The sequence below is a fragment of the Hyla sarda genome, chromosome 9 (assembly GCF_029499605.1).
Source record: "Hyla sarda isolate aHylSar1 chromosome 9, aHylSar1.hap1, whole genome shotgun sequence".
In the NCBI taxonomy this organism is placed as follows: Eukaryota; Metazoa; Chordata; class Amphibia; order Anura; family Hylidae; genus Hyla; species Hyla sarda.
In genome coordinates, this window is record NC_079197.1 from 173,884,739 (window position 1) to 173,946,015 (window position 61,277).

General features: G+C 42.2%; 1 protein-coding gene and 1 non-coding gene across 9 annotated transcripts; one reads left to right on the forward strand and one right to left on the reverse strand.

The window, feature by feature from the left end:
• Positions 1 to 12,789: 12,789 nt before the first annotated feature.
• Positions 12,790 to 56,448, reverse strand: FOSB (FosB proto-oncogene, AP-1 transcription factor subunit). 8 transcript variants are annotated; one of them, XR_008847993.1, is made up of 5 exons: positions 16,534 to 18,832; positions 15,621 to 15,902; positions 15,428 to 15,535; positions 14,132 to 14,954; positions 12,790 to 13,597 (listed from the first exon to the last, which is right to left on the reverse strand). XR_008847993.1 is itself a non-coding variant. In XM_056540744.1 (5 exons), the coding sequence occupies exons 1-5, from the start codon at positions 16,687 to 16,689 to the stop codon at positions 13,580 to 13,582; spliced, it is 771 nt and encodes a 256-aa protein (XP_056396719.1). In that variant the 5' UTR covers positions 16,690 to 18,834; the 3' UTR covers positions 12,790 to 13,579. The 8 variants fall into 8 exon arrangements, 7 of the variants coding, with proteins under 7 accessions (XP_056396719.1, XP_056396715.1, XP_056396717.1 ...); XM_056540744.1 differs by having other exon boundaries at positions 14,748 to 14,954; positions 16,534 to 18,834; XM_056540740.1 differs by having other exon boundaries at positions 12,790 to 14,653; positions 14,748 to 14,954; positions 16,534 to 18,834.
• Positions 56,449 to 56,727: 279 nt separating this feature from the next.
• Positions 56,728 to 56,814, forward strand: TRNASTOP-UCA (transfer RNA opal suppressor (anticodon UCA)). Its single transcript has one exon. It is a non-coding gene; the product is annotated as a tRNA-Sec (tRNA).
• The last annotated feature ends 4,463 nt before the right edge of the window (positions 56,815 to 61,277 follow it).

The window sequence follows — 61,277 nt, forward strand, 5'->3', positions numbered from 1 at the left end:
GAGTATGAATACTGAGGTCTGCAGCCTCTAAAGGGAATATTATAACCTGTCTGGGTAGCACATTTATTGACGGTTGTGTTCGTTGGCAGGTAGAAAGCCACCTGTATAGGCAGGAAAAAGATCTGTATAGTGAGCACTGGACAAGCAGGATTTATTTTGTGTTGTGTTAAAGGGGTACTACACCCCTAGACATTTTATCCCCTAGCACTCGACATTTGTTTAGAGCATGGGGTTCAGCGCCGGAGGCTCGTCACACCCCCTCCCATAGAATTTGCATTGAGGGGGCGTGGCCATGACATCACGAGTGGGGCGCGGCCGTAACATCACAGCGACGCCTCATCAATGCAAGTCTATGGGAGGGGGCGTGACAGCCACCATGCCCCCACCCATAGACTTGCATTGAGGGGGCATAGCCGTGACGTCACGAGCAGGGCGTGACCTGATGTCACCAGCTTCCCCCCCCCCCCCCCCGCATCACCAGTCATCCGGCACAGAGTGAAGTTTGCTCCGTGAACTGGATGTCTGGGGTGCCGCAGCCGCGATTGCAGGGGTCCCCAGCAGTGGGACCCCCGTGATCAGACATCTTATCCCCTATCCTTTGGATAGGGGATAAGATGTCTAGGGGAGGACTACCCCTTTAAGGCTGTACTTGTTTTGTTAAATCAACAATAAAGACAGAAGAAGCACTGTTTAAAGGGGTACTCCACTGCCCCAGCGTTCGGAACATTTTGTTCCGAACTCTGGGTGCAGTCAGCGAGGGTTGTGACATCATGCACACATGCCCCCTCAATGCAAGTCTATGAGAGGGGGCGTGGCAGTTGCCACGCCCCCTCCCATGGACTTGCATTGAGGGGGCGTGATGTCACTTGGGAGCGTATGCATGACGTCACGACCCCAGTAGCCCGCACCCAGCGTTCAGAACAAAATGTTTCAGATGCTGGGGCAGTGGAGTACCCCTTTAAACAGTGCTTCTGTGTTCCTATCTCAGACTGCTATTTTTATGCTATTTGACTGGTTCTACGGAGCTAATCTCCCACAGCACATACAAAGAAAGAATGGATCAGAGATTTGATGTCCATATCATTTGTACAGTGCTCCATCAGTTTTATATCGGACACTGACATGTCACTGCGGCTTTTGTACTCAGTAAATTCTATGGGGGAGATTAAAACATCCTGGTATTAGCTTTCTGCCGCTAGATGTCACTGTGGGTATGTATATTCTTCTCTTAAGAAGTGTTCCCCAACCCCTGGTTCTATAGCTGCTGCAAAACATTGGGAACATATTCAAAGCTTAGTGTGATTTTCGCGCCACGTTTTACACCAAATATTTGGTGCAAAACTTGATAAAAAGTGTTACAAACATGTAACTACATTTTCAAAGGCCTTTACATTAAAGGAGAACTCCCCCATCCTAAGGAAGTGTCAGTTCACTGGGGCCCCGACCGCTGGGACCCCCCGCGACTTTCTGAACGGCGCCCATATTCTCAGCATGCCTCAATTTTACAAAACTGCCACTGTGCAAATAAAATACTCAAAAATTGAGAAAAAAAACTTCAAAGGTAATAAACGCTAAGTGGGTTCCCTATTGACTTTCAGCTAACATCTGGTTGCGATGAGTATGGCATTTTTTGGGTGTTTTTGCCAGAAAAAATGCATTTATAAACTTGTATATTGCAAAATACTACTCTTAGAGACTTTTTAAAATTTATTTTTAAATGAGATCTGAACCATCTGGTACGGCTTACTTTGAACCAGAGGCTTATTTGGCTTTGTGTACTGTTGTGGTACCACAAGCGTTTTTGCCATTTTACAAGAAAGAACCAAAATCGCTTCAAAACTGGAGTGTTTTACCTTGATTTACAGCAATTTTACAGCAGTTTCTAAATATTGCAGTAAATACACTGTGGTACCACAACAGTACCACAATTAAAATGCAACATGCGAACACAGCCTAAAAATAGGTTAAATTTACTTACAGAAATTTCTTCTTTCCATGAGTTCATAGGCAGCACAAAAACACATGGGAAAACTAGATATCTCTTCCTACCAGGCAGAAAAAACAAAATATTAATGCAAATTAACTAATTAACAGTAGCTCTAACCAGTGTAACCTTTCAAGGATGCAGGGCGTACATGTACGCCCAGCACCCACTCCTGCTGTATAAAGCGCACCTGAGTGCGCGTCATACTCAGTCAGTTCCTCACAGCTAATGCCAACATTGACGATTAGGCTGATGTCCGCCATATAAACATTAGATGCCGCGATCAAAGATTGCGGCATCTAAATGTGGTAATTTACTTCCCATCCCAGAAGATAGAGGTAGGGCCCTTACCTACCTCCTCGCCATCCAATCGGTGCTCCAGTGCTGCAGGAAGCTTTGGCAGCCTGGAGCAATTAAGCACCTACAACACTGATCAATGCTGTTCTATAGCACAGCATTGATCAGTGCTTGCAATCTAAAGAATCCATGTAACAGTCCCTTTTTGGGACAAAAAACTTTGTATAAAAAAAAAAAGTAATACATTTGAATTTACCTCTTCCCTATTAAAAGTTTGAATCACCCCCTTTTTCAAATAAAATAATGTAAACAAAAATAAACATTAAATATATGTGGTATTTTGACATGCATAAATGTCAGAGCTTTTACAATATAACGTTAATAAAACCGTACAGTCAATGGTGTAAACATAAAAAAAAACAAAGTCCAGAAATGCATATTTTTGGTCATTTCATATACTAAAAAAAAAAAAATAAGATTTAAAAAGTCCAAACAAATATGGTACAGATAAAAACTACAGATCATGGCGCAAAAAACTACCCTTATACATCCCCACATACAGGAAAATAAAAGTGCTATAGGGATATTTGTTAGCATATTAATTTTCGTATAAAAAGTTATAATTTTTTTTAAAGTAGTAGTTTTAAATTAAAAACGAATAAAATAAACCAGTTATATAAATTGGGTATCATTATATTCGTATGGACCTACAGAATAAAGATAATGGCCCTCATTTACTAACAGGATTCCGACTCTTTTTGTCAAGTTTTGCGCCTAAATTCTGTAGAATGCGAACATGCGACAGAAAAAACCCGCCACAATTTGAATCTCTCTGAGTGAAATAAAAACCCTACAAAATGGTTTTCGGGAAAAGGGGCGTGTTCCTTACATTGCATCCAAAATCACTCGTCTTTTCTGAAAACCACTCTAAAAATCATGTGAATTTTCAAACCCGACACTTTAAAGCATGTATAAAGTTTCAGAAAGCAGAGTAAATTCTCTGGCTGTTTGCTCATTTGCCTGCCTCGTCTTTTTCAAGCGATTCTTACTTCTAAATTTTTTTTGCACCATTAAATTTTTAAACAATGTTTTACGGTAGCTTTATTTTCACTTTCACAGTCTTTTCAACATGTTTCTTTCCCCCTATTGTTTCAGTAATAATGGTGAATCAATATATATATATATATTCATTTAAATACATCTATCTATATGTGTGTATCTACATAAATATATATATATATATATATATATATATATATATATAAAAACTATTTTATTAAATGTATTAATATCTAGAGATCTCTCTCTCTCTCTCTCTCTCTCTCTCTCTCTCTCTATATATATATATATATATATATATATATATATAGTTATATAGTTCTGTTAGGGATCGACCGATATTTACCGATACCAATAATCTTTGAACTTTGAGGCCGATAGCCGATAACTTATGCTGATTATTCCGGTATAAGTTATTGGCTATTTCAAACCCTCCTCCTGTCCCTCAGAAGCCGCTGCAGGACGTCACTCGTGGCAGCGCAGTGCACAGCAACAGCGCAGGAAGCCGCAGGAGCCAGAAGTAGCGCGGACCCCGGGAACAGGTAATTATAAAACCGGGGATGGGGGAGGCAATGGGGCAGCGGCAGCAGCAGTCTCTGGCCGGCAGGGGGGAGCGGAGCGGGGCAGGGCATTATTGACAAGGTAATTGCCGATACCGATAATGTCCAAAATCGTGAATATCGGTTGATAATATCGGCCAAACCGATAATCGGTCAATCCCTAATTTCTATACATATATATTTTCACAAATTATAATTTTTTTTACTTTTCACGTTTTTTGTTTTAAAAATCTGTCGCACTGCGACAGACTTTTCATTGTGACAGTATTAACACTTAGACAAATTTTAGCGTGCGACAGATGAACCCTGCGACAGGAATTACCGCGCAACAGATTGTGAAAAGTGCGACAGATTAGTAAATACCAAGAGAAAAAAAGGTCGGAAAAGCAAAAGTCAAACACAAACTGACACTTCACTCTTAGTAAATGAGGCCCTATGTGTCCTTTTTTTTTTTTTTACAAAAAGTGCACTGCGTAGAAACAGAAGCTCCAGAAGTTGCAAAATGGCATTTTGTTTTCTTTTTTACCAATTTTTCACCACAAATAATTTTTCTTTTCTTTAACCTTAGATTTTGTGGTATAATGAGTGTTGTCATTACAATGTACAATTGGTGGCGCAAAATACAAGCCTCATATGGGTCTGTTGGTTGCAAATTGAAAGGGCTATGGCTCATAGAAGGTGAGGAGGAAAAAACTAAAGTTATTTATCCCCTTATTTATCCTCAAGGGGATAAATAACATCAAGACACAGAGAATAACCATGATCCTTTGCAGCAATAAACTTTATAAGAGTGGGATGCTGTGTTGCCTATGGAAATTTCGGAAAGTAAATTTAACCTTTCCATATCGTCCTACGGCAACACAGAAAATATATGGGAGACACAAGCAATTATTAACAGGGTGGGTCACCGGCAGCCGTCACTTCTAGTACTCTCCTGCCAAAGTATGCCTCTCGAATGGTGATCACATAAGGCCTTATAAACGTATTTAGAGTTGACCACATAGCTGCCCAACAAATTTGGTCCCACGAAACCTGGCCTAGATCTGCGGATCTCGTCGAGTAAGCTCTAATCATGAGGGGGAGATGAGCCATGTGCAGAAAAAAAAGCTGTGATGACCTTCTTGAGCCATCTAGCAAGTGAAGATTTAGATGCTACCCTGCCTCTGTTAGGGCCTTGGAATTGCACAAACAATGAGTCCAAGCTTCTACACTCTCGGGACCAGTTTAGATAAGATAGGGCCACTCTTTTAATGTTCAGCAGGTGAAGTTTCTGCTGATCTTCTCCTTGAGGATCCTCACAAAGGCTAAGAAGAAAAATCATCTGATTCAGGTTGTCCTCAGACGGTACCTTGTGATGGATCTGAGCAAAGTAGAAGACAATTTTGTCTTATTCTTGAATATGGTTCCTTTCAGAAAGGGGACTTTGATCTCACCAACTCTTGACTGTGGAAATGGCAACCAAAATGCTGCCTTCCAAGACACTTGCTTCATTAAAGCTTGTTCCACAGGTTCAAATGGACTGAAAACCAATGAGTCTAGAACATGTGATAACAGCCAAGAAGCCACTTGTATCTTGGCTGGAGGGCTAAAAAAGCGTCTAGTGATCCCACTGTTAGACTGGGTTCACACTGCAGAATTTCCGGGCAGAATTTCTACCAGAGATCGAGCCGGCGGCGCTAGGACCGAGCATACTGCATTGCTGCCATCATAGACTGCAATGCATTTCTGGGTGGATGTTTTGGGAGATCTGCTCAGAAATGCATTGCCATCTATGGGGACGGCAATGTAGTCCGCGCGGTCCTAGTACCGCCTGCTCGATCTCCGGCAGAAATTCTGCCCAGAAATTCCACAGTATGAACCTAGCCTTAGAGAAAATTTCTTTGTTTGCTGGCTGAGAAGTGAACTTTTAGAGTGCTCAACTTCCGCTCTTTGTTGAATCCTTCATGGGGGAACTATCATATATCTGGCAAGGATGAGAAGCAATCTCTCAAGGATGAGTTAATTTTTTAGCCACTCTTGTATAAACTTTGATGGTGGAAGGGTCTACTGAATGATACCAGAATATCCACTACTTCATCAGAACACCTTCTGTCCCTCAGGGTTCTCCTGTCAGCCTCCAGGTGGTCAGATGGAAGTTCTGAGGGGACAAGTGCAGTAGTTCTTTCTAAATGAGAAGATCTGGGCACAATGCGATTTTCACATATGAACCCTTGGAAAGTTTCAACACATGCAGAAACCAGGGCCTCCTGGGCCAGAGGTGCAGAATGACTATGGCCGTAGTTTGTTCCAACTGAATTTTCCTCAGGACCTGAGGCACTAATGGAAGTGGAGGGAATGCATAGACAAGCTTGTTTTTCCTGCTGATACACATTCTGTCCAGAAATCCCAGCAATCCCTCTTGTTCAGTGATGTGATATTGACTCTGGATGCCATCACATCCATGTCTGGCTGACCAAAGCTCTTGATGATCCACCAGAAAGACTTTGGGTGGAAGCTCTATTCCGAATGATCCACTTGATGCCTGCTGAGCCAATCAGCGATGACAATCGCTTACCCTTTTATATGCACTGCTCAAATCTCCATGAGGTTCTGTTCCGCCCAGGACTCCATGGCTCGGCATTCTTCAAGAAACAGGACAGGAATAGAAAAAGCAAACAAAAAAAGGTCTTGGAGGCGCTGCTCTGTAGTGAGACAATTCCGACCACAGGTGGAACACAGGACATAGTTCATAAGGTTGAAAAAAAGACCATCAAGTTCAACCTATAACCCTAATGAGTCTTTACTGAGTTGATCAAGAGGAAAGCAAAAAACCCTCATACTAGAGGTAAAAATTCCTTCCCGACACGACACATAGTTTATAAGATTCGATTTGGACAACGCATTTCGGCACTTGCTCCTGCCTTCATTGGGTCCAAACACGGCAAAATTATCTCTCTGCACCAGAATTGTCTGGCCTTGGATCAGGCATGAGAAATGAAGAAGGGTTGGATGGACCGCTAGCATCTCTCTCCGATTGGACGTAGCCCGACTCTCCGAAGGCGACAACTTTCTTTGGAGTAAGCAAAAGTTCTAAAATCCAGCTCACCTCCACCCAATGGACTTGCATGGATCCTGCGCACAGCCAGGTGCAATAGTAATCCAAAGATGAAGCGCTGATCCAGCAATGTGTCAAACAAATCCAGCTTTATTGAAGGTTCATGTAAAAACAGGTACAGCAACCATAGCTAACAACAGACGCGTTTCAGGCGCATGCGCACCCTTCGTCAGTGGTGAAATCACTGTTGAAGGGTGCGCATGCTCCTGAAACGCGTCTGATGTTAGCTTTGGTTGCTGTACCTGTTTTTACGTGAACCTTCAATAAAGCTGGATTTGTTTGACACATTGCTGGATCAATGCTTCTTCTTTGGATAACTTTCTTTAGACCCATAGGTCTCCCGTGAGTCCTCCCCAGCCTGTCTCGGAGGTATCTGTGGTAAGGACTGACTGGGGAACTTTGGACAGACACAGCCTGCAGGTGATTTTTTTCTTTCCGTAACCACCATCTTTCCTGGTTTCTTCCGATAGACACTTGTCTATAGATGATAAATGGCACTCCCACTTCAAGAGCCCTGGACCAAGGGACTGCTTTAAACAACACCTTCATGCCTGTCTGGACCGATATTCTACTGGAATAAAGGAGACTTTGAACCCGATGCTAACTCGGCCACTCAGTCCTCCATTAGGAATATCCTCATCTGAATGGAGTCAAGAATAAAGCCAAGAAACTTGCATCTTCTGGATGGTTTTAGGATGGCCTTTTTAGAAGTTCTTGGTTACCAGTCTAGGTATAAAAAGATCACTAGAAAAATCTCTATACTGTCCATTTATATATTTGTACATTGTGATCAGATCACCACTAAGACGTCTTTTCTCCAAACAAAATAACCCCAAGCTTGATAACATGTCTTGATACTCTAATCCTTCCATACCACCAATTATCTTTGCTGCACCCTCTCCATTTAAAGGGGTACTCCGGTGAAAACCTTTTTTCTTTTAAATCAACTGGTGGCAGAAAGTTAAACATATTTGTAAATTACTTCTATTAAAAAATCTTAATCCTTCCTGTACTTATTAGCTGCTGAATACTACAGAGGAAATTATTTTCTTTTTGGAATGCTCTCTGATGACATCACGAGCACAGTTCTCTCTGCTGACATTATTATAATAATAATAATGCTTTATTTATTGTTGTCCTTAGTGGGATTTGAACCCAAGTCCCCAGCACTGCAAGGCAACAGTGCTAACCATTGAGCCACCGTGCTGCCCTTAGCATACAACTGCTATGCATGGTTGCTAAAATGGACAGAGATGTCAGCAGAGAGCACTGCTCGTGATGTCATCAGTGTTCCAAAAAGAAAGGAATTTCCTCTGTAGCATTCAGCAGCTAATAAGTACTGGAAGGATTAAGATTTTTTAATAGAAGTAATTTACAAATATGTTTAACTTTCTGCCACCAGTTGATTTAAGAAGAAAAAAGGTTTTCACCGGAGTACCCCTTCCCGACCCATGGCATACATGTATGTCATGGGTCGGATCCCATTCTATAACGTGGGGCCATGTTATAGGTCCCTATGGGACCTATAACACTGCAAAAAAAAAAAGTGAAAAAAAAGTGAATGAAGATCATTTAACCCCTTCCCTAATAAAAGTTTGAATCACCCCCCTTTTCCTATTTAAAAAAAAAAAAACTATGTAAATAAAAATGAACATATGTGGTATCTTTGCGTGCGGAAATGTCCGAATTATAAAAATATATCATTAATTAAACCGTACGGTCAATGGCGTACGCGCAAAAAAATTCCAAAGTCCAAAAAAGCGTATTTTTGGTCACTTTTTATATCATGAAAAAAATTTATAAAAAGCGATCAAAAAGTCCAGCAGCATTCAGCAGCTAATAAGTACTGGAAGGATTAAGATTTTTTAATAGAAGTAATTTACAAATATGTTTAACTTTCTGCCACCAGTTGATTTAAGAAGAAAAAAGGTTTTCACCGGAGTACCCCTTCCCGACCCATGGCATACATGTATGTCATGGGTCGGATCCCATTCTATAACGTGGGGCCATGTTATAGGTCCCTATGGGACCTATAACACTGCAAAAAAAAAAAGTGAAAAAAAAGTGAATGAAGATCATTTAACCCCTTCCCTAATAAAAGTTTGAATCACCCCCCTTTTCCTATTTAAAAAAAAAAAAACTATGTAAATAAAAATGAACATATGTGGTATCTTTGCGTGCGGAAATGTCCGAATTATAAAAATATATCATTAATTAAACCGTACGGTCAATGGCGTACGCGCAAAAAAATTCCAAAGTCCAAAAAAGCGTATTTTTGGTCACTTTTTATATCATGAAAAAAATTTATAAAAAGCGATCAAAAAGTCCAATCATTACAAAAATGGTACCGCTAAAAACTTCAGATCACGATGCAAAAAATGAGCCCTCATACCGTCCCATACGCAGAAAAATAAAAAAGTTATAGGAGTCAGAAGATGACAAGTTTAAACATATAAATTTTCCTGCATGTAGTTATGATTTTTACCATAAAAACAAACCTGCATAAGTAGGGTATCATTTTAACCGTATGGACGTACAGAATAAAGAGAAAGTGTCATTTTTACCGAAAAATGTACTGCGTAGAAACGGAAGCCCCCAAAAGTTTCAAAATTGCGTTTTTTCTTCAATTTTGTCGCACAATGAATTTTTTTCCGTTTCTCTGTAGATTTTTGGGTAAAATGACTGATGTCATTACAAAGTAGAATCGGTGGCGCAAAAAATAAGCCATCATATGGATTTTTAGGTGCAAAATTGAAAGAGTTATGATTTTTTAAAGGTAAGGAGGAAAAAACGAAAGTGCAGAAATGGAAAAACCCTGGGTCATGAAGGGGTTAAGCCATGTCCTTCTTATATACAGGGGCCCAGTATTGAACACAATACTCCATATGTGGTCTGATAACTGTACATTTTGTTTTTATGGGCCAAGTGCAAACTTTACATTTATCCAGCTTCCCCAGATCCCTCTGTAATATTATGTTATCCTCCTCTGTGGTGATTACTACTCTGTAATCCCTCTACAAGGTCATTGATAAACATATTGAAAAGAAGTGGACCCAGTATTGACCCCTGTGGTACCCCATTAGTAACAGTCACCCAACCAGAGTAAGTACCATTAATACTCACCCTCTGCCTACTATGACTAAGCCAGTCGCTAACTAATTTACATATACCCTCCACTAGTCCCAGCATCCTCATTTTATGTGCTAACCTTTTGTGCGGCACAGTATCAAACGCCGTAGAAAGCTCCTCGACATAGAAGCTGATCAGATTAGTCTGACAGAACCGATCCTGCATAAAGCTATGTTGGCGCTGTGTTCGAATGTTTTTATCATTAAGATACTTTAGAATAGCATCTCTTTCCCCGGATCCTTTTTTGACCCCTTTTTATGTATTGGTACCACATTTGCCAAGCGCCAGTCCTGTGGAACAATCCCTGTCATTATAGAAACTTTAAATATAAAGATTGTCTCCATTCGAAAATGTTCCTTTTTGATAAATTTGTTGAGGAAGGACATATCAATTACAAGATACCAAAGGCCCCTTTTCTTCGGGATCACAAATATTCTGGAATAAACGCCAGAGTTTCTCTAGTAGTAGGGGACATGTTCCAGAGCTTATTTTTGGAGATGGGGCTTTCCTGGGTTCACAAATCAAAGTTGTTGGGAGGAAAATGAGAAAACTCTATGCAGTATCCTCTGGAGATCACTGATCTGACCCATAAACCAAGAGGTTTCCATCCACGCAGAGGAAAATGGCATATTCTGGTCCCAAATGGAATGCACCTAGTGGAATGCATCAAGTTTTGATCTTTGTTGCTTTGGAATGGGTTTTTCTTGGGGGGCTATGGGTTGCTAGGGAAGCCCGAGGTCTTATCTGCTCCTCGGCGTCTTCCCTGGCTCTGAGATTGCTTAGGGCTCTCTTAGGCAGCCCTTAGCAATCGAGCACAGATTTCATAGATCATTGTAATGCAATAGCATTACATTGATCTATGTAAGCCATCTGATGATCGCTTATGATAGGCCCCTAGGGTGGCCAAAAAATGTGTGTAAAAAAAGTGAATTTTTTTTTCAAAATATAAAAAAAAAATCCCTCCCCTAATGCTAATAAAAAAAATTCAAATCACAATCCTTTTCCCATTTTTTTTAAAATAAAACATTGTACAAACAAACAAAAATACACTTATTTGGTATTGTGTAAATGTCCGCACTATTAAATTATTTTGTTTCTGATCCTGCACAGTGAACGGCGTAAACGCACAAAAATTCCAAAACGCCAAAATTGCTGATTTTTGGTTACATTACATCCCCCAAAAATGTAATAAAAAGTAATCAAAAAGCCAGAACTACGCAAAAGTGGTACAGTTAAAAACTACAGCTCATGGCGCAAACAGCAAACCCTAAAACAGCTCTGTAGATGGAAAAATAAAAAAGTTATAGGGGTTAGAACATGGTAATGAACAAAGTTTTTTTTATATTTCAAGGTAAAAATTTTTTTTTACAATAAAACAACAAAAATTATTCAAGTTTGGTATCATTGGAATTGTACTGACCCATAGAATAAATATAGAATGTCCGATTTACCGTATTTTGAACTCCAAAAAAATAATTGCCCTACAAACTGGTGCATTTCCATATTTTTTTTTCAATTTTGCCATGCATATATTTTTTCTGACTTTGTAATACATTGTATACATTGTATGATAAAAAATAATACAACTTTGTCAAAACAAAAAAGTTATGGATTAGAGTGTAAGGAGGAAAAAGCATAAGTCAGAAAAAAAAAATTGCTGGATCATGAAGGGGTTAAACTCATTCAGGGATTCCAATATTAAAGGGGTACTACACCCCTAGACATCTTATTCCCTAACTAAAGGATAGGGGACAAGATGTCTGATCGCCGGGGTCCCGCCATCTCTCCTGCAGGACCCCCGTTCATGAGCTGCGCAGAGCAAAGATTTCTCCGTGGCTGATGACGGGCGATACAGGAGCTGGGGTATCGTGACATCACGGCTCCGCATGAGGGGGCGTAGCGGCCGATACCCCAACCCTGTATCGCTTATCATCAGCTACGGAGCAATCTTCGCTCTGCGCAGCTCATGACCGGGTGTCCTGCAGGAGAGATCGCGGGGGTCCCCAACAGCGAGACCCCCGTGATCAGACATCTTATCCCCTATCCTTTAGATAGGAGATAAGATGTCTAGTAGGGCCTAAACAGAGGGATTTTTTTGACGGCTCTTCTCCTCCCTATTCCTTCATCCACAAGGCTTCTCCTTCCACCGTTTCTTTACTGCTTTGACCAGCAATTTTATTTTATCTTTATTAAATATATAATTGACCGAAAAAACTATTCAACTTGATTTACTAATTTGAAATCGCCTTAATATATTTGTCTCAAATTTAACATAATAACATATGAGGAGTGGATACACCTTGGTTTGGCCAACAGTTAGCTAAGAGTAGGATTTGCTTTGAATTTAGGAGCCAGTAAAAAATGTTAGGAGCCAGGTTTTCTTTTAAACAACCTGTGTGATTTTTCAGTTTCGGTGCCGTTAGCTGTAGCTTTTATTGGTACCACTTTTGTGCCGTATTGACTTTCTGATCACTTTTTATTAAAGTTTTATTTTAAAAATCAGCATAATTAAGGATCAGGAATGTGAAGCAAAGGTGTTGGTTTGAATTTTAACATTTTTATTTTTTCCTGAGAGCAGATAACCCTGGAGTGTGCCGCCCCAGGGGACTCACGTTTGGTAGTCCAAAAGATGACACAAGAATGAGGCGCAGACTTAAAATGTTTTCTGCAATTTATTGGTCACTGTTCAATAAAGACATAAAACTATAATGAAGTCAAAAAATAGATATAATATATAATAATATAATCCTCTAATTCTTACAGCACTAACACAGGGACTATACACAGCACAGCCCCTCCCCTTGCCCTCCCCTCCCAGAGGGGCAGTGTTTACGGGTGGCTGCAGACAGTAGGGCCCCATCAGTGAACACGACTGCTCCTCAGGGAGGGTCCACAGGCATCCAGCAGCTTCTGTTGGCCCAGTAGCTTGGTCCTCATATGCTGTCCACAGGGACAAAGGCAACACAATGCACAGTGTCTTTGCTTTCGGTGTGGACAGTAAAGTAGGATTAGGGACCCAGGAGAACTGTGACAAGCGCTACCTCATTTCTACCTTCTGATGAGATCTGATCACCTGGAAGTTACAGGACCGAAGATTAAGGCTGCACCACTGAGACAATCACCATCCACATCAATGTTCATGTCTAACGGCTAATACCCAGGCAGGATGAAGCTCTGAATGTGGACTGTGATCTGGATCCCCACAAGGTTTTCTTAAGCAAAAGTGTAGCTGACGGAAATCAGGAGGCCACATGTTGTCATCCGTAGCAGGTGGTGCAGCTTCAGGCCTGTAACATCCAGAATTCGGATCTCAGCAGAGGTGGAGAAGGTTCTAGAGTAGTTTTCACATATTTAAGGGACTTTAGTATTTCTTCTGGTCTGCTGGTCAGTTCTCTCCACACAACGATGGTTGCACCCGCTGCGTGGGCTCTGGGAGGGAGGGGACTCCTCATATTGTCAGGACTGGATCCAGTGCTGGAATATATAGATGTGTGTATATAAATACTTCTATATATAAAAATATATATAGCATCAAAAAAATATATTCTGAAATATCTATATACACAGGCGTGCATGGTGCAGCTCAGCATGTGCCCTACACTATCATGGAGCTGCACTCTGTATACACCTACATATAGTCTCATCACATTTGGGAATGTCAGACTGTGCCGCACAACGCACGGTCTCATGACATTCACTTAGCCGATATACAGTGATACACCCATAAGAGGGGCGAAGACCACAATAGTGTCCAAATGGTAACCACAAAACAAGGAACTTTCAATATGAACATGACCGGATTCTCTTTTCCCAGTGGGGTGGGGGTAGGGATACACATTACTCTTTGTGATGTCTTATAAAGTAGAGGAGGGGGTCAAACACTTTAATAACTTCTGCATGGAAGGGGGAATTAAATACTCAGCAGCAGCATCCCTGGCAGGGAAGAAATTAAATGCTGCCCTAAGTATCAGGCAAATCCTGCACCCACCCCATAACACCCATTCTCACAGAAGTGGTCACAGCCTCTCATCTGGAGATCCTGGTTTTCGGCTCTTGTTGGCAGCAGTAAGTTTTTTTTCGGAATGTAGACGGCGAGATCTTCTTGACAGCACTCAGCCCCCCGCACACTTCCGGGAAAGGAGAAGAAACAAGGAAAATGGGAAAAGAGCAGGAGGTGGCAGCTAGAACCCTCAATAACAGGGTAGCAAGACCTTCCAATGTGGAGAATCTACCCAAAATACTAGAGGGAACATAAGGGTGCAAATGGATTATGGCAATACAAGGTGCAGGACAAGCACAAATACAACAAATGAAGCAAAAGAATAGAAAAAGGAATGATCGAGAAGAAAGATGAGGGGGGTAATGTCTTAGAAGGCCAGGAGCAGATGGGGAGGTAATGTCTCACATAGCCCAGAATAGAGAGGGAAGTTATGTCTCAGAGGGCCAGGAGTGAGGGGGAGCTGAGCGAGTCGGAGGAGGAACGCTCACTTCCGCTGCTGCGCTGGTACCGGCTTCCACAGGCTCCTCCCTCTGGGGAGGTGAACACAAATGAAGATGTGTAAGATCCCGCGCTTGTGGTACAGTCTGAGTCCGGTAGTGGAGGCAAACAGATAGGGAATGATACCTCCGGCTGAGGGGCATATGAAGGCAGTAGTCCACCGTGGGGGAATGATGTGGCTGGCTCAGTGTGGGGCAGGTCAGGGTCCTCATAGGGAAGTTTGCATCCCGATCGGTGGGAGAGAAGAGCAAATTCCAGCTGTTCCTTCTGTCTGCGCAGCTCATCAATCTCTGCCTCAAGGTTGGACTTTTCCTCCTCCAAGAGGTCAGTTTCCTGCAAAATGAAGGAAGATTAGCTATTAACAATTAGCTTCTTTTGGCCGGCAATTATAAAGGTTATGACAACTTTGTTTATGGAATCTATCCAATCACTCGCTCAGACCCCAATCACTAAGAACACTGCCAACTAGAAAGCTTACACACTTAGGACACCCATCACTAGGAACACTGCTCACTAGAAAGGTTCAACACTTAGAACCCCAATCACTAAGGACATTGTTAACTAGAAAGGTTTAACACTCGGGACGCCCATCACTAGGGACACTGCTCACTAGAAAGGTTCCACACTCATGACCGTCATCACTGAAGACACTGCTAACTAGAAAGTTTCAATACTCAGGATGCTTATCACTAGGGACACTGTTCACTAGGGTTTAACACTTAGGACCCTCACCACTAAGGACACTGCTAACTAGAAAGGTTGAACATGCCCCCATGACTAAGGACATAGACATGGCCGCCTCTTACATTCTGCAATCTGTCAGTCAGCTCTCGTCTTCTGTTCCTGCATTTGGCAGCAGCAAGTTTGTTCCTTTCCCGCCGGACTCGCCTTTTCTCCTCTTCCTCTGGGGTGAGCTGCACAGAGATAAAGGAAGTTGTGAGAAGCGTCATATAACTAACGGTGACATCTATCTATCTCTGTTCATACAGTGGTACTTACTGCTTCTTCTCTAGGTCTTTTTCTGGATCTTGCCGGACGTGTTTCCTCTTGTCCAGAAGAAGAAGCAGCAGCCTGAGCTGTACCATAGGATGACCCAGAGGGTGAGGCATAGCTGGGGCCTGGCAGGTCATAAGGGTCAAGCGATGGTCCAGGTGGTGGTTGGGAATGAGCCATGGAAGAGATAAGGGCTGGAGTGACCAGCCACTGGAGGTCTTGACTACTGGTGATGGCCGTAACAGTGGGCACAAAAGAGGTGGAGACATCACATAGTGCCACACACTCCTGGTACAAAACAAGAGAGAGAGAGAGAGAGAAAGAGATAGTTACACACATTAAAGAGACAGCTAAAAAAGAAATGGGAAGAAGAAAACAAAATGCAAGCGAGTAAGAGGAAAAATAAAAGGAATAATGGTAGAAAACAAGATGAATAAACTGGAAGAAAGAAGAATAGATGAGACACTGAAAGAAGAGAGATGAGACTGAAGGAGAGAGGAAGAAGAGATGAGAGACTGAAGAAAAGATGGGAGACTGGAGAAGAGAGGAAGAAGAGATGGGAGATTGGAGGAAAGAGGAATAAGAGATAGGAGACCGTAGGAGAGAGGAAGAAGAGATGAGATACTGAAGGGGAACATTTGTGAGGGAATGAAGACGAAAAAATTGGATGAGAAGACAGGAAGAAAAGAAAATGTGGAATGAAGACGAGAAAATGAGAGTAGAGAAGGAGTGAGAATAGAAGGAAAGAAGAGGGGGAAAAAGGAGAGAGAGAGAGAGAGAGAGAGAGAGAGAGAGAGAGAGAGAGAGAGAAAAGTAGAGAATGGAAAAGAAAGGAAGAAGAGAAGACGGGGAATGAAGAAGACAGAAGGAAGAGAAGAAAAGGGGGGTAAATGTGTTTCTAAAGTTCTGTGGATCTTACACAAGAATGAAGCCAAGTGCCTGAAAACTGGTAAAGCATCTGAAGCTCGGGGTGTGAAGACTTGTGAGCAGATATAGTAGAGCCTCTGCTCACTAATCCAGCTCCTGTACTGGTACTAGCTCCTGTGTAGAGCCTCTTCTCACTGATCCACCCCATGTACTGGTACCAGCTCCTGTGTAGAGCCTCTTCTCATTGATCCACCCCCTGTACTGGTACCAGATCCTGTGTAGAGCCTCTTCTCACTGATTCACCCCCTGTAATGGTAACAGCTCCTATGTAGAGCCTCTGCTCACTAATCCACCCCCTGTACTGGTAACACCTTCTGTGTAAAGCCTCTTCTCACTGATCCAGCCACTGTACTGGTAATAGCTCATGTGTAGAGCCTCTTCTCACTGATCCACCCCCTGTACTGGTAACATCTCCTGCGTAAAGCCTCTTCTCACTGATCCACCAACTGTACTGGTAACAGCTCATGTATAAAGCCTCTTCTCGCTGATCCACCCCCTGTAATGCTAACAGCTCCTGTGTAGAGCCTCTGCTCACTAATCCAGCACCTGTACTGGTAACTGCTCCTGTGAAAAGCCTCTTCTCACTGATCCATCCCTTGTACTGGTAACAGCTCCTATGTAAAGCCTCTTCTCACTGATCCACCAACTGTACTGGTAACTGTTCCTAGGTAAAGCCTCTTCTCACTGATCCACCCATTGTACTGATAACAGCTCCCGTGTAGAGCCTCTGCTCACTAATCTAGCCCCTGTACTGGTACCAGCTCATGTGTAGAGCCTCTTTTTACTGATCCACCCCATGTACTGGTACCAGCTCCTGTGTAGAGCCTCTTCTCACTGATCCACCCCATGTACTGGTACCAGCACCTGTGTAGAGGCTCTTCTCACTGATCCACCCCATGTACTGGTACCAGTTCCTGTGTAGAGCCTCTTCTCACTGATCCAGCCCCTGTACTGGTACCAGATCCTGTGTAGAGCCTCTTCTCACTGAACCACCCCCTGTAATGGTAACAGCTCCTATGTAGAGTCTCTGCTAACTAATCCACCTCCTGTACTGGTAACACCTTCTGTGTAAAGACTCTTCTCACTGATCCAGCCACTGTACTGGTAATAGCTCACGTGTAGAGCCTCTTCTCACTGATCCACCCCCTGTACTGGTAACAGCTCCTGTGTAAAGCCTCTTCTCACTGATCCAATCCGGTACTGGTAACAGCTCATGTATAAAGACTCTTCTCACTGATCCACCCCCTGTACTGGTACCAGATCCTGTGTAAAGCCTCTGCTCACTAATCCAGCCCCTGTACTGGTAACTGCTCCTGTGTAAAGCCTCTTATCACTGATCCACCCACTGTACTGGTAACTGTTCCTGTGTAAAGCCTCTTCTCACTGATCCACCCATTGTACTGGTAACAGCTCCTGTGTAGAGCCTCTTCTCACTGATCCACCCCCTGTACTGGTAACTGCTCTTGAGTAAAGCCTTTTCTCACTAATTCAGCACCTGTACTGGTAATAGCTCCTGTGCAGAGCCTATTCTCACTGATCCACCCCCTGTACTGGTAACACCTTCTGTGTAAAGCCTCTTCTCACTGATCCACCCCCTGTACTGGTAACAGCTCCTGTGTAAAGCCTCTTCTCACTGATCCACCCCCTGTACTGGTAACAGCTCCTGTGTAGAGCCTCTTATCACTGATCCACCCCCTGTACTGGTAACTGCTCCTGTGTAAAACCTCTTCTCACTGATCCACCCCCTGTACTGGTAATAGATTGAGTGTAAAGTCTCTTCTCACTGATCCACCCCCTGTACTGGTAATAGCTCCTGTGCAGAGCCTCTTCTCACTGATCCACCCCCTGTACTGGTGACACCTTCTGTGTAAAGCCTCTTTTCACTGATCCACCCCCTGTACTGGTAACAGCTCAAGTTAGAGCCCCTTCTCACTGATCCAGGCCCTGTACTGGTAATAGCTCCTGTGTAGCGCATCTTCTCACTGATCCATCCCTTGTACTGGTAACTGCTCCTGTGTAAAGCCTCTTCTCACTGATCTACCCCCTGTACTGGTAACAGCTCCTGTGTACAGCCTCTTCGCACTAATCCAGCCCTGTACTGGTAATAGCGCCTGTGTAGAGCCTCTTCTCACTAATCCACCCCCTGTACTGGTAACAGCTCCTGTGTCGAGCCTTTTTGCACTGATCCAACAGCTAACAGCCTTCCTGATTCAACCACCTGTAAAGGTAACATTGTGTCTTTGTGCTCTTTCTCACTTATCCCCCCACCATAGAGCATAGGACAACCCCTCATTTAATTGATCACCAACCTTGTCCAGGGCAGGTAACATCCAAGAATTTTCTCAGCCTCTCTCTGGTGTATCTTCTCACTCATCCACCCCTTGTACAGGTAACAGCCCCTCTCTGGTGCATCCTTTATATGATCCACCCATTGTACAGGTAACAGCCCCTCTCTGGTGCATCCTTTATATGATCCACCCCTGTTCAGGTAACAGACCCTCTCTGGGGCATCTCCCTACTGATCCACCCCCTGTACAGGTAACAGCCCCTCTCTGGTGCATTTTTTTTACTGATCCACCCCTTTACAGTTAACAGTCCATCTCTGGTGCATCTTTGCACTGGTGCACCCCCTGTACAAATAACACCCCTTCTCTAGTGCATCTCATTGATCTACCCACTGCGCAGGTAACATCCCCTATTTGGTGCATCTTCTCACTAATCCACCCCTGTACAATTATATGTACAGGGGGTGCATCAGTGAAAAGATGCACCAGAGACAGGGGGTGGATCAGTGAGAACATAAACCAGAGAGTGGCTGTTACCTGTACAGGGGGTGGATTAGTGAGAACATACACCAGAGAGGGGCTGTTACCTGTCCAAGGGGTGGACTAGTGAGAACATACACCAGAAAGGAGCTGTTACCTGTACAGGGGGTGGATCAGTGAGATCATACACCAGAGAGGGGCTGTTACATGTACAGGGGGTGGTTCAGTAAGCAGATACCACAGGGAGGGACTTTTACCTGTACAGGGTGTGGATAAGTGAGAAGATACACCACAGAGGGTCTGGTACATGTACAGGGGGTGGAATAGTGTGAAGATACCCCAAAAAGGGACTGTTATCTGAACAGGGGGTACATTGGCGACACAATGCACCAGAGATGGAATGCTAGATGTACCCCCTGTTCAAATAACAGTCCTTTTTGGGGTATCTTCACACTATTCCACCCCCTGTACAGGTACCAGACCCTCTGTGGTGTATCTTCTCACTTATCCACACCCTGTACAGGTAAAAGTCCCTCCCTGTGGCATCTGCTTACTGAACCACCCCCTGTATATGTAACAGCCCCTCTCTGGTGTATGATCTCACTGATCCACCCCCTTATACAGGTTACAGCCCCTCCCTGGTATATGTTCTCACTGATCCACCCCTATACAGGTAACAGCCCCTCTCTGGTGTATGATCTCACTGATCCACCCCCTTATACAGGTTACAGCCCCTCCCTGGTATATGTTCTCACTGATCCACCCCCTATACAGGTAACAGCCCCTCCCTGGTATATCTTCTCACTGATCCACCCCTTGAACAGGTCTCCGCTGCTGTTCTGCGTCCCTTTCCCTATGTTCGGCGCATTTCAGTATTATTCTCCAGTCCCCGTAACGAATGAGCTGCTGTGGGCGTGTCTTCTTATGTCCCCGCCTTCTGTGTCCCTGACGCCAGCAGCGCCGGCAGATACGTCCCTGCGTTCTATCGACGCTGCGTTCCAAAATAGCACGCCGGCGTCACTACTGTACAACCCCGCCCATCCAATCTATGATTGACAAGTGGCGGGGGAGGGGCGGAGGTGTTGTATCTGGGGCACTGTCAGGACAAGATTCTGAGTTAGACCAAGTTAAGAACTACAACTCCCAGCATCTACCTCCTGGAGAACTATATCACCAGCTACAGCTACTAAGCGAAACAATGCGACCCGAGAAACGATGTCAAAGTTATTATCAGCCCAGCTGCCGAATAACACGGGGAGCGACTTACTGACTGTCACCAGACCTACCTAAGTGCGGCTCTCCTCCCCTAATCTACCTGACTACGGCTCCATACCAAACCTACCTTACTGTGGACTCCCTAATCATCCTAACCTACCTGACTGTGGGCTTTCTAATGTCTCCTAACCTACCTGACTGCAGGCTCCCTGCCCTCTATTACCTATGTGCTCCCTGCTCTCTCCTTACCTACCTGACTACAGGCTCCCTAAACACTCTCTGCTCTCCTCACCTACCTATGTGCTCCCTGCTCTCTCCTTACCTACCTGACTACAGGCTCCCTAAACACTCTCTGCTCTCCTCACCTACCTATGTGCTCCCTGCTCTCTCCTTACCTACCTGACTACAGGCTCCCTAAACACTCTCTGCTCTCCTCACCTACCTATGTGCTCCATGCTCTCTCCTAACCTACAGTATGTGCTCCCTGCTTTCTCCTAAGCTACCTATATGCTCCCTGCTCTATTCTAACCTACCTATGTGCTCCCTGCTCTCTTCTAACTTACCTACAGTATGTGCTCCCTGCTTTCTCCTAACCTACCTATGTGCTCCATGCTCTCTTCTAACCTATGTGCTTCCTTCTCTCTTCTAACCTACCTATGTGCTCCCTGCTCTCTTCTAACTTACCTATGTGCTCCCTGCTCTCTTGTAACCTACCTATGTGCTCCCTGCTCTCTCCTAACCTACCCATGTGCTCCCTGCTCTCTCCTAACCTACCCATGTGCTCCCTGCTCTCTCCTAACCTACCTATGTGCTCCCTGCTCTCTCCTAACCTACCCATGTGCTCCCTGCTCTCTCCTAACCTACCTATGTGCTCCCTGCTCTCTCCTAACCTACCTATGTGCTCCCTGCTCTCTTCTAACCTACCTATGTGCTCCCTGCTCTCTTGTAACCTACCTATGTGCTCCCTGCTCTTTTCTAAGCTACAATATGTGCTCCCTGCTGTCTCCTAACCTACCTATGTGCTCCCTGCTCTCTTCTAACCTACCTATGTGCACCCTCCTAACCTACCCATGTGCTCCCTGCTCTCTCCTAACCTACCTATGTGCTCCCTGCTCTCTCCTAATCTACCTATGTGCTCCCTGCTCTCTTCAAACCTACCTATGTGCTCCCTGCTTTCTCCTAACCTACCTATGTGCTCCCTGCTCTCTCCTAACCTACCTATGTGCTCCCTGCTCTCTTCTAACCCACCTATGTGCTCCCTGCTCTCTTCTAACCCACCTATGTGCTCCCTGCTCTCTCCTAACCTACCTATGTGCTCCCTGCTCTCTTCTAACCTACCTATGTGCTTCCTGCTTTCTCCTAACTTACCTACAGTATGTGCTCCCTGCTCTCTTCTAACCTACCTATGTGCTTCCTGCTTTCTCCTAGCCTACCTATGTGCTCCCTGCTCTCTTCTAACCTACCCATGTGCTTCCTGCTTTCTCCTAACCTACCCATGTGCTTCCTGCTTTCTCCTAACCTACCTACAGTATGTGCTCCCTTCTCTCTTCTAACCTACCTATGTGCTCCCTGCTATCTCCTAACCTACCCATGTGCTTCCTGCTTTCTCCTAACCTACCTACAGTATGTGCTCCCTGCTCTCTTCTAACCTACCTATGTGCTTCCTGCTTTCTCCTAGCCTACCTATGTGCTCCCTGCTCTCTTCTAACATACCCATGTGCTTCCTGCTTTCTCCTAACCTACCTACAGTATGTGCTCCCTGCTCTCTTCTAACCTACCTATGTGCTCCCTGCTCTCTTCTAACCTACCCATGTGCTTCCTGCTTTCTCCTAACCTACCTACAGTATGTGCTCCCTGCTCTCTTCTAACCTACCTATGTGCTTCCTGCTTTCTCCTAGCCTCCCTGACTGCACCTGTGGTAATCAGGACATAAACTTCCCTTCTTTAGTCTAGATCTACAGGTCTAGGGGGTAAGAGGCCTGTCCCGGCTGCTGCTCGGGGGAAGGCGACTTCCTGTGTTTGTATACTCTAGTCCTCTCCATGATGTCACTTCTGCACAATGATGTCACACTCACCTGCGGAGCAGCGGCTGCGGACGGGCTCCCGAAAGAATCCACAGATGACAGATACTGAGACTCAGCGGACGGGGAGGAACTGGAGGAGTCGTATCCCTGGTACATGTCCCCCAGAATCCTCAGCCTCAATGTCAAGAGTGAATCCCGACTGTCCAGGGATTTCCTCAGCCTTAGAGATGAGTCGTGGGATCTCCACAGCCTTATGTAGGGATGAGTGGAAGGATCTCAATCTTAGGGACCAGTGGTGGGATCTCCACAGCCTTATGTAGGGATGAGTGGAAGGATCTCAATCTTAGGGACCAGTGGTGGGATCTCCTCAGCCTTAGGAACCAGTGGTGGGATCTCCTCAGCCTTAGGGATCAGCGGTAGGATCTTCTCAGCCTTAGGGACCAGTGGTGGGATCTCCTCTGCTTTAGGGATCAGTGGTGGTATCTCCACAGCCTTAGGAATCAGTGGTGTGATCTTCTCAGCATTAGGGATCAGTTGTGGGATCTCCAGTCTTAGGGATCAATTATGGGATCTCCACAGCCTTATGTAGGGATCAGTGGTAGGATCTCAACCTTAAGAATCAGAGGTGGGATCTCCTCAGCATTAGGAATCAGATCTCCACAGCCTTATGTAGGGATCAGTGGTAGGATCTCTGCCTTAGGGACCAGTGGTGGGATCTTCTCAGCCTCATGTAGGAATCCGTGACAAGATCTACTCCTCGTGTGCACAGGCTGTCAGCAGAATTCTGTAAGGAGCAATAGTATAAATTCCTCTTTGCTAAAGATAAATGCGATTCTCCACTGAGCAGGAATCACTGGTGGAATCTTATCCTATAAGAAGATAGGCGGAGGATCTCCTCAAAAGTGTATATGGATCAATGATGGGATCTTATTAAACCAGAAGAGAGAAATGCTGGGATCTCCTCCTGTATAGGTATCAATGCTGGAATTTCCTCAGTTATAGGTATCACTGCTGGGATCTCCTTTTGTACAGGTATAAAAGCTGGGATATCCTCCTGTATAGGTATCAATGTTGGGATCTCCTCCTTTATAAGTATTAATGCTGGGATCTCCTCTTGTATAAGTGTCAATGCTGGGATATCTTCCTGTATATGTATCAATGCTGGGATCTCCTCCTGTATAAGAATCACTGCTGGGATCTCTTCCTGTATAGGTATCAATGCTGGGATCTCCTCCTGTATAGGTATCAATGCTGGGATCTCCTCCTGTATAGGTATCAATGCTGGGATCTCTTCCTGTAAAGGTATCAATGCCGGGATCTTATGCTGTGTGTGTCAATGCTGGGATCTTTTCCTGTATAGGTATCAATGCTGGGATCTCCTCCTGTATAGGTATCAATGCTGGGATCTCCTCCTGTATAGGTATCACTGCTGGGATCTTTTCCTGTGTAGGTATTAATGCTGGGATCTCCTCCTGTATAGGTATCAATGCTGGGATCTCCACCTGTATAGGTATCAATGCTGGGATCTCCTCCTGTATAGGTATCAATGTTGGGATCTCCTCCTTTATAAGTATTAATGCTGGGATCTCCTCTTGTATAAGTGTCAATGCTGGGATCTCCTCCTGTATAGGTATCAATGCTGGGATCTCCACCTGTATAGGTATCAATGCTGGGATCTCCTCCTGTATAGGTATCAATGCTGGGATCTCCTCCTGTATAGGTATCAATGCTGGGATCTCCTCCTGTATAGGTATCAATGCTGGGATCTCCTCCTGTATAGGTATTAGTGCTGGGATCTCCTCCTGTATAGGTATCAATGCTGGGATCTCCTCCTGTATAGGTATCAATGCTGGGATCTCCTCCTGTATAGGTATTAGTGCTGGGATCTCCTCCTGTATAGGTATTAGTGCAGGGATCTCCTCCTGTATAGGTATTAGTGCTGGGAAGCACCTGGTGTTGTGGGCTCCTCAGCTGCAGTAGTCCTCGGGTGTCAGGGCGCCCCCAGCGGTAGGGGTGCCGGTACACAGCGGCGGGGCAGCGGCAGTAGTAGCGTCGGTCCTCGCGCTCAGCTTCTTCTCAGATTTATGAATGAAACTCTCAGCTCACATATATTTATACAGGAGGAAACCCCGCCCCTCCGCATACGTCACAACTACGACGCGGATTTCGGCAGATATCTCCACATCCCCGACACCCAGAGACCCCAAACCAGGAAGACCAGCTCCCAGGAGCCCCCCGCATGATCCCTCCAAATTTCAGCCCCGCAGCTGCCCGGGGAGCTCCGATCCGAGGGTATAGAAGACCCGGCGGGCGGCTCCGCCTACCCGGAGTTCCTGTGACGTACATATCCATATAAGGTGTTGTCTTTACTGTGTTTATCTGGTTACCAAGCAGTGACGTAAGAGGGAATCCCTGTTCTCAGCTCGGCATAGAGGAGTATTAATAGCAATATGCTGCTACTATGCCGGAGACAGCGGCCGACCGAGGGCACTTATATATATATATATATATATATATATATATATATATATATATAGCGAAGATATAAATACATTTATATTATTATGGACAAGATATAATGTCACTGCACTAATATAAAAATAATATACAGTATACATGTTACTGCACTGATTTCATCTATAATATACAGTATACATGTCACTGCACTGATATCACCTATAATATACAGTATACATGTCACTGCACTGATATCATCTATAATATACAGTATACATGTCACTGCACTGATATCACCTATAATATACAGTATACATGTCACTGCACTGATATCATCTATAATATACAGTATACATGTCACTGCACTAATATCACCTATAATATACAGTATACATGTCACTGCACTGATATCACCTATAATATACAGTATACATGTCACTGCACTGATATCATCTATAATATACAGTATACATGTCACTGCACTAATATCACCTATAATATACAGTATACATGTCACTGCACTGATATCACCTATAATATACAGTATACATGTCACTGCACTGATATCATCTATAATATACAGTATACATGTCACTGCACTGATATCACCTATAATATACAGTATACATGTCACTGCACTGATATCACCTATAATATACAGTATACATGTCACTGCACTGATATCATCTATAATATACAGTATACATGTCACTGCACTGATATCATCTATAATATACAGTATACATGTCACTGCACTGATATCACCTATAATATACAGTATACATGTCACTGCACTGATATCATCTATAATATACAGTATACATGTCACTGCACTGATATCATCTATAATATACAGTATACATGTCACTGCACTGATATCACCTATAATATACAGTATACATGTCACTGCACTAATATCACCTATAATATACAGTATACATGTCACTGCACTGATATCACCTATAATATACAGTATACATGTCACTGCACTGATATCATCTATAATATACAGTATACATGTCACTGCACTGATATCACCTATAATATACAGTATACATGTCACTGCACTGATATCATCTATAATATACAGTATACATGTCACTGCACTGATATCATCTATAATATACAGTATACATGTCACTGCACTGATATCACCTATAATATACAGTATACATGTCACTGCACTAATATCACCTATAATATACAGTATACATGTCACTGCACTGATATCACCTATAATATACAGTATACATGTCACTGCACTGATATCATCTATAATATACAGTATACATGTCACTGCACTGATATCACCTATAATATACAGTATACATGTCACTGCACTGATATCATCTATAATATACAGTATACATGTCACTGCACTGATATCATCTATAATATACAGTATACATGTCACTGCACTGATATCACCTATAATATACAGTATACATGTCACTGCACTGATATCATCTATAATATACAGTATACATGTCACTGCACTGATATCACCTATAATATACAGTATACATGTCACTGCACTAATATCACCTATAATATACAGTATACATGTCACTGCACTGATATCACCTATAATATACAGTATACATGTCACTGCACTGATATCATCTATAATATACAGTATACATGTCACTGCACTGATATCACCTATAATATACAGTATACATGTCACTGCACTGATATCATCTATAATATACAGTATACATGTCACTGCACTGATATCACCTATAATATACAGTATACATGTCACTGCACTAATATCACCTATAATATACAGTATACATGTCACTGCACTGATATCACCTATAATATACAGTATACATGTCACTGCACTGATATCACCTATAATATACAGTATACATGTCACTGCACTGATATCACCTATAATATACAGTATACATGTCACTGCACTGATATCATCTATAATATACAGTATACATGTCACTGCACTGATATCATCTATAATATACAGTATACATGTCACTGCACTGATATCATCTATAATATACAGTATACATGTCACTGCACTGATATCACCTATAATATACAGTATACATGTCACTGCACTGATATCATCTATAATATACAGTATACATGTCACTGCACTGATATGACCTATAATATACAGTATACATGTCACTGCACTGATATCACCTATAATATACAGTATACATGTCACTGCACTGATATCACCTATAATATACAGTATACATGTCACTGCACTGATATCACCTATAATATACAGTATACATGTCACTGCACTGATATCACCTATAATATACAGTATACATGTCACTGCACTGATATCATCTATAATATACAGTATACATGTCACTGCACTGATATCACCTATAATATACAGTATACATGTCACTGCACTGATATCATCTATAATATACAGTATACATGTCACTGCACTGATATCACCTATAATATACAGTATACATGTCACTGCACTGATATCACCTATAATATACAGTATACATGTCACTGCACTGATATCACCTATAATATACAGTATACATGTCACTGCACTGATATCACCTATAATATACAGTATACATGTCACTGCACTGATATCTCCTATAATATACAGTATACATGTCACTGCACTGATATCACCTATAATATACAGTATACATGTCACTGCACTGATATCATCTATAATATACAGTATACATGTCACTGCACTGATATCACCTATAATATACAGTATACATGTCACTGCACTGATATCACCTATAATATACAGTATACATGTCACTGCACTGATATCACCTATAATATACAGTATACATGTCACTGCACTGATATCACCTATAATATACAGTATACATGTCACTGCACTGATATCTCCTATAATATACAGTATACATGTCACTGCACTGATATCATCTATAATATACAGTATACATGTCACTGCACTGATATCACCTATAATATACAGTATACATGTCACTGCACTGATATCATCTATAATATACAGTATACATGTCACTGCACTGATATCACCTATAATATACAGTATACATGTCACTGCACTGATATCATCTATAATATACAGTATACATGTCACTGCACTGATATCATCTATAATATACAGTATACATGTCACTGCACTGATATCACCTATAATATACAGTATACATGTCACTGCACTGATATCATCTATAATATACAGTATACATGTCACTGCACTGATATCATCTATAATATACAGTATACATGTCACTGCACTGATATGACCTATAATATACAGTATACATGTCACTGCACTGATATCACCTATAATATACAGTATACATGTCACTGCACTGATATCACCTATAATATACAGTATACATGTCACTGCACTGATATCTCCTATAATATACAGTATACATGTCACTGCACTGATATCATCTATAATATACAGTATACATGTCACTGCACTGATATCATCTATAATATACAGTATACATGTCACTGCACTGATATCACCTATAATATACAGTATACATGTCACTGCACTGATATAATCTATAATATACAGTATACATGTCACTGCACTGATATCTATAATATACAGTATACATGTCACTGCACTGATATCATCTATAATATAAAGTATACATGTCACTGCACTGATATCATCTATAATATACAGTATACATGTCACTGCACTGATATCATCTATAATATACAGTATACATGTCACTGCACTAATATCATCTATAATATACAGTATACATGTCACTGCACTGATATCACCTATAATATACAGTATACATGTCACTGCACTAATATAAAAATAATATACAGTATACATGTTACTGCACTGATATCACCTATAATATACAGTATACATGTCACTGCACTAATATAAAAATAATATACAGTATACATGTTACTGCACTGATATCACCTATAATATACAGTATACATGTCACTGCACTGATATCACCTATAATATACAGTATACATGTCACTGCACTGATATCACCTATAATATACAGTATACATGTCACTGCACTGATATCATCTATAATATACAGTATACATGTCACTGCACTGATATCATCTATAATATACAGTATACATGTCACTGCACTGATATCACCTATAATATACAGTATACATGTCACTGCACTGATATCACCTATAATATACAGTATACATGTCACTGCACTGATATCACCTATAATATACAGTATACATGTCACTGCACTGATATAATCTATAATATACAGTATACATGTCACTGCACTAATATCACCTATAATATACAGTATACATGTCACTGCACTGATATCATCTATAATATACAGTATACATGTCACTGCACTGATATCATCTATAATATACAGTATACATGTCACTGCACTGATATCACCTATAATATACAGTATACATGTCACTGCACTAATATAAAAATAATATACAGTATACATGTTACTGCACTGATATCACCTATAATATACAGTATACATGTCACTGCACTAATATAAAAATAATATACAGTATACATGTTACTGCACTGATATCACCTATAATATACAGTATACATGTCACTGCACTGATATCACCTATAATATACAGTATACATGTCACTGCACTGATATCACCTATAATATACAGTATACATGTCACTGCACTGATATCATCTATAATATACAGTATACATGTCACTGCACTGATATTATCTATAATATACAGTATACATGTCACTGCACTGATATCACCTATAATATACAGTATACATGTCACTGCACTGATATCACCTATAATATACAGTATACATGTCACTGCACTGATATCACCTATAATATACAGTATACATGTCACTGCACTGATATAACCTATAATATACAGTATACATGTCACTGCACTGATATCACCTATAATATACAGTATACATGTCACTGCACTGATATCATCTATAATATACAGTATACATGTCACTGCACTGATATCACCTATAATATACAGTATACATGTCACTGCACTGATATCATCTATAATATACAGTATACATGTCACTGCACTGATATCACCTATAATATACAGTATACATGTCACTGCACTGATATCATCTATAATATACAGTATACATGTCACTGCACTGATATCACCTATAATATACAGTATACATGTCACTGCACTGATATCACCTATAATATACAGTATACATGTCACTGCACTGATATCACCTATAATATACAGTATACATGTCACTGCACTGATATCTCCTATAATATACAGTATACATGTCACTGCACTGATATAATCTATAATATAAAGTATACATGTCACTGTACTGATATAATCTATAATATACAGTATACATGTCACTGCACTGATATCACCTATAATATACAGTATATATGTCACTGCACTGATATCATCTATAATATACAGTATACATGTCACTGCACTGATATCACCTATAATATACAGTATACATGTCACTGCACTGATATCACCTATAATATACAGTATACATGTCACTGCACTGATATCACCTATAATATACAGTATACATGTCACTGCACTGATATCATCTATAATATACAGTATACATGTCACTGCACTGATATCATCTATAATATACAGTATACATGTCACTGCACTGATATCATCTATAATATAAAGTATACATGTCACTGCACTGATATCACCTATAATATACAGTATACATGTCACTGCACTGATATCATCTATAATATACAGTATACATGTCACTGCACTGATATCACCTATAATATACAGTATACATGTCACTGCACTGATATCATCTATAATATACAGTATACATGTCACTGCACTGATATCACCTATAATATACAGTATACATGTCACTGCACTGATATCATCTATAATATACAGTATACATGTCACTGCACTGATCATCTATAATATAAAGTATACATGTCACTGCACTGATATCACCTATAATATACAGTATACATGTCACTGCACTGATATCATCTATAATATACAGTATACATGTCACTGCACTGATATCACCTATAATATACAGTATACATGTCACTGCACTGATATCTATAATATACAGTATACATGTCACTGCACTGATATCATCTATAATATAAAGTATACATGTCACTGTAATATATGATATAGTTTATAATACAGTGGGGCAAAAAAGTATTTAGTCAGCCCCCAATTGTACAAGTTCTCCCAATTAAAAAGATGAGAGGCTGTAATTTTCATCATAGGTTATAACTTCATCTATGAGAGACATAATGAGAAAAAAAATCCATAAAATCACATTGTCTGATTTTTAAAGAATTTATTTGCAAATGATGGTGGAAAATAAGTATTTGGTCAAACGTTTTCTGTAAGTCTTCACAAGGTTTTCACACACTGTTGCTGGTATTTTGGCCCATTCCTCCATGCAGATCTCCTCTAGAGCAGTGATGTTTTGGGGCTGTCACTGAGCAACACGGACTTTCAACTCCCTCCAAATGTTTTCTATGGGGTTGAGATCTGGAGACTGGCTAGGCCACTCCAGGACCTTGAAATGCTTCTTACGAAGCCACTCCTTCGTTGCCCGGGCGGTGTGCATTGTCATGCTGAAAGACCCAGCCACGTTTCATCTTCAATGTACTTGCTGATGGTAGGAGGTTTTCACTCAAAATCTCACAATACATGGCCCCATTCATTCTTTCCTTTAAACGGATCAGGCGTCCTGATCCCTTAGCAGAAAAACAGCCCCAAAGCATGATGTTTCCACGCCCATGCTTCACAGTAGGTATGGTGTTCTTTGGATGTAACGCAGTATTCTTTCTTCCCCAAACACGACAAGTTGAGTTTTTACCAAAAAGTTCTACTTTGGTTTCATCTGACCATATGACATTCTCCCAATCCTCTTCTGGATAATCCAAATGCTTTGTAAAAAATCTTCTGACATGTACTGACTTAAGTAGGGGGACACGTCTGGCACTGCATGATTTGAGTCCCTGGTGGCGTAGTGTGCTACTGATGGTAGCCTTTGTTAGTGTGGGTTCACACCATGTTTTGTACTTACGGTTCCCGTACACGGCTGGGAGGAGGGGCGGGGATTAATGGCGGCGCCCGCACTCAGCCGTATAGGGGAACCGTATTTAATGCATATCTATGAGCCGACCAGAGTGAACCGCAGCCTCCGGTCAGCTGCGTTTTCGGCCGTATGCGGTTTCCCGACCGTAGGCAAAAAAATACGGTCGGCTGCGGTTCACTCCGTCCGGCTCATAGACACGCATTAAATACGGTTCCCCTATACGGCTAAGTGCGGGCGCCACGATTAAACCCTGCCCCCCCTCCTCCCAGCCGTATAAGGGAACCGTAAGTACAAAACGTGGTGTGAACCCACCCTTACTTTGGTCCCAGCTCTCTGCAGGTCATTCACAAGGTCCTCCCGTGTAGTTCTGGGATTTTTGCTCACCTTTCTTATGATTATTTTGACACCACAGGGTGAGATCTTACGTGGAGCGCCAGATCAAGGGAGATTATCAGTGGTCTTGTATGTCTTCCATTTTCTAATAATTGCTCCCACAGTTGATTTCTTCACACCATGCTGCTTGCCTATTGCAGATTCAGTCTTCCCAGCCTGGTTCAGGTCTACAATTTTGGTTCTGGTGTCCTTCGACAGCTCTTTGGTCTTGGCCATAGTGGAGTTTGGAGTGTGACTGAGGTTATGGACAGGTGTCTTTTACACTGATAACAAGTTCAAACAGGAGCCATTAATTCAGGTAATGAGTGGAGGACAGAGGAGACTCTTAACCCCTTAAGGACGGACCCATTTTTTACCTCAATGACCAGGCTCTTTTTTTTTTAAATTTGCAATGTATCTCTTTAAATCGTAATAACTTTAGAACGCTTTTTCTGAGCAGAGCGATTCTGAGATGGTTTTTTGTGACATATTGTACTTTATATAACTGGTGCATTTTTGTTGACACATGCAGCATCTTTTGTGAAAAACGTCAAAATATTGTGAAAGACTGGAAAATTTCTGGCGTTTTGAAATTTTTTTTTTATATGGTGTACACTGTGCGGTAAAAGTGATGTTATATTTATTCTGTGGGCCAGTACAATTGTGTCAATACTAGGGATCGACCGATTATCGGTATGGCCGATATTATCGGCGGATAATCACGATTTTGGGCATTATCGGTATTGGCAATTACCTTTTTCCTTTTCTGAGCAAAATTCTTTTTCTGCCATTCATTTTCCAACAGCCGTAACTGTTTTATTTTTCGTCCGACGCCATTGAGTAAGGGCTTATTTTTTGTGGGATGAGCTGTACTTTTTATTGGTATCATTTTTGTGCTAAGTGTTATCTTGTGATCTTTTTTATTCCGCTATTTGTACCAAAATTGGCAAATTCTGAGCAGGATAATTTACATTATAGTTTTATAGTACACATCATTACGGACGTGGCAATACCTATTATGTATATGATTTGTGTTTTTGATCTTTTTTGGTGATAATACAGGACTTTTATTGGGAAAGGGGCATTTTTTTTTATTTTTTTTTTACACTTCATACTTTTATTGAACTTTTTATTTTATTTTTTACAGGTTATACTATGAATACATTTGTACTCCAGCACAATATGACCCGATCAGCTGCACACACTACAGCCTCTGGTTGGATCTCACAGGCTTCCGTAGCAGGCAGACAGGAGGTCATCATCTGACCTCCTGCTGCCATAGCAACCAACGGCGACCAGCGATCGTATCGCGGCGCCGCCGTTGGTGAACAGGAAGAGAGCGCTCCCCCTGTCAACACCATAGATGCCGTGATCAGTATTGATCACGGCATCTAGGGGTTAATGCTGCCGGGACCGGCGCGATCGCAGCTTCGGCAGATGCGGCGAGACTCCGGCTATGATTAACAGCCGGGTGCCGTCGCCGATCTCCTGAGCTGCCCGTGGCAGTGCCGGAGATCGCTAGGACGTATGCATACATCCAAATGCGCGAACGTGTCGGATGCTTGGACGTATAAGGGGTTAAAGAGGAAGTTACAGGTCTGTGAGAGCCAGAAATCTTGCTTGTTTGTAGGTGACCAAATACTTATTTTCCACCGTAATTTGCAAATAAATTCTTTAGAAATCAGACAATGTGATTTTATGGATTTTTTTCTCATTCTGTCTCTCATAGATGAGGTTATAACCTATGATGAAAATTACAGCCTCTCTCATCTTTTTAAGTGTGAGAACTTGCACAGGTGGTGGCTGACTAAATACTTTTTGTCCTACTGTATATAGCATATATGTCACTGCACTAATAATAGCTAATAATATACAGTATATGTCACTGCACTAATAATAGCTAATGATATAGAGTATACATGTCACTGCACTGATAATAGATAATAATATACAGTATACATGTCACTTCACTGATAATAGATAATAATATACAGTATATATATGTCACTGCACTGATAATAGATAATATACAGTATATGTCACTGCACTGATAATAATATACAGTATATGTCACTGCACTGATAATAGATAATAATATACAGTATATATGTCACTGCACAAATAATAGATAATAATATACAGTATATGTCACTGCACTGATAATAATATACAGTATATGTCACTGCACTGATAATAGATAATAATATACAGTATATGTCACTGCACTGATAATAGATAATAATATACAGTATATGTCACTGCACTGATAATAGATAATAATATACAGTATATGTCACTGCACTGATAATAGATAATAATATACAGTATATGTCACTGCACTTATAATAGATAATAATATACAGTATATATGTCACTGCACTAATAATAGATAATAATATACAGTATATATGTCACTGCACTGATAATAGATAATAATATACAGTATATGTCACTACACTAATAATATACAGTATATGTCACTGCACTGATAATAGATAATAATATACAGTATATGTCACTGCACTAATAGATAATAATATACAGTATATGTTACTACACTAATAATATACAGTATATGTCACTACGCTAATAATGGATAATAATATACAGTATATGTCACTACACTAACAATGGATAATATACAGTATATGTTACTGCACTGATAATAGATAATAATATACAGTATATGTCACTGCACTAATAATAGATAATAATATACAGTATATGTCACTGCACTAATAATAGGTTATAATATACAGTATATGTCACTGCACTAATAATAGATAATAATATACAGTATATATGTCACTGCACTGATAATAGATAATAATATACAGTATATGTCACTGCACTAATAATAGATAATAATATACAGTATATGTCACTACACTAATAATAGATAATATACAGTATATGTTACTGCACTGATAATAGATAATAATATACAGTATATGTCACTGCACTAATAATAGCTAATAATATACAGTATATGTCACTACACTAATAGGTTATAATATACAGTATATATCACTGCGCTAATAATAGATAATAATATTCAGTATATGTCACTACACTAATAATAGATAATAATATACAGTATATGTCACTGCACTAATAGATAATAATATACAGTATATATGTCACTACACTAATAATAGATAATATACAGTATATGTCACTGCACTGATAATAGATAATATACAGTATATGTCACTGCACTAATAATATATATAATATACAGTATATGTCACTGCACTAATAATAGCTAATAATATACAGTATATGTCACTGCACTAATAGATAATAATATACAGTATATATGTCACTGCACTAATAATAGATAATAATATACAGTATATATGTCACTGAACTAATAGATACCGGTAATATACAGTATATATTTTACAGCACTGATAATAGATAATAATATACAGTAAATAATATACAGCATGCACTAGTTCTTCCGTTCTTTCTCCCGTCTTAAAATAACGTCTGTTATTAATAATGGGCTATGACGGGTTAAAACGGATAATGTAGGCGCATGCGCGCGGCTCACTGAGTAGGACGTAGGTGATGTGAGGTCCGCACCACACGCGTCTTTAAGCCTCACTTAGCGCCGAAATTCGGCTCCAAGACGCTGATCCACTTACCCATCGGTTCCTGAATATGCCCTGATCAGGCAGAAGGGGATCTCTCCGCAATTCTCAGGTCCTCTCTCAATCAATTCCGGACTTATTCCGCTCCGGGGCCCGCTCCAAGATGGCGACGGGGAGAGACACTTCTCCGGCAGGCCTTTCAGATGGGGAGGAGCCTGCAGAGCCCGCCGACTTAACACCAACGGCCATGTTTCGGAGCATTAAGAAGATGTTCCACTCAGCCCTGTCTAAGGCGGTGGATGATTTTACCTCCCAGCTGCAGGATTTGGGCAGGAGAGTTTCAGACAACGAGGCCAAACTGGACGTGCTGGCGGACGCAGCGGAGGACAGGAGGGACATTGATGACCACACAACACAGCTGCGGGACTTTGAGCTCAAATTAGAGGACCTCGAAAATCGCTCACGGAGGGCTAATTTGCGGATACGCGGTCTCCCTGAACCCGATGTGGACCTCTCTAAAACGGTAACATCTTTATTTTTTGAGCTTGCCCCACAGTTGGAGCCGGAAATGCTCCGTTTTGACCGCATTCACCGTGCCCTAGCTAAGCCAAGAGGCCATGACTTACCCAGGGATGTCGTCCTCAAGCTACACTACCCCGAGGTCCGCGATGTCCTGCTGTCCGCGACCCGTAATTTGCCGGTGCTCCCTGGGATGCCTCCCTCGGTGCATATATATTCGGACCTAGCTCCATCCATGTTGGCCCGCCGTAGGGACTTCCGTCCTGTCACCCTCGCTCTACAACGCGAGCAGATAAAATACAAGTGGGGCTTTCCGTTTTCCATTTCGTTCCAGTTGAAAGGCAAGCTATATACTGTGCGTTCCCTGCAAGAGGCACAGGATATTTTGCTGCAAGCCCGTGTACCATTAGTGGAGAATCCCCCCTTGCCTCCAAGAGTGCCTCGGCCGTCGGGAACCTGGACTCGGGCACCGCAGGCTAAGCGGGACCGACCCCCCTCACGGGAGCCACGCCAACCTACTTGAAGTGACCTGTGCACCCCCATTGGCAAGTTGTGGATTGCTTTTTGCCCCCTGTTTTGATTGAGTTTTTCTTTGTTTTTCAATATGGCCTCTAGTCCTGACTGTGGATATTCACTTGCTTTCCATTTTTCTATAATGTTTACTAAGCATATGAGAATTCTCCTGCTCAGCGAGACTTTACCTGTTGGATCCGCACCTATTTTTTGCCAAGCTGCCCGGGACTTGTGTACTTGAGACTTAGTCTCTGTTGCCTTTTACCTACACTCTGATCCTCTACGTTTCTTTTCTTTCCTCCACCTTTTTCCCTCTAGATTTCCCTGTTCTCCTCTTTAGACTGCTCCTGCTTCTCTCTCTTCCTCATCCTGCTTTTCGTCTCTTCCCTTGTCCTTACCTTTCTAGCTCCTCTCTGGGCTGACCTGGTGCCTTTACTTGGGTCACCTATTTAGCTGGCTAGACGCAATGTGGACTGTTGCGCCTCACCTGTCCCGATTGGGGCATAGGAAGTACGATGGTTCAGATGATATCCTGGACCACCTTTCCTGAGTATTGTATTGTTTTGATTTGTTCTATTTGGTTTGTTTTTGTCTTTTCTTTTGTTTCAGGAGGTTTACCAGCTACACCTTTCTTTTGTGATGGAGGCAGTGTAACAGGATCGGTCGTCGCCTATTGTAAAGTATATGTGGGTGATGGTTTGCCTTCTCCTTTTATATTTTGCTTTTTTAATTTTACCCATTATGTGTAGGATAATATCACATAACGTTAGGGGCTTTAACTCCCCTAACAAACGGAAAATGGCTTTCCATACATATGTCCGCCTCAAACCTGACATAGTCTGTATACAAGAATCGCATTTTACTGTGACTTGTTGCCCTAGTTTTATTCATAAATCTTTTGTAAGAATGTACAGGGCGTCCTTTACCACTAAGTGTAGAGGAGTTGCTATTTTCTTGCACAACTCCCTTCCACTTGAGGTGACGGAGGCGAAATGTGATCCTGAAGGTCGTTATCTAATTATTTTAGGCACTCTGTATGGGAAAACTATCTGTCTTGTGAATACTTACGCCTCCACCGACAACCCTATTTTATTCTTTAGATATATGTGTTCCATTCTTGACTCCCTGACTTATGAGACATTGTTGTGGGCAGGTGATTTAAATTTTGTTTATAACGGCAAGTTGGACCGTTCTAATACGGTTCAGTTTCGTAGGTCGGGGACTCAACAATGCCTATTATCCAGTCTGTTTGCTATGCACTCTCTTGTGGACACATGGAGGGAACATAACGGTGCCAGTAGAGGTTATACCTATTATTTCCCTGTCCAACGCCACTACACGAGGATAGACTGGATCTTGGTCAACGCTGCGACGGTGTCTCAGCTGGTCTATGCTCGTCATGTACCCGTGTCATGGTCGGACCATGATCTGGTATTGTCAGTCTTTAATTTTATGTCCACTCCCATATTACCATTTAGGTGGAGACTTAACGAGTCTCTATTGACTATGCCTAGAATTAAAGCCCAATTGGAGAGTGATATTGCTTCCTACTTCTCTTTAAATAGCTCCCCCCAATCGTCTCCACATTGGACGTGGTTGGCCCATAAGGCTTACATCCGCGGACGCCTGATCTCTACGGCCTCGGGTATTAAGCGAGATAGGTCTAGAGTCCAGGCGGCCTTGGAGGCCAGATTGTCTAGATTGGTTTTTGCCCATCAGCAGGATCCTACCCCCTATCTTTATAAGTCTATTGCGGATACTAGGTTGCAATTGGATGCCCTGCTTTCTACTAAGGTTGAGAAAGCTTTGAGGTGGACGGGTGCAACCTATTATAGGTTGGCTAATAAACCTGACAGGTTGCTCGCGGCTATGCTTAAGAAAACTTCCTCATTTAACCGGGTACATAGTGTTCAGTTGAGACCGGGCCTCCGCACATCCCACCCTGATCGTATTTATGAGGCTTTTTCTTCCTTCTATTCTCACCTCTACTCGGCTCTTCCTTCTCCCCCTAATTATTCTGCTTCTTTCAATGCCTTTTTCTCTCAATTGTCTCTCCCATCTTTATCTGCTTTGGACCGGGAGGCCTTGAACGGACCCATCACGGTGGAGGAGGTAGAATGGGCCATTGACCATCTTAAATTGGGCAAGTCTCCCGGCCCGGACGGATTTTCTGCCTCCTACTTTAAAACCTTTTCCTCTTTGCTAATTCCTCATCTTGTTTCCTTTTTCAACTCCCTTTTTTCTGGCGCCAAACCTCCCTCTGAATTTCTTGATGCTTTGATCACTGTCCTGCCTAAACCCTCTAAGGACCACACTCTACCCTCTAACTATCGTCCTATCTCTCTTCTTAATGTTGATTCTAAACTACTTACCTCTATTCTTGCTTCTAGACTTAATTCCTATTTGCCCTCTCTTATCCACCAAGACCAGGTGGGATTTATCCCAGGCCGACAAGCCCCAGATAATATTAGGAAGATCTTAAACCTTATCAACTATTCAGATGTAACTAAAACTCCCATGGTCGCCCTAGCGCTAGATATAGAAAAGGCCTTTGATACGGTCTCGTGGCCCTACCTGTTTCAGGTACTGTCGACATTTGGCATTTCGGGTCCCTTTGTTAGCATGTTGCGTTGCATTTATTCGGCCCCAACGGCCTACTTGAAGCTGCCCTCCACTTCACCCTCATCTATATCTATAGGGAGGGGAACGCGCCAGGGATGCCCCCTCTCACCGGCGCTTTTTGCACTCGTGATGGAGCCCTTGGCGGTTGCTATTAGAGACAATGTTGAGATTAAGGGCCTTGTGGTGGGTTCGCTGGAATATAAAACTAGTCTATTTGCAGATGACCTTTTCCTGACGTTAACGAATCCTTTAGTTACTTTACCTAATTTACTCACTCTCTTGGATAGGTTTGCTGGGCTGTCGGGGTTGAAGGTGAATGTGGCTAAATCGGAGGTTATGTATTGCAATGTCCCACCTTTGACACGTCAATTGATTCCTCCCAAGGCCTGTCCTATCTAGGTGTTACTCTTACTACATCCCTTAAAGCTTTATATGCGGCAAACTATCCTCCACTATTTCGCTCTATTAGAGCGGATCTCACTAAGTGGACGGTACCCCATATCTCGTGGATAGGTCGCATAAATGTATGCAAAATGGTTATTCTTCCACGCATCCTGTATTTGTTCCGCTCCCTTCCCATCCCGGTAGTGAAAAAAGACATATGCTCTCTTCAACACACTATTTCCCATTACATCTGGAATGGGAGACGACCCCGCATTAATAAGACTGTTATGCATTATCATAAAAGGGTGGGTGGCCTATCGGTTCCCAACCTGCTGAAATATTACTATGCTGCTCGCCTAGCCCAATTGGCCCTCACACACGCCACGCAAAATGCCCCTAGATGGGTGGGGTTAGAGGCATCCCTTATCTCTCCCTACTCTTTTTCCACCTTGATGTGGTCCTCTTGTCCTGTGTCTCAGCTCTTCTCTCCTCTTTGGCGCAAATCACTCTGTTTTCCTTGTCTCTTTGGCGTCTGGTTCGCTTCAAATTCCGTCTGCAGTCCCCTATACCTCCCCTCCTCCCCTTTCTTTCTAATCCCTCTTTTCAACCTGGCATTTCCACCGCTCTATATTCTTGGTGGCGCTCTGCTAAACTAACTAAATTATCTGACCTGCTGGTGGGTAAAGAATTGATCACCATAACACAACTCTGCTCTATACATACACTCCCGCCTGGGGAATATTTCCGGGCCCTTCAAATCCTATCATATTACTCCTCGTTGGGACCTAAGGGCTTTCAGGTACATACTACATTCTATGAAGCAGCCTTGCTTTATGGTCCTACATTGCCAGGCATGCTTTCTCGCATTTATGCTCATCTAAATGCTCCCCCTACTGATACTAAACTGCGCTTCATGGTAGCCTGGGAACGTGACTTCCGTGTGACCCTATCTTTGCCCCAATGGCATGCTTGTTGCACGGCTATTAGTAAGGGTAGTTGGCAGGTCTCCTTGATGGAGACATCTATTAAAATCCTACATAGAGTCTATATGGTCCCTTCTAGATTGCACACACTATACCCATCGGTGTCTCCTCTTTGCTTCAGGGGATGTCAGACTACTGGTTCTATGCATCATATTTGGTGGAGCTGCCCTACGGTAGCGCAATTGTGGAGTAGGGTTCATGCGGTCCTGGTAGATTTATTTGGTGACCGCATGCCCAGTTCCCCATCTTTTTGTCTTTTAAGCAACAGACCCAGTAGGATGCCATTCCGCACCTTTCGAATGGCTCAATTCATTCTTATGGCTACCAGGATTCATATAGCGGCCCAATGGAAATCCCCGTTATTGTCATTTCAGAAGGTTATCGATAGAGTTAACTTTATTATGCTTTGTGAAAAATTGTCTGCCATTCGTGAGAACAGGGTGGAATATTTTGATAAATTATGGGAAGAATGGCAGGCCTCCTCTTATTGCCCACCTATGCAGAATTGCCTTTCTCTATATTGAACTGGGGGGCGGGGAATTTTCCTAGGTATTATATGTGCTTGAGGCAACTGTTTGGGACGACCGATCCTGACATTACCCTGTATTTGTAATGTTTTCCATGCATATGTGCTATGTTCTTTGTTTCTGTGCGAACCAACGAGATGATGTAACCTCCATGTTCTCTGTTTTATCTGTTATTATGTGATTTTATGCCTGAAAAGGCATTTTACTATTTATCTTTTGCCTTTTGTACTGCTATCATTATTCTTTTCAATAAAAGATTCTTGGTTTGACTGTTAAAACGGATAATGTAAAAATCCCATAGACTATAATGGGATTTTTGTAATGGCCGTTTAATGCCCGTTTTTAATGGTTTTGTTAACGGACCATTATAATGGATCTTTAAAACAAAAGAATTTATAGTGGGAAAGGAGCCTTAGAAAAAATCTGGGAGATCGTTATGGGGGGTTATTCAGTTTAAAAAATATATTTTATATAAATCAATCAAGATCAATATTTGTCATATATGCTTTTCTTGAAAATGAGACACCACTGCCACATAACCGTGACCCGATGTGCTTCCTTAGATTAGTGAAGTTTCATATTCTCATAATGTTCCACTTTTTCAGCTCTTAACCCCTTAAGGACCCAGCCAATTTTCAGTGTAGGACCCGGCCATTTTTTTGCACATATGACCACTGTCAATTTAACCCCTTAAGGACTCAGCGTTTTTCTGTTTTTGCATTTTCATTTTTTCCTCATCACCTTCTAAAAATCATAACCCTTTCAATTTTGCACGTCAAATTCCATATTATGTATTATTTTTTTGCGCCACCAATTCTACTTTGCAGTGACATCAGTCATTTTACCCAAAAATCCACGGCGAAACGGAAAAGAAATTTGTCGTGTGACAAAATTGAAGAAAAAATAAAAATGTAATTTTGTAACTTTTGGGGGCTTCCGTTTCTACACAGTACATTTTTCGGTAAAAATGACACCTTCTCTTTATTCTGTAGGTCCATACGGTTAAAATGATACCCTACTTATATAGGTTTGATTTTGTCGTACTTCTGGAAAACAATCATAACTACGGCACATGCAGGAAAATGTATATGTTTAAAATTGTCATCTTCTGACCCCTATAACTTTTTTATTTTTCCGCGACGGGCTAGTGTGAGGGCTAATTTTTTGCGCCATGTTCTGAAGTTTTTATCAGTACCATTTTTGCATTGATCTGACTTTTTGATCGCTTTTTATTCATTTTTTTTAATGATATAAAAAGTGACCAAAAATACACTATTCTGAACTTTTTTTGTGTGCGTACGCCATTGACCGTGCGGTTTAATTAACAATATATTTTTATAATTCTGACATTTCCGCACGCAGCGATACGACATGTTTATTTTTATTTACACAGTTTTATTTTTTTTATGGGAAAAGGGGGGTGATTTAAACTTTTATTAGGGAAGGGGTTAAATGACCTTTATTAACTTTTTCACTTTTTTTTTTGCAGTGTTATAGCTCCCATAGGGGGCTATAACACTGCACACACTGATCTTTTACCCTGATCCCTGCAAAGCCATAGATTTGCATGGATCAGCGTAATAGGGGGTTGATTGCTCAAGCCTGTAGTTGAGGCTTGGAGCAATCAAACGCCGATCGGACGAGATGGAGACAGGTAAGGGGACCTCCGCTCGCGCCTAGCTGATCGGGACATCACGATTTTATCGCAATAGTCCCTATCAGCCCGACTGAGCTGCCGGGAAGCTTTTACTTTCATTATCGATGTTGACATTTTCAAAGTTGATCGCCGCGTCTGAAGGGTTAATAGCGCGCGGCACAACAATCTGTGCCGTGCGCTGTTAGCCCATCAATAGCAGCCGGGACCGACCCGGTGTGATGCAGGGTCACGGCGCAACCCCATTTTAAATGCCCCATTTTTTCTTAGTGAAAAATTCCAAAATTTTATGAAAAAATTGAAAATTTAGCATTTTTTTTACTTTGAAGCTTGTAAGGAAAATTAATATTCCAAATAAATTATCTATTGATTCACAAATACAATATGTCTAATTTATATTTGCATTATAAAGTTAACATATTTTTATTTTTGGAAGACATCAGAGGGCTTTAAAGTATAGCATCAATTTTCAAATTTTTCACAAAATTTTATAAATTGAAATTTTTCAGGGACCAGTTCAGTTTTGAAGTGTATTTGAAGGGCCTTCATATTAGAAATACCCCATAAATTACCCCATTATAAAAACTGCACCCCTCAAAGTATTCAAAGTGACATTCCAAAGGTTTGTTAAAGGGGTTATCCAGGAAAAAAAAATTTTTTATATATCAACTGGAAAGTTAAACAGATTTGTAAATTACTTCTATTAAAAAATCTTAATCCTTTCAGTACTTATGAATTTCTGAAGTTGAGGTTGTTCTTTTCTGTGCTCTCTGATGACACCTGTCTCGGGAACCGCCCAGTTTAGAAGCAAATCCCCATAGCAAACCTGTTCTAAACTGGGCGGTTCCCGAGACACGTGTCATCAGAGAGCACTTAGACAGAAAAGAACAACCTTAATCCTTTCAGTACTTATGAGCTTCTGAAGTTAAGATTTTTTTAATAGAAGTAATTTACAAATCTGTTTAACTTTCTGGAGCCAGTTGATATATAAAAAAATGTTTTTCCTGGATAACCCCTTTAACCCTTTAGGTGTTTCACAGTAATAGCAGCAAATTGAAGGAGAAAATTCAAGGGGTAAAAGGAGAGAAATCTTCCTAAAATGTGTAACACAATTTCTCTCGAGTAAGGAAATACCTCATATGTGTATGTCAAGTGTTCGGTGGGTGCACTAGAGGGCTCAGAAGGGAAGGAGCGACAGTGGGATTTTGGAGAGTACGTTTTTCTGAAATGGTTTTTGGGGGGCATATCGCATTTAAGAAGACCCTATGGTGCTAGAACAGCAAAAAAAAACAAAAAAAAACACATGGCATACTATTTTGGAAACTACACCCCTCAAGGAACGTAACAAGGGGTACAGTGAGCCTTAACACCCCACAGGTGTTTGACGACTTTTTGTTAAATTTGGATGTGTAAATGATTTTTATTTATTTTTTGTTCACTAAAATGCTAGTTTCCCCCCCAAATTTTTTATTTTTACAAGGGGTAATAGGAGAAAATGCCCCCAAAATTTGTAACCCCATCTCTTCTGAATATGGAAATACCCCATGTGTGGATGTCAAGTGCTCTGCTGGCGCACTACAATGTTCAGAAGAGGAGCGCCATTGAGCTTTTGGAAAGAAAATTTGTTTGGAATGGAAGTCAGGGGCCATGTGAGTTTACAAAGTCCCCATGCTGCCAGAACAGTGGACCCCCCCCCCACATGTGACCCCATTTTGGAAAGTACAACCCTCACAGAATTTAATAAGGGGTGCAATGAGTATTTACATCCCACCGGCGTTTGACAGATCTTTGGAACAGTGGGCTGTGCAAATGAAAAATTATATTTTTCATTTTCATGGACCACTGTTCCAAAAATCTGTCAGACACCTGTGGGGTGTAAATGTTCACTGTCCCCCTTATTACATTACATCAGGGGTGTAGTTTTTCCAAAATGGGGTCACATGTGGGGAGGGGTCCATTGTTCTGGCACTATGGGGGCTTTGTAAACACACGTGGCTTTCAATTCCGGACAAATTTTCTCTTCAAAAGCCCAATGGCGCTCCTTCTCTCCTGAGCATTGCAGTTCGCCCGCAGAGCACTTTACATCCACATATGGGGTATGGTCTTACTCAGAAGAAATGGGGGGTACAAATTTTGTGGGGCTTTTTTCCTATTTTCCCTTGAGAAAATGAAAAATTTAGGGTAACACCAGCATTTTAGTGAAAAATATTTTTTTTATTTAATTTTTCCATCCACCTTTGAAGAATTTTCATTAAACACCTGTGGGGTGTTAACGCTCACTATACCCCTTGTTATGTTCAGTGAGGGGTGTAGTTTCCAAAATGGGGTAACATGTTGGTATTTCTTTTTTTGCGTTTATGTCAGAACCGCTGTAAAATCAGCCACCCCTGTGCAAATCACCAATTTAGGCCTCAAATGTACATAGTGCACTCTCACTCCTGAGCCTTGTTATGTGCCCGCAGAGCATTTTACACCAACATATGGGGTATTTCCGTACTCAGGAGAAATTGCGTTACAAATTTTGGGGGTCTTTTTTTCCTTTTACCTCTTGTGAAAATAAAATGTATGGGGCAACACCAGCATGTTAGTGTAAATGTTTTTTTTTACACTAACAGGCTGGTGTAGCCCCCAACTTTTCCTTTTCATAAGGGGTAAAAGGAGAAAAAGCCCACCAAAATTTGTAGTGCAATTTCTCCCGAGTACGGAAATACCCCATATGTGGCCCTAAACTGTTTCCTTGAAATACAACAGGGCTCTGAAGTGAGAGAGCGCCATGCGCATTTGAGGACTAAATTAGGGATTGCATAGGGGTGGACATAGGGGTATTCTACACCAGTGATTCCCAAACAGAGTGCCTCCAGCTGTTGCTAAACTCCCAGCATGCCTGGACAGTCAGTGGCTGTCCGGAAATGCTGGGAGTTGTTGGTTTGCAACAGCTGGAGGCTCCGTTCTGGAAACACTGCCATACAATACGTTTTCAATTTTTATTGGGGGGGGGGGGGGGCAGTGTAAGGGGGTGTATATGTAGTGTTTTACCCTTTATTTTGTGGTAGTATAGTGTTTTTAGGGTAGATTCGCACTGGCGGAGGTTTACAGTGAGCTTCCCGCTAGGAGTTTGCGGTGTGGCGAAAAATCTGTAAACCTGCCCGTGTGAATGTACCCTGTACATTCACATGGGGGGGGCAAACCTCCAGCTGTTTCAAAACTACAACTCCCAGCATGTACTGACATACCGTGCATGCTGGGAGTTGTACTTTTGCAACAGCTGGAGGCACACTGGTTGGAAAACCTTCAGTTAAGTTCTGTTACCTAACTCAGTATTTTCCAACCAGTGTGCCTCCAGCTGCTGCAAAACTGCAACTCCCAGCATGTAATGATCGCCAAAGGGCATGCTGGGAGATGTAGTTATGCAAAAGCTGGAGGTTACGCAACTACAACTCTCAGCATGCCGAGACAGCTGTTTGGGCATGCTGGGATTTGCAGTTTTGCAACATCTGGAGGGCTACAGTTTAGAGACCACTGCACAGTTATCTCCAAACTCTGGCCCTCCAAATGTTGCAAAACTACAAATCCCAGCATTCCCAGACAGCAAACTGTAGCCCTTCAGCTGTTGCAAAACTGCAAATCCCAGCATGCCCAAACAGCTGTCTGGGCATGCTGGGAGTTGTAGTTTTGCAACATCTGGAGGGCTACAGTTTAGAGACCACTGTATAGTTGTCTCAAACTGTAGCCCTCCAGATGTTGCTAGGCAACTCACTGTCTTCCGTAGGATCCAGGGAGCCAGCCGCACGCCATTGCCACCCGCCGATCAACGCAGCCGATCGCCACCCGCAGCCCCCGCCGATGGGTAAGTGGACCTTCGGTGCCAGTCCCTGTCAGTTTCCCCGTTCTGCCCCGCCTATTGTGGGTGGGCAGAACGGGGAAACCGAAAGTTAACCCCCTGCCCCCGATTTGCTATTGGTCGTTGCTTCTATACGTCCAATAGCAGGGATAGGAGGGGTGGCACCCCTGCCACCTCACTCCTATCCCTTCAGAGGGATCGTGGGTGTCTTGGACAACCCCGATCCCCCTTATTTTTCGGGTCACCATAGACCCGTATGACCCGGAATAGCCGCAAATCGCAGGTGTGAATTCACTTGCGATTTGCAGCGACGCAGACATGGGTGGGGGGGGGGGGGCGGGGCACTGATGACCCCCCTAGGCATTTGAGCGGGGTGCCTGCTGATCGATATCAGCAGTCACCCCAGTCCGGTCCCCGGCACGCGGCAGGGACCGAAATTCCCACGGGCGTACAGGTACGCCCTGGGTCCTTAACTACCAGGAAGCCAGGGCATACCCATATGCCCTGGATCCTTAAGGGGTTAAAGGGTAACTCTCATTAAAATACATTTTTGCTATTGCACTCTTTATGGTAAATAAAAAATATTTCTAATATACTTTGTTTAAAAAAAAAAATCTTATACACATACTTAGGACCGAAGCCCAAAAACAAGAAGTGCAGCCTGGAGTGCTGGGGGGAGGGGTCCATCCTCATCCAATCATAGCTCCTCTCACACTTAACTGCCATATGCTGTTGGTTGGACCCCCCCCCCCCCTCAGCCCTCCAGGCTGCACTTCCTGTGTTTGGGCTTCGGTCCTAAGTCTGTGTATAAGATGGGGGGAAATGTGCTCTTGAGCTTTTTTAAGCACAAATAAAACATAGAAAATTAAAAAAAAATTTTAACCAAAGTATATTCGAAATCTTTTTTGTTTACCATAAGAAGTGCAAAAAAATTCCTGGAATACCCCTTTAAATATGGTGGACATGTGACTATTTTATATAGCTGCTGTGCGGTGCCATAGGCTTAGACTCTTAGACTGATGTTGTTGAGGTCTCTGCTCCTTATGAAAGGCGGTTCTTAGGGATTTTTTGCATTGCTTCCTACTCATTTTAAACCAACATATGTCACAATTATCTCATCGCTACCTTTTTACCTGATATCTTTCTCCTACCTGTAATGCTCACCCACTGCAGTTGTTGCTGCTGCCCTCCTTCTTCCCATGCTTCCAGCCTCTTCATATGGTGTCCTGCTCAACTCTCTGCCTGCTGGTGTTACTTCTAGCACTGGAATCATTACATGCCTGCTATTCCTCCTCAGTCAATGCCCTGTCATCCTAGGCTACTTAGGAGCCCATCTACCATCATTCTTTGTCTGAGCAATAAGGTTCCCATGATAGGCAAAGGTGTTTTACAGTTCTGTCTACTCAGTCTCATACCCAGCTTGCCACCTGACCACATCTGTCTGCCACTGCACCTGCCCTAACCTTCAAGTCATTTACCCTATTGAGTGAACTAAGCCTGTCTGACCTTGATCTGACTACTGCTCTTTATATCTTACGCTTTAATACTGGGCTTTAGAATTTTCTACAGTCATCTGTTGCTATTGGAGACATCACTGAGGGCAGCAACTTTGGAACTTCCCTGCAGCTAGATCCCTGTATTTAGACACCAAACAAGTTAAACTCTTGTCTGCTTTATGCTTTTCCTTCTTTTTGGTTTAGTTATCCATTTTTGCTTTGAACATTTAATTTTTAAGATTATTTTAGTAAAGACCCTGTATTTGTGTAAAAAGGTAAAATCTTGGGTGTCCTTCAAACTAAATAGTTGCAACCCAGAGGATGCAAATGTGTTTTGGTAGTTCCATGTTGTGTCAGTTTGCTCAGGCCATGGGTCTCATCGAAATACCTTCAACTGAAGTCTACCACTTCCTTACTATGATGGCATTCCAAAGTCCTGCAGAGGTTTTCTAAGCCAGGGTGCCATCCACTTAGACGTTTTTGCACATCTGTTCCAGTCTTCCTTGTGAAAGCACTGGCCTAGACCATGCCAAGGTGGAAGAGGCGCAATGTTTATGTGATCATTCTGGCATCCTTCGGAGGACCTAGTTGGGTTTTATCTGCAGCTTTCTGTCTGCTTCTTTTACACAGTAACTCCACTCTGGGCCAAAATGCTATCCAGTTCTGCGCCCAAGATTTTGAGCTGAATTTGCCAATTAAGAATTAATGGCTTTCTTTTAGTATTGATGGGCAAAGTGCATTATGGAAACATTGCCCAGTGTCTAGGAAATTGGCTTATACACTAAAATGGAGAAATGCCTATTGAGAAAACTTATCTTCCCTTCATGGGATATATAATCTCTGGTCAGGATCTGAAAATGGACCCACAAGAACTGTATCCTTAACTGGCCACATCCTCATGGCCTCTGGCCATCTAACACTTCTTATAGTTTGTGTAATAATGTAAACTATGTAGTACCCTTGTTTCTTGTGGCACTCATTACTGATTTAGCTAAGAACATCAACTATAACAACTTAATTCCTGAGACCGATTTCCAAAGTTAAATTGGTCCTTCTCTTCAGCCTTAATACTCCATCCACTAAGCCCTACAGAAACTTTCTTCCTGGAAGTAGATGCCTCTTCTGCAGAGGTTTGTGGTCATACCCTCTAAAAGAGACCAAATGAAATCCTTGTCTTGCAGTGCTAATCACTTGAATCCCTGTCAAGCTTGTTGGTTTATCGTCTTATTGACTTCTATCCTTATTTTAGCCAAGTGGATAAGTTGTCCCACTGTTTACACTGTACTGATTTGGATATCAAACCTGTTTTTTTAATTGGTCTCAGTTGCATTCTGCCTGAAGCTACAGTCAAAATCTGTGACATCCCTTCTAGTCAGATCTATGTTCCTCATAAACAAAGCAAATGCTCTGTTGGGGCCATTCCTCCATGTTTGCTGCTCATCTGGGTGTGCGCTAAACTTTGGATCTCTCATCATTACGACTGACATGGAATTGACTGACATGGAAAAGGACTTGGAAATCTTAGTTAACAGTAAATTTAGCTGTAGTGACCAGTGTTGGGCAGCTGATGCCAAGGCAAATAAAATCATGGGGTGCATCAATAGGGGCATAGATGCCCACAACAAGGAAATAATTCTACTGCTGTACAAATCACTAGTCAGACCACACATAGAATACTGTGTACAGTACTAGTCAGACCACACATGGAATACTGTGTACAGTACTGGTCAGACCACACATGGAATACTGTGTACAGTACTGGTCAGACCACACATGGAATACTGTGTACAGTACTGGTCAGACCACACATGGAATACTGTGTACAGTACTGGGCACCAGTGTACAAGAAAGATACAGTGGAGCTGGAGAGGTTTCAAAGACGGGCAACCAGAGTAATACGGGGAATGGGAGGACTACAGTAACCAGAAAGATTATCAGAATTTGGGTTATTTAGTTTAGAAAAAAGAAGGCTTAGGGGAGACCCAATAACTATGTATAAATATATCAGGGGACTGAACAGAGATCTCTCCCATGATCTGTTTATACCCAGGACTGTATCTATAACAAGGGGGCATCCTCTACATTTACAGGAAAGAAGGTTTCTACACCAGCACAGATGGGGGTTCTTTACTGTAAGAGAAGTGAGACTGTGGAATTCTCTGCCAGAGGTGGTGGTCATGGTGAATTGTCAAAGAGTTTAAAAGGTGTCTGGATGCATTTTTGGAAAGTAATAACATTGCTGGTTATGGATTCTAAATTTATAGGGACAGAAGGTTAATCCAGGGATTTATTCTGATGCCATATTTGGAGTCGGCAAGGAATTTTTACCTCTAGTATGATTTTTTTTTTTTTTTTGCCTTCCTCTGTATCAACTCAGTAGGGACTTATTAGGGTTATAGGTTGAACTTGATGGACTCTGGCCTTTTTTTGTTTACCTTATGAACTTTTTTACCATTATTGGTGGTCTACTTTGGCCTATGATTAAGGATTCTGTGGTGACTTGCTGTAAAACGTATGCACTAAACAAAGGTTTTCATCAAAAGACTGCAACTCTGTTGCTCACTTTACAAACTTCTTCAGACTGTCCTGTTTTCTGGGTGGTAGTAGAACAATGCTCCAAAGTGGCAAATTTGATTTCTTACTTCAGCAGTCTGTTTGGCCTCCTTCCTTGTCAAGTACATCTCTTGACTGCACGCATTACCTTTACGTAGTTTCTATGCAGATGAGTTCAGCTTACATCCAGATTCTGGCGTGTGTCCTCTTGAGACTTTACTCCCATGGGTGGAGTTCTCCTACAATAATCACATGGCAGATTACAGAGTAAGGCATCTTAATTTTTATCGTGTATGGGCAAAAACCCATGGGTGCCGCTTCCCAAGGAATTTCCTGCTGCCAATCCCACAGTCAGATTTATTTTAATAAACCTTTTTGCAGAGCCATTTCGCTTAGGTAATATATAATAAGTATAATAAATCATATACAAATAAATCCACAAGCTTTGCTCTGATGCTGAGTTTATGGATAGATCTGAAAGTCAAAATTCCCAGTGGTACATTATTTTACATGATGGACAGAAAAGGTTTTGGTCTTGAGTTGAAGTGCTGGAAACTTCTGAAGAACATTAATGCTCCAAAGTGAAATTTTCTCTGTGGGCATACGGCCTCATGTTGGATGCAAATACAGTAGCTTGTGGCTTCCAGAAGGTACTGGATAAAAGTGAACCCAGCCTAATGTGATGTACTGTCATGTTCACCTGCCACAGATGCTGCAGCTCTCTTCCAGCTTGACATGCTTCTTGCAGCTTTAAGTACAGCATCCTACCTCCTGCCACGTCTGTTACTGGCTCACACACGACTACCTGGCATCTTAAAGGGCCAATGCACCACAGTTTTGTTTATTTTCAGCCAATGTTCTGTCACCCTAGACTACTTAGGGATTTATTTCTCATCACTCTTTGGGCAATAAGGCTTCTTTGGACATGTTCTGTCTATCCAATTTTGTTTTTTATTTTTAAACATTTTATTACAAGATCCGGGGCTGAAATTTTTTTTTTTAACTAGACAGTTTTGCAATCTTTTACGCATCTTTTTACTAGCACCCACATTCGCTTTGGCTGTACCCCTCAATTTTTCTTTACAGTTTTTGGGAAGTCTTTTTTTCTTCTTAGAGTCCATGTCTAGCCAGTCTGTGTTTGGGTTCATTTTTCTTTGCATAGTCTAGAGAATCTTAGATCGCGCCAACCATAAATTTTGCCACCACCAAAGGGAGTCTTTAAACATCTGTAGTAGTCATGTACCTTTCTGCTAGCTTCTCCCAGATTTCTGACTTGGGGACAGTAGCTTTTCCAGGATGAAGGACATCTATGATCATTTGTTTCCTCTAAAGCTGTCGGTCATGAACGTCTGGGTTCTAATTGTGACCCTGCCATTCATCTTGGTGCAATCAGTCTACCCAATTTCTGACCCAGTTTTCTACCTGACCACATCTGTCTGATCTTGAGAGTGGACCCCACCTGCCCTTACCTCAACCTACATGACTACTAAAGCATCTTCTGCTCTGTAACCATGCTTTGGAATCTTCTACCTTTAGAGATTACTTGAATGGTACGAACATGGTCCAGATCCTTGTACTCACTATCTCTCTTAGGTTGTATTCACATCACGATTACTGCTGACGGATCCAGCTGGGGGACAGGGAAACTGGGCGGTTTTAGGTCCGGTTACACAACCGGACACGGGCCAAAATTGAGCCAACCGGAGTCACTGTTTGATTCCGGTCGGGTCATTAAAGTGAATGGGTTTCAGCGCCGGTCCGGCTGGGATATGGGAGCGCCCGGTTTTCCCGTCCCCCAGCCGGATCCAGCAGCTGTAGGCTGCAATTGTGATGTGAATGCAGCCTTACATCCATCTGTAACTATCTCTCTCGCACAATGGGGGAGATTTATCAAAACCTTTCCAGAGGTAAAGTTGCCCATAGCAACCAATCAGATTGCTTCTTTCATTTTAAACAAGGCCTCTGCAAAATGAAAGAAGCACTCTGATTGGTTGCTATGGGCAACTTTCCCTTTGCACAGGTTTTGATAAATCTCCCCCAGTGTATCTCATATATGTATCTGTCCTTCTTTCTTATGTATCCCTGTCACCTTCCACTCTGGGACCCTAGTTCAGCCATGGTATTGTTGGGTTGTCAGGGTTTATTTCCCTCTTGTTCTGTGTGATTGTGTTGTCAGTCTCGCTCCCACGTGTTCCCAGTCCTCAGGTAAACACTCCTCCTGCTGCCATGGTAACAACGTCGAAACCAGAGGACGTCACTACGTTCCGCTTGTCTTTATTTATGTCTCCTGGCAACAGAGGCTGGGGCAGACTAAGGAGGTGGGGCTGATCAGTTAAAGGTGTGGCCTTCAGTTAAAGGAACAGTGTCTTCATTTCCAGCAAAACTTCAGTGATCTGTTATACGTGGAGCTAGCCCATGCTCCTGCACCATAATGTACTATGTCATAGGATATAATACAATAGTTGTGATTTAATCACTCCAGACTACCTATTATAAGTGTTGTGGTATGAAATGAAGCACAAATGATTATCTACTTGAAATGGGCTGCAATGTACTGCAAGTCAGTTATTATGGGGTATTTTGGACTGCAGGCTACTACTGTAGGCTCCACTGTGCTGGAGGACACTGCTATGGGTTACAATGTGCTGGAGGGCACTGCTATGGGTTACAATATGCTGGAGGACACTGCTATGGGTTACAATGTGCTGGAGGGCACTGCTATGGGTTACACTATGCTGGAGGGCACTGCTATGGGTTACACTGCTGGATCGCACTGCTATGGGTTACACTATGCTGGAGGGCACTGCTATGGGTTACACTGTGCTGGAGGGCACTGCTATGGGTTACACTGTGCTGGAGGGCACTGCTATGGGTTACACTGTGCTGGAGGGCACTGCTATGGGTTACACTGTGCTGGAGGGCACTGCTATGGGTTACACTGTGCTGGAGGGCACTGCTATGGGTTACAATGTGCTGGAGGGCACTGCTATGGGTTACACTGTGCTGGAGGGCACTGCTATGGGTTACAATGTGCTGGAGGGCACTGCTATGGGTTACACTGTGCTGGAGGGCACTGCTATGGGTTACACTGTGCTGGAGGGCACTGCTATGGGTTACACTGTGGTGCAGGACAATTCTTATTGAGCCCCACTACAGGTCAGTTACACCAGTCAGTACTGCCCGTCCATCGTGCATTTCAGATCAGTTTCTAGGGTTTACACAAGTTTACCCTACTGATCCGACCTTCCTGCTGTTGCACAGCAGAGCTGTTGCTATGGATGACACTGTGCGGCGGGCCACAACTATGGTCCTCTGTCACACAGATTGGTTGCTATGGGTTACACCTGGCCTCCGCTATGATCTTCTGTCACACAGATTATTTGCTATGGGTTACACCTGGCCTCCACTATGATCTTCTGTCACACAGATTGGTTGCTATGGGTTACACCTGGCCTCCGCTATGATCTTCTGTCACACAGATTATTTGCTATGGGTTACACCTGGCCTCCGCTATGATCTTCTGTCACACAGATTGGTTGCTATGGGTTACACCTGGCCTCCGCTATGATCTTCTGTCACACAGATTGGTTGCTATGGGTTACACCTGGCCTCCGCTATGATCTTCTGTCACACAGATTATTTGCTATGGGTTACACCTGGTCTCCGCTATGATCTTCTGTCACACAGATTGTTAGCTATGGGTTACACCTGGCCTCCGCTATGATCTTCTGTCACACAGATTGGTTGCTATGGGTTACACCTTGCCTCCGCTATGATCTTCTGTCACACAGATTGGTTGCTATGGGTTACACCTGGCCTCCGCTATGATCTTCTGTCACACAGATTGGTTGCTATGGGTTACACCTGGCCTCTGCTATGATCTTTTGTCACACAGCAGGGTAGTTGCTATGAGCTACACCTGGCCTTTGCACCTCAGACTCCAGATTGGTTGCTATGGGTTACTCCTACCTGTCACACAGCAGCCTAGTTGCTAAGGGTTACACCTGACTGTCTATGAATGCCCATTCCTATGGGTTACACCTGCCTATCGCTTTGATCTCCTATGGATTACACCTGCATATCGCCATGATCTCCCATTGCTATGGGTGACACCTATCTTTCTCACTTTACTCCTGTTACTATGGGTTACACCTGCCATTGCCATGCTCTCCGGTTGCTATGGGTAACAACTGCTCATTGCCATACTCTTCCATTATTATGGGTTACACATGCCTGATACCATGCTCTCCCGTAGCAATGGGTTACACCTGTCGCTCTGATCATCTATTATTATGGGTTACAGCCCCCCTTCTGTACGCTCCCCTGTTGCTATGGGTTACACCTGTCGCTCTGATGATCTGTTATTATGGGTTACAGCCCCCCTTCTGTACGCTCCCCTGTTGCTATGGGTTACACATGTCGCTCTGATCATCTATTATTATGGGTTACAGCCCCCCCTTCTGTATGCTCCCCTGTTGCTATGGGTTACACCTGTCTGTCGCTCTGATCTCCTGTTACTATCGGTTACACCCCCTACTCTATACTCTCCCGTGGCTATGGGTTACACCCACCTGTTTCTCTAATCCCCCATTACCATTGGTTACCCCTGCTCTTCACCACACACTCAGTAGCTATGGGTTACACCCGCCTAGTGCTCTGACTATCTGTTGCTATGCGTTACTCCTGGCTCCGCCATGCTCTCTCACTCCGGCCGTCGCTCTGACCTCCCGTTGCTATGAGTTACACCCGACTGTCACCATGCTCTCATGTTGGTATATGTTACACCTGTCTGTCACTCGAATCTCCCATTGCTATGGGTTACACCTGCCTGTTGCTATAGGTTACTCCCGCTTCGTCATGCTCTCCTGTTGTTATGGGTCACTCCCGCCCATCGCTGTGGGTTACTCCCGCCATGCTCTCCCGTTGCTATGGGTTACTCCCGCCCGTCGCTGTGGGTTATTCCCGCCATTCGCCATGTTCTCCCGTTGCTGTGGGTTACTCCCGCCATGTTCTCCCGTTGCTGTGGGTTACTCCCGCCATTCGCCATGCTCTCCCGTTGCTATGGGTTACCCCTGACGGCTCCGTCCCTCCTTGGTCTGGCGTCATCCACAGATGTGGCTATTTATAGTCGGGACTATTATTAGCCGGGCTGTGTGTAGCCGTCCCCACTCGCCGCGGTCGCCCCCTCCGCTCTCCCCCTCTCTCCGTCACCTCCTCTGACGCGCTCTCTCCCTCTCTCTCTCTGACTCACAGTCTGACCCTGTTGCGCTGCAGAGCGTTTCTCCATTAACCTCCATTACAGTTGCAGAGCATTCCTCCTCAAGCCGCGCTCTACAGACTCATAGCAGCAGACGTCATCACGCTAACCCCGCCCTCCTCCCCGTCTGCGGACCAAGATGCATTGCGGAGATTTGCATGCGCCGTTCTTCACTCCCGTCTCTCTGTAAGTTGCGGTGACGTTTAGTCACCGGGTATGGTTCTAGTCACGTGGTGTCCGTTAATAAGTACTACCGTTTCCGGGGAGATGACTTCCCTCAGTGATCTCTCCCCAAGTCAAGCTCCTACGCCGCGCAGAACCTTATATAGCAGGGCGGCCGGCTCGTGGTTTGCCCGGATGATCCTCAGTGGTCTGGGGTGCAGGCTTCAAACCTGTAGCTGTCTAGGGACAGAGTGGTTCAATTCCACCCTCCGGGCGATAACTATAACTTATTTTACCTCCTTTGTGTTAGGGTAACTGACAGCTGTGACGTCATTAAGGAATGTAACCCATATGACATCATAGAGGAATGTCATCTATATGACAGCTGTGACATCATAGAGGAATGTAATCTATATGACAGCTGTGACATCATAGAGGAATGTAATCTATATGACAGCTGTGACATCATAGAGGAATGTAATCCATATGACAGCTGTGACATCATAGAGGAATGTAATCCATATGACAGCTGTGACATCATAGAGGAATGTAATCCATATAACAGCTGTGACATCATAGAGGAATGTAATCTATATGACAGCTGTGACATCATAGAGGAATGTAATCCATATGACAGCTGTGACATCATAGAGGAATGTAATCTATATGACAGCTGTGACATCATAGAGGAATGTAATCTATATGCCAGCTGTGACATCATAGAGGAATGTAATCTATATGACAGATGTGACATCATAGAGGAATGTAATCTATATGACAGCTGTGACATCATAGAGGAATGTAATCTATATGACAGCTGTGACATCATAGAGGAATGTAGTCTATATGACAGCTGTGACATCATAGAGGAATGTAATCTATATGACATCATAGAGGAATGTAATCTATATGACGGCTGTGACATCATAGAGGAATGTAATCCATATGACAGCTGTGACATCATAGAGGAATGTAATCCATATGACAGCTGTGACATCATAGAGGAATGTAATCTATATGACATCATAGAGGAATGTAATCTATATGACGGCTGTGACATCATAGAGGAATGTAATCTACATGACAGATGTGACATCATAGAGGAATGTAGTCTATAAGACAGCTGTGACATCATAGAGGAATGTAATCTATATGACAGCTGTGACATCATAGAGGAATGTAATCTATGACAGCTGTGACATCATACAGGAATGTAATCTATATGACAGCTGTGACATCATAGAGGAATGTAATCTATATGACAGCTGTGACATCATAGAGGAATGTAATTTATATGATAGCTGTGACATCATAGAGGAATGTAATCTATATGACAGCTGTGACATCATAGAGGAATGTAATCTATATGACAGATGTGACATCATAGAGGAATGTAATCTATATGATGGCTGTGACATCATAGAGGAATGTAATCTATATGACGGCTGTGACATCATAGAGGAATGTAATCCATATGACAGCTGTGACATCATAGAGGAATGTAATCTATATGACAGCTGTGACATCATAGAGGAATGTAATCTATATGACAGCTGTGACATCATAGAGGAATGTAATCTATATGACAGCTGTGACATCATAGAGGAATGTAATCTATATGACAGCTGTGACATCATAGAGGAATGTAATCTATATGACAGCTGTGACATCATAGAGGAATGTAATCTATATGACAGCTGTGACATCATAGAGGAATGTAATCTATATGACAGCTGTGACATCATAGAGGAATGTAATCTATATGACAGCTGTGACATCATAGAGGAATGTAATCCATATGACAGCTGTGACATCATAGAGGAATGTAATCTATATGACAGCTGTGACATCATAGAGGAATGTAATCTATATGACAGCTGTGACATCATAGAGGAATGTAATCTATATGACAGCTGTGACATCATAGAGGAATGTAATCTATATGACATCATAGAGGAATGTAATCCATATGACAGCTGTGACATCATAGAGGAATGTAATCTATATGACATCATAGAGGAATGTAATCTATATGACGGCTGTGACATCATAGAGGAATGTAATCTATATGACAGCTGTGACATCATAGAGGAATGTAATCCATATGACAGCTGTGACATCATAGAGGAATGTAATCTATATGGCAGCTGTGACATCATAGAGGAATGTAATCCATATGACAGCTGTGACATCATAGAGGAATGTAATCTATATGACAGCTGTGACATCATAGAGGAATGTAATCTATATGACAGCTGTGACATCATAGAGGAATGTAATCTATATGACAGCTGTGACATCATAGAGGAATGTAATCTATATGACATCATAGAGGAATGTAATCCATATGACAGCTGTGACATCATAGAGGAATGTAATCTATATGACATCATAGAGGAATGTAATCTATATGACGGCTGTGACATCATAGAGGAATGTAATCTATATGACAGCTGTGACATCATAGAGGAATGTAATTTATATGACAGCTGTGACATCATAGAGGAATGTAATCCATATGACAGCTGTGACATCATAGAGGAATGTAATCTATATGACAGCTGTGACATCATAGAGGAATGTAATCTATATGACAGCTGTGACATCATAGAGGAATGTAATCTATATGACAGCTGTGACATCATAGAGGAATGTAATCTATATGACATCATACAGGAATGTAATCTATATGACAGCTGTGACATCATAGAGGAATGTAATCCATATGACAGCTGTGACATCATAGAGGAATGTAATCTATATGACAGCTGTGACATCATAGAGGAATGTAATCTATATGACAGCTGTGACATCATAGAGGAATGTAATCTATATGACAGCTGTGACATCATAGAGGAATGTAATCTATATGACATCATAGAGGAATGTAATCCATATGACAGCTGTGACATCATAGAGGAATGTAATCTATATGACATCATAGAGGAATGTAATCTATATGACGGCTGTGACATCATAGAGGAATGTAATCTATATGACAGCTGTGACATCATAGAGGAATGTAATTTATATGACAGCTGTGACATCATAGAGGAATGTAATCCATATGACAGCTGTGACATCATAGAGGAATGTAATCTATATGACAGCTGTGACATCATAGAGGAATGTAATCCATATGACAGCTGTGACATCATAGAGGAATGTAATCTATAGGACATCATAGAGGAATGTAATCTATATGACAGCTGTGACATCATAGAGGAATGTAATTTATATGACAGTTGTGACATCATAGAGGAATGTAATTTATATGACAGCTGTGACATCATAGAGGAATGTAATCTATATGACAGCTGTGACATCATAATGGAATGTAATCTATATGACAGCTGTGACATCATAGAGGAATGTAATTTATATGACAGCTGTGACATCATAGAGGAATGTAATCCATATGACAGCTGTGACATCATAGAGGAATGTAATTTATATGACAGCTGTGACATCATAGAGGAATGTAATCTATATGACAGCTGTGACATCATAGAGGAATGTAATCTATATGACAGCTGTGACATCATAGAGAAATGTAATCTATATGACAGCTGTGACATCATAGAGGAATGTAATCTATATGACAGCTGTGACATCATAGAGGAATGTAATCCATATGACAGCTGTGACATCATAGAGGAATGTAATCTATATGACAGCTGTGACATCATAGAGGAATGTAATCTATATGACAGCTGTGACATCATAGAGGAATGTAATCTATATGACAGCTGTGACATCATAGAGGAATGTAATTTATATGATAGCTGTGACATCATAGAGGAATGTAATCCATATGACGGCTGTGACATCATAGAGGAATGTAATCTATATGACGGCTGTGACATCATAGAGGAATGTAATCTATATGAAAGCTGTGACATCATAGAGGAATGTAATCTATATGACAGCTGTGACATCATAGAAGAATGTAATCTATATGACAGCTGTGACATCATAGAGGAATGTAATCTATATGACAGCTGTGACATCATAGAGGAATGTAATCCATATGACAGCTGTGACATCATAGAGGAATGTAATCTATATGACATCATAGAGGAATGTAATCTATATGACAGCTGTGACATCATAGAGGAATGTAATTTATATGACAGCTGTGACATCATAGAGGAATGTAATCCATATGACAGCTGTGACATCAAAGAGGAATGTAATTTATATGACAGCTGTGACATCATAGAGGAATGTAATCTATATGACAGCTGTGACATCATAGAGGAATGTAATCTATATGACAGCTGTGGCATCATAGAGGAATGTAATCTATATGAGAGATGTGACATCATAGAGGAATGTAATCTATATGACGGCTGTGACATCATAGGGGAATGTAATCTATATGACAGCTGTGACATCATAGAGAAATGTAATCTATATGACATCATAGAGGAATGTAATCTATATGACAGCTGTGACATCATAGAGGAATGTAATCTATATGACAGCTGTGACATCATAGAGGAATGTAAACCATATGACAGCTGTGACATCATAGAGGAATGTAATCTATATGAAAGCTGTGACATAAAGGAATGTAATCTATATGACAGCTGTGACATCATAGAGGAATGTAATCCATATGACAGCTGTGACATCATAGAGGAATGTAATCTATATGACAGCTGTGACATCATAGAGGAATGTAATCTATATGACAGCTGTGACATCATAGAGGAATGTAATCCATATGACAGCTG

Coding starts and splice junctions, on each gene's coding strand:
- FOSB (XM_056540738.1), bottom strand. CDS start 16,689: ATGGGGTGGATCAGTGAGAAGAGGCTCTACACAGGAGCTAGTACCAGT. Junction 15,536..15,620: donor AAAGACCTAGAGAAGAAGCA/GTAAGTACCACT, acceptor ATCTCTGTGCAG/CTCACCCCAGAGGAAGAGGA. Junction 14,955..15,427: donor TGACTGACAGATTGCAGAAT/GTAAGAGGCGGC, acceptor TTCATTTTGCAG/GAAACTGACCTCTTGGAGGA.